Source organism: Lobosporangium transversale (assembly GCF_002105155.1).
Source record: "Lobosporangium transversale strain NRRL 3116 chromosome Unknown BCR41scaffold_38, whole genome shotgun sequence".
Taxonomy (NCBI): domain Eukaryota; kingdom Fungi; phylum Mortierellomycota; class Mortierellomycetes; order Mortierellales; family Mortierellaceae; genus Lobosporangium; species Lobosporangium transversale.
The window spans coordinates 228,333-297,991 of record NW_019029016.1 but is presented as its reverse complement, the minus strand read 5'-3'; the positions used below and the strand labels follow the sequence as shown (position 1 = coordinate 297,991).

General features: G+C 43.9%; 15 protein-coding genes across 15 annotated transcripts in view; 7 read left to right on the top strand and 8 right to left on the bottom strand.

The window, feature by feature from the left end:
- The window catches only part of BCR41DRAFT_373304 (hypothetical protein), a gene marked incomplete at both ends in the record, with an annotated part of 2,747 nt that extends 1,740 nt beyond the window's left edge, over positions 1-1,007 (bottom strand). Inside the window, 3 exons of the mRNA XM_022026761.1 lie at positions 1-370; positions 428-555; positions 839-1,007. The exon at positions 1-370 is cut by the window's left edge and continues 45 nt beyond it. Of these exons, the coding sequence (XP_021878354.1) occupies positions 1-370; positions 428-555; positions 839-1,007 (667 nt within the window). The remainder of the gene's footprint in view (positions 371-427; positions 556-838) is intronic.
- A 2,805-nt stretch (positions 1,008-3,812) lies between these two features.
- BCR41DRAFT_411379 (hypothetical protein) lies at positions 3,813-5,142 on the bottom strand (the record flags this gene model as incomplete). Its single annotated transcript, XM_022029446.1, has 4 exons — positions 4,961-5,142; positions 4,687-4,814; positions 4,270-4,552; positions 3,813-4,243 (listed from the first exon to the last, which is right to left on the bottom strand). Exons 1-4 carry the CDS (start codon positions 5,076-5,078, stop codon positions 3,813-3,815), a joined length of 960 nt encoding a protein of 319 aa, XP_021878353.1. The 5' UTR covers positions 5,079-5,142.
- Positions 5,143-8,137: 2,995 nt separating this feature from the next.
- BCR41DRAFT_399344 (hypothetical protein) lies at positions 8,138-9,071 on the top strand (the record flags this gene model as incomplete). The annotated part of the gene is made up of 3 exons (XM_022029055.1): positions 8,138-8,274; positions 8,409-8,511; positions 8,646-9,071. The coding sequence occupies 3 exons, from the start codon at positions 8,138-8,140 to the stop codon at positions 9,069-9,071; spliced, it is 666 nt and encodes a 221-aa protein (XP_021878352.1).
- Positions 9,072-21,993: 12,922 nt separating this feature from the next.
- On the top strand, positions 21,994-24,403 carry BCR41DRAFT_399340 (hypothetical protein; the record flags this gene model as incomplete). Its single annotated transcript, XM_022029054.1, has 7 exons — positions 21,994-22,224; positions 22,380-22,631; positions 22,714-22,877; positions 22,962-23,240; positions 23,323-23,448; positions 23,533-23,938; positions 24,035-24,403. The coding sequence occupies 7 exons, from the start codon at positions 21,994-21,996 to the stop codon at positions 24,401-24,403; spliced, it is 1,827 nt and encodes a 608-aa protein (XP_021878351.1).
- A 2,249-nt stretch (positions 24,404-26,652) lies between these two features.
- BCR41DRAFT_399338 (hypothetical protein) lies at positions 26,653-26,997 on the top strand (the record flags this gene model as incomplete). The annotated part of the gene is made up of 1 exon (XM_022029053.1): positions 26,653-26,997. The coding sequence occupies one exon, from the start codon at positions 26,653-26,655 to the stop codon at positions 26,995-26,997; it is 345 nt and encodes a 114-aa protein (XP_021878350.1).
- An 11,816-nt stretch (positions 26,998-38,813) lies between these two features.
- BCR41DRAFT_399329 (hypothetical protein) lies at positions 38,814-42,411 on the bottom strand (the record flags this gene model as incomplete). The annotated part of the gene is made up of 8 exons (XM_022029052.1): positions 38,814-38,972; positions 39,081-39,682; positions 39,845-40,022; positions 40,118-40,793; positions 40,877-41,186; positions 41,534-41,604; positions 41,704-42,046; positions 42,186-42,411. 8 exons carry the CDS (start codon positions 42,409-42,411, stop codon positions 38,814-38,816), a joined length of 2,565 nt encoding a protein of 854 aa, XP_021878349.1.
- Positions 42,412-43,804: 1,393 nt separating this feature from the next.
- On the top strand, positions 43,805-44,491 carry BCR41DRAFT_399328 (hypothetical protein; the record flags this gene model as incomplete). The annotated part of the gene is made up of 1 exon (XM_022029051.1): positions 43,805-44,491. One exon carries the CDS (start codon positions 43,805-43,807, stop codon positions 44,489-44,491), a length of 687 nt encoding a protein of 228 aa, XP_021878348.1.
- A 67-nt stretch (positions 44,492-44,558) lies between these two features.
- On the top strand, positions 44,559-45,147 carry BCR41DRAFT_359597 (hypothetical protein; the record flags this gene model as incomplete). The annotated part of the gene is made up of 1 exon (XM_022025226.1): positions 44,559-45,147. A coding segment is annotated over one exon (174 nt), but the record flags the coding sequence as incomplete, so codon positions are not given.
- Positions 45,148-56,317: 11,170 nt separating this feature from the next.
- BCR41DRAFT_373296 (hypothetical protein) lies at positions 56,318-56,853 on the bottom strand (the record flags this gene model as incomplete). The annotated part of the gene is made up of 3 exons (XM_022026760.1): positions 56,318-56,400; positions 56,505-56,604; positions 56,698-56,853. 3 exons carry the CDS (start codon positions 56,851-56,853, stop codon positions 56,318-56,320), a joined length of 339 nt encoding a protein of 112 aa, XP_021878346.1.
- Positions 56,854-57,639: 786 nt separating this feature from the next.
- Positions 57,640-58,041, bottom strand: BCR41DRAFT_388666 (hypothetical protein; the record flags this gene model as incomplete). Its single annotated transcript, XM_022028026.1, has 1 exon — positions 57,640-58,041. One exon carries the CDS (start codon positions 58,039-58,041, stop codon positions 57,640-57,642), a length of 402 nt encoding a protein of 133 aa, XP_021878345.1.
- Positions 58,042-58,176: 135 nt separating this feature from the next.
- BCR41DRAFT_147547 (hypothetical protein) lies at positions 58,177-59,394 on the top strand. Its single transcript, XM_022019578.1, has 4 exons — positions 58,177-58,765; positions 58,976-59,129; positions 59,201-59,282; positions 59,371-59,394. The coding sequence occupies exons 1-3, from the start codon at positions 58,312-58,314 to the stop codon at positions 59,211-59,213; spliced, it is 621 nt and encodes a 206-aa protein (XP_021878344.1). The 5' UTR covers positions 58,177-58,311; the 3' UTR covers positions 59,214-59,282; positions 59,371-59,394.
- On the top strand, positions 58,931-60,018 carry BCR41DRAFT_147543 (hypothetical protein). Its single transcript, XM_022019577.1, has one exon. The coding sequence runs from the start codon at positions 59,210-59,212 to the stop codon at positions 59,840-59,842; it is 633 nt and encodes a 210-aa protein (XP_021878343.1). The 5' UTR covers positions 58,931-59,209; the 3' UTR covers positions 59,843-60,018.
- Positions 60,019-65,887: 5,869 nt separating this feature from the next.
- Positions 65,888-66,097, bottom strand: BCR41DRAFT_310176 (hypothetical protein; the record flags this gene model as incomplete). The annotated part of the gene is made up of 1 exon (XM_022020985.1): positions 65,888-66,097. A coding segment is annotated over one exon (210 nt), but the record flags the coding sequence as incomplete, so codon positions are not given.
- Positions 66,098-66,107: 10 nt separating this feature from the next.
- On the bottom strand, positions 66,108-66,610 carry BCR41DRAFT_399322 (hypothetical protein; the record flags this gene model as incomplete). The annotated part of the gene is made up of 2 exons (XM_022029050.1): positions 66,108-66,409; positions 66,532-66,610. 2 exons carry the CDS (start codon positions 66,608-66,610, stop codon positions 66,108-66,110), a joined length of 381 nt encoding a protein of 126 aa, XP_021878341.1.
- A 1,780-nt stretch (positions 66,611-68,390) lies between these two features.
- BCR41DRAFT_373293 (hypothetical protein) lies at positions 68,391-69,253 on the bottom strand (the record flags this gene model as incomplete). The annotated part of the gene is made up of 4 exons (XM_022026759.1): positions 68,391-68,492; positions 68,634-68,748; positions 68,796-69,002; positions 69,042-69,253. 4 exons carry the CDS (start codon positions 69,251-69,253, stop codon positions 68,391-68,393), a joined length of 636 nt encoding a protein of 211 aa, XP_021878340.1.
- Between the last annotated feature and the right edge of the window lie 406 nt (positions 69,254-69,659).

Here is a 69,659-nt window from a genome sequence, read left to right as displayed (position 1 = left end):
ATGTATTATTGTGGATGAGATATCGATGGTGTCGGCCACGATGTTGTCGCAAATGGACTTGGCTTTGAAGGCAATTGGCAGAGGTAGAGATCCAGATGTGGTTAATCTGCCCTTCGGAGGTATCCCTGTAGTCTGCTTTGGAGATTTTGGACAGCTCGGGCCAGTGGTGCGGATCAGGGAAGGGAAGGGTGGGTCGAGAGGATGGAGAGGGGATGCAGACATGCATCAGGAATGGGTGTGGCAAACACCAGTCTTTGCGCAATTCACAAGGATCAACTTTATTTCCCCTTGTCGCCAACAGGGGCCGGACCAAGATCATTTCTTTCACTTTCTTTCGATCATTAGAAGAGGTCCGAATTCGCAGGAAGAGCTGGATTTTGTGATGAAAATATTACGAGCGCGGGAGCTGGATTTGGATGTGGATGACCAACTGAGTAAGCCCCACACGTTCATATCGGCAAGGGTATCCAAAGTACAATCGGTCAATGAGAATCTGACGAGGCAATTGGTGCGGGAAGAAGACATCAGAGTGTTCCGGGCAATGGATGATATTGGCTCCAGACCAGGCCAAGATGGGGATGAAAGATCAAAGATGATGGAGAGAGAGACAGGTTTGTTGACTAACCTAGTCTTGTGGGAAGGAGCAAGAGTCATCATTACGACGAATCTTTCAAGAGATATCATCAATGGGACGTTCGGGGTTGTGGTCGAAATTGGAGACGGCATCCGGGTGCAGTTGGAGCGAGCTCAGAACAGGGTGGTGAATGTTCAGCGGATTGTTCGTCAGGTCAGCAAGGGTGGAAGATCAAGGAGCCAGTTCCCTTTGTTGTTGGCGTACGGTTTGACAGTTCATCGAGGACAAGGAATGACTCTACCCGCAGCCCTGGTGGACTTGAGCAGCATGTTTTGTTCTGGGCAAGCATACGTTGCACTGAGCCGAGTACGGAGTCTCGAAGATCTTCGTGTATTGAATATTCCCGATACGCTTGATTCACTCTTTCCACCATTATTTCTTCGTCATCAATTGCCTCTTTAGTTTTTTTTATTTATTTATATATTTTTTTTATTTATTATTTTATTTATTTGTTTTTTTTTTATTAATCTTCATCGGAAGGGTTCTTTTAATACTCTCTTTGTAAATTAAATAAGTTGGAAACACAACAAATGTCTAGCACAAAAAAAAAAAATGTATCGTGGGCAACGTCATCTCGCGCTGATCATTTTCAGGGGGGCCACTTCACATTCATTCATTTTATTTTTCTCACGATTTGCTTTTGGTCTTTTCTTTCTTTTCTTTTCGTCATTGTTCCCCTTCTCTCTCTTTTCTCTCTTTCTGCACCCTCTTCTCTCTTTTTCTCTCTCTGCATCTGACATCCTCCATCCTCTTCTCTTTTTTTTTTTCTCTCTTTGCAAAAGCTGAAACCTTCTTTCTTCTTTTCCTCTCACTACCACAAGTGTTTCCTTCTGCAACAGGTATTACCGTCTCTCTCTCTTTCTTTTTTTTTTTACTTTTCCTCTCTGCAACAGGTGTTGCCTTCATTCCTTCATTGCAGGGCCCTTATTCACAAAGAGAGTAGTTGGTTTTGACAGAAAAAAAAAAAAAAAAAAAAAAAAACAGTTCCATCGACCGCACGAATTGCGAGAGGTCAAAAATCGTAGAAGGGAAAGAAATAAAAAATTATCACAGCGGGAGCCGACCTATAATGTGCATCCAGAGTTTTGTCCCAGGGTGATCTCAGTAAAATTCGTTCTTGTCTGACTAGCCATGCGGTAGAAATATTGGAAAGTTTCCGGAGAAGACCAATTACCATGAGCGATGATGTCGTCAATCGATACCCCTGCTGTAGCTGCAGCTGTAGAGCCGAGTGCGCGTGGCTTGATACGTCGGGAAGCCTTTTCCACTTCTGGGATCTTAGTTGAGATCGAGTCCATGTGATTGGAAATGGTTTCTGCTGATACTGCTCGATTCAAATATTTGGAATGTCGGATGAGAGGTTGAATTGTCAGACTGTCATCCTTCGGATGTGGTACCTCCAGTGGATGATCTGTTAATCTTTGCAAATACGCAGCAAATGTATTCACAGGGCACAGTTTCGGATCACTGTTGGAACGAATACAAACTGTCTTCTCGATGCGGTTCCCAAGTCGTTTCTCTTTGGGAATAGGAATGAAGAGCATGAGTTGGCTTGTGGTCCATGTAGTCTTGGTCAGGTCTATACATCGAATGTCGTCTGGACGAAGGAACCCACAAACGCCTAGAAGCCAACAAAGCTTTCTCGTGAGCTGAAGGAATGACATTTCCTCGTTAGAAGGAAGGGATCGAATATAATCAAGAGCTGGGTTGAGATTGATGCTCAATGCGTTGCTAGGTCGAATGTGTTTGGCCTTGATGGCTGTAATGAAGTCCTTATACACATGGCTCTTGTCAAACGCTGATTTGTCTGGAAATAGAGCTAAAATGGCTGAGCGTTTCTGCAGAGTGGTGGCGGGAGACCATGGACGGTTGCGCATCTGATGATTGAGATAGTTAACTAAAAGGATCGGATTGGGGGTGAATGGATCCCTGTCATTTTGCCTGGCCCAATCGATGAACACTTGTTGCGCTGGGGCGTATTTTTTGTGCCGTCGCTGTGTCTGAGGGTTATCTAGTATAGTCTCCGCTGCTTCGCTGTCTAAACCTAGGTCTGTGTAATAGCGCCGTTTACGCGCCATGCTTGCAGTGTCCAGTGCGGATTCTTTGCTAGAACGTTTTGATCTTGTCCTGGAGCTGGGAGGACATACTTGCGTGGGATCTCTCTGGGGGCACAAGTCGCCATCGCTTGAAGAGTTGGATACCATAGGGCGCTGGGCCAGTTCGGAGCTACGATCGTCGCTTGTAGTTTCTCTAGCCTCAGCTTCTGGAGGGCCTGAGGGATCAGGTTCCATGGCGCGCAGATGTACAAATTCCCCAGATTGCTCCATGATTAACAGATCATCCACTGGAGGTACCACATCCGAAGGATGACAGTCTGACAATTCAACCTCTCATCCGACATTCCAAATATTTGAATCGAGCAGTATCAGCAGAAACCATTTCCAATCACATGGACTCGATCTCAACTAAGATCCCAGAAGTGGAAAAGGCTTCCCGACGTATCAAGCCACGCGCACTCGGCTCTACAGCTGCAGCTACAGCAGGGGTATCGATTGACGACATCATCGCTCATGGTAATTGGTCTTCTCCGGAAACTTTCCAATATTTCTACCGCATGGCTAGTCAGACAAGAACGAATTTTACTGAGATCACCCTGGGACAAAACTCTGGATGCACATTATAGGTCGGCTCCCGCTGTGATAATTACACAGCGTTCTCGAATAATATGAAGAGAAAAGCATATTATCCGAGGGAGCCGACCTATAATGTCCCACCCTCCTCTCCCTAAGCTAGCCTGGTCCGGAGCTCAAGTCGAAGATGCTGATCAATCTTTGTGGCACCATAGTTTTGTAGCAAAAAAAAAAAAAAAAAAAAAAAAAAAATTTGTTTATTTTTATTTAGTGACTATGGATTTTCGGCGAATTAATAAAGAAAAGAAGTGACACATTATAGGTCGGCTCCCGCTGTGATAATTCGTAATTGGCCAAGGGAGAGAATCTCGTTTGAGAATAGGATATTCTGTCGTTTTTTTTTAATAAAAAGCCTTGTCCTGCCATTGATCTCCAAACTGTGTGCGCACCGTCCAGTGCCGACTCTGGCATTGCCGTTGTTGATTCCAGATGTAACAAGGTAGTTGAATGCTCGGAGCCCAATCACCAACTTTTTATTTATTCCAATATCATCCATCTTCACGATTTTTAGCTGGTTGGAGTATTGAGTGAAAAGCTCTTCTGTTGGGACACTTGATGGAACAGCATCGTGTGATTCTGCATGGGGATCTGTCCAGTTGTCTCTTGAATAAAGCTCTGCAAGTTATTGTCAAACTATTTTCTCCAGCGACAATTACTGCGCCCATCAAACGCTCTAGTCCTTCATCCCCACCAGCCCCTATTACAGGGAGGTGCTCAGGAGTGGCTGGCTCGTGTGTTTCCAGAAACTGACTTTCTAATTTTGCTGCTTTGACTTTGACCTTTCCCTGGTCATCGTCGACTTTCAAGATCTTGTGGGGCTCTGGGAGGATGGATCGCACGAGCTCCGGTGCTTCTGGGTGAGGATCATTGCACGCCCATTGATGTGATACACAGAGGCGTTCATGTTCACGAGTGTTGACTGCAACATATTAGTTGGTACTGAACCACAGAGGCTCGTCCAGATGTCTGTAGTGTCTTCAATATCGGAATGGGGTCGTTGTGATCCTACTATCGCATCTGTCTGGTGAGCTCCATCATTGTCTTCATCAACAATGCTTTCCTGAAATTCTCCTGTGATCTCTTCACATCTTCTGCAATGATTCTTGGCTTTTTTTCGAGGGACCGTTTTTTGACATCTTGGACAAACAACTTGAGTGCCATCAACATAATCTCCGGTTTTCAGAGGTCGAAACACTAAAGCCTCGCCATTAAAAAATGTCACCAAGTCCTATCATGGGAAAGAATATGATGTGAGGTTTTTGCTTTTTTTTTTTTTTTTTTTTTTTTTTTTTCAACACAATTACTTTTCACACCTTTGAAGTCATCGCAGCCAGTTCTCTAAAAAAAAATTAATGACAGAACTTTTGAGCCATTGTTCGAGGTACTTTTGAGCCATTGTTCGAGGTACTTTTGAGCCTCTGTCGAGGTACTTTTGAGCGAGTGTACAGATTCTAGTATTTCAGGACTAGTATGACATACTAGTACTAATACTAGAGTTGAGTACTAAAGTTACAGATTTTAGTATTGCTTCAGTACATACCGATTTTTTTTTGCCATTCTTTGGATGCATGTCACGGGAAAGGTAGCCGACTATTATACAATCCCCCTTCCACAGCTGCAAAGTATCCAAACTCACCATCCCTCTTCACAAAACCTGTCGTACAGACCATCTGGTCTCTATGGTTCCTGAGAACGCGGATATGCGTATATGGAGTACTCAGGCACTCTGGGAGCATTGTAGAGATGGATTTCATAAATGCATATTAATATCAATTTCACCCTCGTCCCGAGCGCTCTTTTTTCTGATGAAGTGATACTAGACGCAGTATGAGTATGTTATACTAAACTTTCGTTAGTTTGGTACGCAGTACGAGTATACCATACTGGGCACTTGATACTAAAGTCAATACGATCTTTTTATATCTATATGGATTCGATAACATACCTCTAGCAAAAAAGGGGCCGGAAAGGTGTTTTGTTTTTCTTTAGGCAGGAAATAAAAAATGAAAATGGTAAATGGGGCTAGATGCACTAAAAGAGTGGAGGCAAGTAAATGGTGGACATGGTGCATCGTGATGATATAGCTTGATATATGGTGTTTGCTGATATTTTTTTGGTGATTGATTTTTTACTAATTAATTTTTACTGATTTTTTCCCACAAACTCATAGGCGGATCAGATCCAGTTTTCTGCGCTCCATACTAGCAGAAATCAGCCGCCTATTACATACAAAGGAAGGAAAAAATCAGTAGGAAAAAATCAGCAGACACCATATATCAAACTATACCATCACGATGCACTATGTTCACCGTTTACTTGCCTCCACTCTTTTAGCGCATCTAGCCCCATTTACCATTTTCATTTTTTATTTCCTGCCTAAAGAAAAACAAAACACCTTTCCGGCCCCTTTTTTGCTAGAGGTATGTTATCGAATCCATACAGATATAAAAAGATCGTATTGACTTTAGTATCAAGTGCCCAGTATGGTATACTCGTACTGCGTACCAAACTAACGAAAGTTTAGTATAACATACTCATACTGCGTCTAGTATCACTTCATCAGAAAAAAGAGCGCTCGGGACGAGGGCGAAATTGATATTAATATGCATTTATGAGATCCATTTCTACAATACTCCTAGAGTGCCTGAGTACTCCATATACGTACATCCGCGTTCTCAGGAACCATGGAGACTAGATGCTCTATATGACAAGTTTTGTGAAGAGGGATGGTGAGTTTGCATCCAAAGAATGGCAAAAAAAATCGGTATGTACTGAAGCAAATACTAAAATCTGCAACTTTAGTACTCAACTCTAGTATTAGTACTGTATGTCGTAATAGTCCTGAAATACTAAAATCTGTACACTCATAAAAAAAGAGAGTGCGATCAATTAAAGGATGAATTTATGATAAAGAAAGAGAGTACGCGATCAATTTAATGGTAAAGAGTGCAATCATTTTTATGGTGAAGAGAGAGTGCACAATCAATTTAATGGTAAAGAGAGAGTGCGTGATCAATTAAAGGGGAAAAAAAGAGTGTGCAATCGACTAAATAGTAAAAAGAGAGTGCGTGATGATAAAGAGAGTGCGCGACCAATAAAATGATGGAAGAGAGAAAGAGCGCGCGATCAATTAAACGGTAAAAAGCGAGTGCACATTCAATTAAATGGCCAAATAGGCCCACAATGACCTGGATACGCATTCAAGGAACAACATGTAATCTCACGGATTCACATTATCATTATTATTACCTTTGGTAATTATGTTGAATAATTCGAGATATGGATTTTTACAGTAAGATGAAAGGAGCCGATAGTGAATAGATATTGATTCAACAGAATAATGGATGGATGGATTTAATAGATTCAATAGATGAACAGGTTGGATTCAATGAATGGATTGATGGATTAGCCAGGAAGAAAGAAAGATGCAAAAATAAAAAAATTTCTGGAAGCTGATCACTTTTGACATTGAAAGGCTTTCAAAAATATCTCCCCTCCCTTCACATTCATTTATACCCATTCGCATTCATTCATACCCATCCACTTGCAACAACATGCTATCACAACCCCAAATGATCCGAAAAGATGTATTTGAAGCTCTCAAGACGAGAAGCAACCAAGGAGCGAGTAGATACTGTGCGATCTGTGGTGTGTTTCTTTACACCGGTGATTCTTTTTTTTATGAGTGTACAGATTCTAGTATTCTAGGACTATTACGACATACAGTACTAATACTAGAGTTGAGTACTAAAGTTGCAGATTTTAGTATTTGCTTCAGTACATACCGATTTTTTTTGCCATTCTTTGGATGCAAACTCACCATCCCTCTTCACAAAACTTGTCATATAGAGCATCTAGTCTCCATGGTTCCTGAGAACGCGGATGTACGTATATGGAGTACTCAGGCACTCTAGGAGTATTGTAGAAATGGATCTCATAAATGCATATTAATATCAATTTCGCCCTCGTCCCGAGCGCTCTTTTTTCTGATGAAGTGATACTAGACGCAGTATGAGTATGTTATACTAAACTTTCGTTAGTTTGGTACGCAGTACGAGTATACCATACTGGGCACTTGATACTAAAGTCAATACGATCTTTTTATATCTGTATGGATTCGATAACATACCTCTAGCAAAAAAGGGGCCGGAAAGGTGTTTTGTTTTTCTTTAGGCAGGAAATAAAAAATGAAAATGGTAAATGGGGCTAGATGCGCTAAAAGAGTGGAGGCAAGTAAACGGTGAACATAGTGCATCGTGATGGTATAGTTTGATATATGGTGTCTGCTGATTTTTTCCTACTGATTTTTTCCTTCCTTTGTATGTAATAGGCGGCTGATTTCTGCTAGTATGGAGCGCAGAAAACTGGATCTGATCCGCCTATGAGTTTGTGGGAAAAAATCAGTAAAAATTAATTAGTAAAAAATCAATCACCAAAAAAATATCAGCAAACACCATATATCAAGCTATATCATCACGATGCACCATGTCCACCATTTACTTGCCTCCACTCTTTTAGTGCATCTAGCCCCATTTACCATTTTCATTTTTTATTTCCTGCCTAAAGAAAAACAAAACACCTTTCCGGCCCCTTTTTTGCTAGAGGTATGTTATCGAATCCATATAGATATAAAAAGATCGTATTGACTTTAGTATCAAGTGCCCAGTATGGTATACTCGTACTGCGTACCAAACTAACGAAAGTTTAGTATAACATACTCATACTGCGTCTAGTATCACTTCATCAGAAAAAAGAGCGCTCGGGACGAGGGTGAAATTGATATTAATATGCATTTATGAAATCCATCTCTACAATGCTCCCAGAGTGCCTGAGTACTCCATATACGCATATCCGCGTTCTCAGGAACCATAGAGACCAGATGGTCTGTACGACAGGTTTTGTGAAGAGGGATGGTGAGTTTGGATACTTTGCAGCTGTGGAAGGGGGATTGTATAATAGTCGGCTACCTTTCCCGTGACATGCATCCAAAGAATGGCAAAAAAAAATCGGTATGTACTGAAGCAATACTAAAATCTGTAACTTTAGTACTCAACTCTAGTATTAGTACTAGTATGTCATACTAGTCCTGAAATACTAGAATCTGTACACTCGCTCAAAAGTACCTCGACAGAGGCTCAAAAGTACCTCGAACAATGGCTCAAAAGTACCTCGAACAATGGCTCAAAAGTTCTGTCATTAATTTTTTTTTAGAGAACTGGCTGCGATGACTTCAAAGGTGTGAAAAGTAATTGTGTTGAAAAAAAAAAAAAAAAAAAAAAAAAAAAAGCAAAAACCTCACATCATATTCTTTCCCATGATAGGACTTGGTGACATTTTTTAATGGCGAGGCTTTAGTGTTTCGACCTCTGAAAACCGGAGATTATGTTGATGGCACTCAAGTTGTTTGTCCAAGATGTCAAAAAACGGTCCCTCGAAAAAAAGCCAAGAATCATTGCAGAAGATGTGAAGAGATCACAGGAGAATTTCAGGAAAGCATTGTTGATGAAGACAATGATGGAGCTCACCAGACAGATGCGATAGTAGGATCACAACGACCCCATTCCGATATTGAAGACACTACAGACATCTGGACGAGCCTCTGTGGTTCAGTACCAACTAATATGTTGCAGTCAACACTCGTGAACATGAACGCCTCTGTGTATCACATCAATGGGCGTGCAATGATCCTCACCCAGAAGCACCGGAGCTCGTGCGATCCATCCTCCCAGAGCCCCACAAGATCTTGAAAGTCGACGATGACCAGGGAAAGGTCAAAGTCAAAGCAGCAAAATTAGAAAGTCAGTTTCTGGAAACACACGAGCCAGCCACTCCTGAGCACCTCCCTGTAATAGGGGCTGGTGGGGATGAAGGACTAGAGCGTTTGATGGGCGCAGTAATTGTCGCTGGAGAAAATAGTTTGACAATAACTTGCAGAGCTTTATTCAAGAGACAACTGGACAGATCCCCATGCAGAATCACACGATGCTGTTCCATCAAGTGTCCCAACAGAAGAGCTTTTCACTCAATACTCCAACCAGCTAAAAATCGTGAAGATGGATGATATTGGAATAAATAAAAAGTTGGTGATTGGGCTCCGAGCATTCAACTACCTTGTTACATCTGGAATCAACAACGGCAATGCCAGAGTCGGCACTGGACGGTGCGCACACAGTTTGGAGATCAATGGCAGGACAAGGCTTTTTATTAAAAAAAAACGACAGAATATCCTATTCTCAAACGAGATTCTCTCCCTTGGCCAATTACGAATTATCACAGCGGGAGCCGACCTATAATGTGTCACTTCTTTTCTTTATTAATTCGCCGAAAATCCATAGTCACTAAATAAAAATAAACAAATTTTTTTTTTTTTTTTTTTTTTTTTTTTTGCTACAAAACTATGGTGCCACAAAGATTGATCAGCATCTTCGACTTGAGCTCCGGACCAGGCTAGCTTAGGGAGAGGAGGGTGGGACATTATAGGTCGGCTCCCTCGGATAATATGCTTTTCTCTTCATATTATTCGAGAACGCTGTGTAATTATCACAGCGGGAGCCGACCTATAATGTGCATCCAGAGTTTTGTCCCAGGGTGATCTCAGTAAAATTCGTTCTTGTCTGACTAGCCATGCGGTAGAAATATTGGAAAGTTTCCGGAGAAGACCAATTACCATGAGCGATGATGTCGTCAATCGATACCCCTGCTGTAGCTGCAGCTGTAGAGCCGAGTGCGCGTGGCTTGATACGTCGGGAAGCCTTTTCCACTTCTGGGATCTTAGTTGAGATCGAGTCCATGTGATTGGAAATGGTTTCTGCTGATACTGCTCGATTCAAATATTTGGAATGTCGGATGAGAGGTTGAATTGTCAGACTGTCATCCTTCGGATGTGGTACCTCCAGTGGATGATCTGTTAATCTTTGCAAATACGCAGCAAATGTATTCACAGGGCACAGTTTCGGATCACTGTTGGAACGAATACAAACTGTCTTCTCGATGCGGTTCCCAAGTCGTTTCTCTTTGGGAATAGGAATGAAGAGCATGAGTTGGCTTGTGGTCCATGTAGTCTTGGTCAGGTCTATACATCGAATGTCGTCTGGACGAAGGAACCCACAAACGCCTAGAAGCCAACAAAGCTTTCTCGTGAGCTGAAGGAATGACATTTCCTCGTTAGAAGGAAGGGATCGAATATAATCAAGAGCTGGGTTGAGATTGATGCTCAATGCGTTGCTAGGTCGAATGTGTTTGGCCTTGATGGCTGTAATGAAGTCCTTATACACATGGCTCTTGTCAAACGCTGATTTGTCTGGAAATAGAGCTAAAATGGCTGAGCGTTTCTGCAGAGTGGTGGCGGGAGACCATGGACGGTTGCGCATCTGATGATTGAGATAGTTAACTAAAAGGATCGGATTGGGGGTGAATGGATCCCTGTCATTTTGCCTGGCCCAATCGATGAACACTTGTTGCGCTGGGGCGTATTTTTTGTGCCGTCGCTGTGTCTGAGGGTTATCTAGTATAGTCTCCGCTGCTTCGCTGTCTAAACCTAGGTCTGTGTAATAGCGCCGTTTACGCGCCATGCTTGCAGTGTCCAGTGCGGATTCTTTGCTAGAACGTTTTGATCTTGTCCTGGAGCTGGGAGGACATACTTGCGTGGGATCTCTCTGGGGGCACAAGTCGCCATCGCTTGAAGAGTTGGATACCATAGGGCGCTGGGCCAGTTCGGAGCTACGATCGTCGCTTGTAGTTTCTCTAGCCTCAGCTTCTGAAGGGCCTGAGGGATCAGGTTCCATGGCGCGCAGATGTACAAATTCCCCAGATTGCTCCATGGGTGCCGTAGTGCATCGAAGTTGATCGCTAAGGGGTCTGGCTTCCATGACATGAACCTCTCTGTTTTGTTGTTGATTGATGATGCAAACAGATCCGTCTGATGCGGGCCCCAGATCTTCTGTAGATAATCGAAGAAGTCCTGATGAATGCTCCATTCCAACTGCGATTGCATCCTGCGTGATGGTGCATCCGCTGGGTTGAATGATGATGGGACATATGTTGTCTTGAGTCGTGTCCCTGTTGCTAGGCAATGCTTCCAAATGGTGTCCGCTATTTCCATCAATGGAGCTGAGCGAGTCCCTCCGAACCGTTGGATGTGTGCCAGTGTGGTCATGTTGTCGCAAATTATGTTCACTGTCTTGCCCTGCAGTTGGGGAAGCTTTGTCGCAAATAGAACTGTCCGCAGTTCTTTGACGTTGATGTGCTCGTGAGACTGTGAGGCTGTCCATCGCCCTGCATAGGTCGAATCGTCTACGACGATACCCCACCCTGTGTCCGAGGCATCTGTGTAAACGTCGACTTCTGTCCTCTCCGTGAGCCATGTTTGTCCGTTCCAATGCTGGAGGTTGTCTATCCACCATGTGAGGTTGTCCTTTGCCGACTCTGTCACTGTGATCGTGTCGGTCCATTTGTGGCCTTGTCGAAGGGCGTCGTTCTTTATCTGGAGAAGGCGCTGGCACATCAGTCGAGCTGGAAATACGGCTGCTGTCATTGCCATTGCTTTCCCGATGAAGGCGGATAAACTTCTTAAGCTGCAAACGCCATTGTTCCTTATTTTGCGCGCTTCCCTGCGAATGTCTCTGATTTTGTGTTGAGGGATCGAGAGTGTCATGTTTCTGCTGTTGATGGTAAAGCCCAGATGCTCTATGACTTGCGTTGGTTCTAGCGTTGACTTTTCTTCTTTCACTAAGAAGCCTAATGATTGAAGCTTTGATAGGACGCGCTGGGTGTATTGTATGGCTCGTTCTCTGCTGGGAGCTATAATTAGAAGATCGTCTATGTAAGCCGTCATTCGGATTCCCTGGCGTCTTGCCCACCTGAGGACAGGGCGCAACATCTTCGTAAATATAAGGGGGGACAGAGAGAGCCCGAATGGAAGGACTCGGAACTGGTAATGGTGTCCCTGCCATTCGAACTGAAGATATTTCCTCGACGAAGGATGTACCAGAACATGCATGAATGCGTCTGATAGATCTATGCTCGTCATAAAATCGTTTTTGTTCATCATGGAGCAGACATTTTTGATACTTTCCATCTTAAAATGTCTGTCCGGTATACATTGGTTCATTGGTTTGAGATTCAATACAGGACGAAGATCGCCTGTCTTTTTGGGGATGGTAAATATCCGACTGTAAAAGCCTGTAGGGGAAGATACTGTTTCTATTGCTTTTTTGGCCAAAAGACTCACTATCTCTTTCTCTATGGACTCTGTTTCCTTCACTGATAGCTTGTGGGACTTGCTTGGGCTGGATGAGAGTGGAGGTGGCGACTTGAATGGGATCCTGAATCCTTTGGCTATTATGTCCCGGACCCATTGCTCGTCTGTGATCATCGCCCATGCTTGCTGGAATAAGTGAATCCTGCCTCCTACTGGTGGTCGGTCGTTTGTTGATGCCCTCGGCCGCGACCCCGTTCGCGACCCCTGTTGGAGTTGCCTCGGGCATTGTAAAAATGCCGGTTACCGCCACTGATGTTGTTGTTGCTATCAGGCTGGCTCTGCGACTGATTGCTCTGACCTTGATTAGAATAGCTGCTCTGAGCGCTATTTCTAGGGAAATTATTGTTTCGATCATGCCTGTTCCTGTTCGAACCGCGTCCTGTGCTGTTGGAATACAGGTTTCGTTTGATGGATAACAGAAGCTTCTTTTTCTCCAAAAGGGATTGGGAGTCCACAGCCGGTGTCTTGGCATTGCTTTTCCTGGTAAGCAGCTGTAGACCATGAGCTCTCTCAAGGTTCTGCACTCGGAGGTTGTGGATGTAATGGCTAATCTGCTTGATATGCTCGATGAGATCGGAAACTCCCTCAATGGCTGATAGCGTGGACTCGTCGGAGCGACTGTCGTCTTGCATGGCATCCAAGACATACTTGTCCAAGGGGCGCGTATGGATAGCCAGCTTGGATTGAATGGACGCCAGATCAGAGTCGAACTGCTGCCGTAACTTGGCACTGTCAGGCCATGGTAGGTCGGTAATAGGTGGTGCAGAATACTTCTGAAGCTTGTTTTTGGGGTAAGAGCCGATGGTTGTTTGTAATGTGTCCCGAAGGTCCTCATACTGATCTTTTTTCTCTGGATCAGGGACAAAGAAATCTTTTCTGTCAAAATTTGGGAAAAGTTCGAGGATGGCTTTGTTTGGAATAAAGTTATATGCCTGGGGTTCAGGAACCAGGAGGTCATGGATGTTAATGGAACTATCGATGTTGCGGTCATCGTTGTTTTCAATATCAATATCACTCATTAGTGGAACTTCTAAAGTATGCCAGTGGATGTGTTCCGGAAGGGCGAAAGAAAAGAAGATGCTGATCAATCTTTGTGGCACCATAGTTTTGTAGCAAAAAAAAAAAAAAAAAAAATTGTTTATTTTTATTTAGTGACTGGATTTTCGGCGAATTAATAAAGAAAAGAAGTGACACATTATAGGTCGGCTCCCGCTGTGATAATAGCAAACATACAAACCCCTTTCCACAATTGCAAAGTGTTCACAAAACCTACCTGTTGTCGAATTCTTCACACATAAACAAATTGTATATACAAACTAACTGAGGACGGTATTAACCGAACTATTTATACTTGCTATAATGATCAGAACCAAGTAAACGTCCGAACAGACCTATCCAAAAACGAGGGAGCTTGTCGCTCTCCTTCAAATATAAATGGTTTACTTAACAAAAATCTTATAATTGAGAAGGACCAACAAAAAAGAGCAACAAGCTGCAAATAATACAAAAAACCACTTTTCTCTCCTGGTCTAAAATTAGAAATTAAGTTTGCCGCACAAAACTAATGTAAAAAAATGGACTTACAAGACTTCGACAGCTAGATTATCGCAAATAGTAAAATAGGCTATTGCTGGATGTATATCGATTATAGAAAAAATGGATGAGGTATCGGGGGATATAAGACTTTGGTACTTACAAAGCAAGGATTTTTTGGTCTTAATCCTTGAAGTATTTATGGAATTATTGCCGTTTAAAGGTTATAAAATGGTCGAAATGAGGTTCAATGTCAAGCCAAAGTGTCTGCCTTTCCCTCAAAAATACATCAAAGCGCTTTTCCACATAGTATATGATAGATACGTTACATAGCTTTGTATAGAGTCTTAGTTTTCCAAAATCCAAGCATTTTTCATAGACTTTACTTATAGCTGAAGAGAGAAATATATCATTTTTTAGGGATTTTTCGGTTTTATTCATTAAGGAACTTCGGGTTCCTTTTATAAGAACACGTATGGTCCCTTAGTACATTATATTATGCACTACATATTCTTACTTTTTGGAAAGTTTGGTCAGTTTTGGAAATATTCTGATGGTTCTGCAATATTTTGTCTAAAAGCTAGACAATTTCCGTAGAAACCTTGACTTCAAGATGCCCTAGTTCTCAAACTTTTGAATATAAACATTTTCAATTTTTACCCAAAAATACAATTTCCTGTTTTGAAAGATATATTTTCGGTTGCTTTATCGACTCTAGAAGTTTCAACACGTTTGGGGCCGAAATGAGGGACTTTACTATAGAGTATCTGGTTTTCTATGGATCCTGAGAACGCGAATATGCGTATATGGAGCACTCAGGCACTTTGGGAGATGAACCCCGTAAATGCATATTAGTATTATTTCCATCCTCGCCCCGAGCGCCCATTTTTTTTTGAGAGCACATGGAAGTGATACTACACTCCAGTCTCACTGTTTTGCAAAATGTGCAAAAAAGTGGATTTTATATACGTTCTGCGATGCTCATTGGCTAAATTCACATTTAATTCAAAATATTTATTCTAAAACCACAATTCAATTGGCTGATTTTTTGCTTGTCTTTCTCCTCTTACCCTTTGCCAGCCAATTTAAAATAAAAATTTTTGAATTAAATGTGAATCTAGCCAATGAGCATCGCAGAACGTATATAAAATCCACTTTTTTGCACATTTTGCAAAACAGTGAGACTGGAGTGTAGACATTCATAAACAAAGATGCAAGTGATACTAACACAAGAGTTGACATTCATAAATAAACATGTGTCAAGGACTGACAGGACGATTGCAAGAGAAGGTAAGTGATTTAGGAACAAGAATGAACTTAGGAGATTCAAGAATAGTTTTATTGCAGACTGAGGTTTACTATGTTACAAATCTATCATATTTATACTTGTTTGACTGAAGCGGAGACGCGCTTCAAGAACTCTAAATAAAGCTTACTCAAATATTTCCTAAGGACTTTTACCATATGCGGAACTCCAAGTGTTGAGTTAACTTAATACACAGGATCCGAGGAAGATATCTGGTGCAATCTTATTTCAAGGTTCCTTGGCACTATAAGTCTTGGTTATTGGTTTATAGCTCTTCTAGAATCCTTGGAGCTATTCACGGAGCTAGAAAACTAGGAGACGCGACTTGGCTTGACAGGCAAACTATGCATGGAGGAATGAGTGAAGGAAATGAGCGGAACAAATTAATCAAGCACACGTGATCTTTTTCAGATTCGAATCAGACAAAAGTCATTCATCAATTCATGAGCTAGACATTGCTTGCTGTTCGTGACAACATGCAAGTGATACTAACCTAAAACTTACCCGCACAAACCCCATGGAAAGTGATACTAAGATCTTCTTTCCATGATACTAAAATGTGGCTCGCACAAATCCAATGCAAAATGAGGTTGAATATTTTATTGTCCTCTTTGAAAAGAGCAGAACTGAGGCGCCACATGTTGATGCCAGCCACGGAAGCTCTGAAGAGGATTCAATTGAGAGCCACGGAAGCTCTAAAGAAGATCCAAAGGTGGATTGTATTAAGCAGCCACAGAAAGCACAGCAAACTATCCATTCAGTGTTCTCACCGACGTCGTTACCAATAAGGGAAGGTTGCCAACATGTGAGGGCTGCAGTAGTCAGCTGGAGAGGCAAGCTAAAAGAATTGTAGTCAAGGTCCCAAGTAACATCAAGAAAGGGTGGTTTATTACAAGGTCCTACCACTTTCTTCGGACTTGCCTCACTAAGCTGCCTCAAGAGCAGTACTATGTGGCCATGCGGCAACTGGGAGTGCGGGCAACACGATCACAGCATCTGCAAAGAGTGGAACTATTGGAGAATAATAGTATTGCATAAAACAAGTAGTAGTATCACTACATATGATTTGTGCGGGCGTGTTTTTAGTATCAATGTATCTTTAATGTGAGTGCTTAGAATCAGTGCATGCTTGATTGATTGTTTGTGGAAAAAAAATGGCATTTTGGTACGCAGTACGAGTATGTCATACTAAATTTTCGTTATTTTAGTACGCAGTACTAGTATGTGATACTGGTACTGAAATACTAAAATCAATACGATCTTTTTTTATTCTCTCTCTCTCTCTTTCTTTCTTTCTTTCTTTCTTTCTTTCTTTCAATTGTTGTGAACAACATCTTGCCAATGCATTGCCTTCTCGACGTGGGTGGCTTACGAGTTATGTTGGGTAACCTGTACAGCTGGAATGCGGCCTGGTGGTCAGCCCCTTGTGCCCTGGGATTTTCGATGTCTGATAAAGCATAATATTTCATTGTATTAATTTTATAGTCATTGTCTACGGTACCATGTCCGTATGTGTCACCTTTCTTCATTGAAAATCCGACGAGAAATAAAGAAAAATAAACTAAATAAAAAGATCCCTCTGCCCTGCAACTCTGATCTACATCTTTCTTCTCGTCGCTCCTGGAACTCATCCGTTGCAGACTATTATCTATTCGTTCCAATGAGCGACAATTCTACCGACAACACTCATAATGCACTCCTTCATGAAATCAACACTCTTCGTCAGCAGGTGGCTGCCCTTACGCAGGCCAACCCTTCCTCCTCTTCCCCTTCCCCCATCACCATTGATCGCCCACAGGCCAAGATACTTGTCCTCTCTGATACCCTCAAAGCGGCTGTACCTTCCCTTGACGGCTCTCATTTCTTCCGTCCCCCGGACAACTCTGGCGACGATAACATCCTCACCGAGTACGTCCTCTATCCCAAGAACCCAGATCAGCAGTACAAAGCGCCCTCTCTTGAGTTGCCTTGGCCTCAGGAGACCACTTCTTTTCAACGAGTGGACAAGTGGTTATCCCAACTACAGGAACGTCAGGCCCACGCTACGCGACCCTTGGACGAATTCCTGGCAGAATACTTTCACAAAGTGCACGATCCTGCATTACGGCAGATCGTCGCAGATTTTGGGCATGTCATGCGATCTCATCTGGCCGTTACAGCACGCCAAATCACCGATCTGCGCATGGATAATTTTGTGTACGCAAAGGGTCTCAAGCCAGCCCCTGATCATGAAAAGACTGCAACTATCACTAAAAATGATATTGCAGCCCGAATTAAAGCTGCTGAGGAGTACCAGGAGGCCAGCAAGCCTCGCAAGACAGCTTTGCAAAACAGAGGATCCGGTCGCAATTCCGGTTCTCGCAGCAGGGGTATTTACTTTAACATGTACCCCCACCAGCAGCAACAGTTCCAGCAATTTCCATCACAATCGCAACCTTATTCACCAGCGAATCATCATCAAGCACAACAAGCCACACCTCCTCAGCTCACTTACGGGTATGGAGAGCCCATGCATAACAACCAGCAGGGACAGTATTTTTACAGAGGCAGCCGTGGACGGGGACGCGGCAGCGCCAACAAGAGCCAGTAGGGGGCCGTCTGCACCTCTACTCGAGGGCTTGGAGGCTCCTCACGGACGACAGGTGGGTCCGCTCCGTGATTGGAAACGGTTTTCAGATTCCCTTCCACAGACAACCTCCAATAACACACACATCAAGAGCCCTTTCCCCGCATCTATCCAAGGAGGAGACACTGGCGATAGAGAACGAAGTGATCGCACTTCTGGCCAAAAAAGCCATAGAGCACGCTTCGGGACCTGGTTTCCAGAGTCGTTTGTTTACTATCCCCAAGAAGACAGGGGACCTCCGGCCTGTCCTCAACCTACGTCCTCTCAATCAATTTATCATCACAGACTCGTTCAAGATGGAGACGATTCAGGTAGTATGCAATACCCTTCAGAAGAACGATTATTTGACGAGCATCGATCTCAAAGATGCTTTCCTTCATGTGCTGATTCATCCACATTTTCGTCCTTACCTTCAGTTTCAGTGGAAGGGTCAGCTGTATCAGTTTCGCACTCTACCTTTCGGGATGTCACTGTCGCCGTTAGTCTTCACGAAGGTCCTACGCCCGGTGTTGAGATGGGCGAGGCGTCGAGGAATACGGCTGACAGCTTACATCGACGATCTGTTGATCATGGCCAACTCCAAAGCCCAAGCAGAAGAGCACACGAATCTTGTCCTGGACAAACTCAAGTCTCTTGGATTCCTCATCAACAAGGAGAAATCCTCTCTGATGCCAACGAAATGTCTAGATCATCTGGGTTTCACCATCAACACCACCGACATGACCCTCTCGGTACCGAAGTCCAAGGTCAGGGACATACGGCGAGAAGCAGCGAAGATGCTCAGCAAGGGATGGACGACGGTTCGCAACTTGGCTACGTTCATAGGGAAAGCCATGGCGACGACAGCAGCAGTATTTCCAGCTCGTCTAATGACGCGGCATCTTCTGGCATTGAAGAACAGAGCACTCAGCCATCAGGGGTCATCTTGGGAAGCGACGATCTCACTGGACGACAGAGCTCGAGCCGATCTGGATTGGTGGACACACCAACTCAAGGAGTGGAACGGGACGTCATGGATTCAGTCGCCAACTCAGATGGACGTGTACACAGACGCCTCCGACCAAGGCTGGGGGATCGTCATAGGGCAGCGCACTTGGACAGGGCTATGGCCACCAAACATACGCCACCAACACATCAATTTAAAAGAGTTACTAACCGTGTACTACGCAGTCACTCTACCGCAAACACAAGGGAGGATGCTCAACCTAGTAATCGACAACACAACCACCATCGCTTACATCAACCGGTTCGGCGGAACTCGTTCACAACCTCTGATGGACCTGGCGGACAAAATATGGAAGCATTGTCTAGCAACAGGCACAAGACTCAGGACCACATATGTACCTTCAGTATTCAATCCAGCAGATGCACCATCACGCCGGATGCAAGCGCAGCTCGAATGGAGGCTGGACCCGTCATTTTTCCGTCGTCTAGACCAGCAGTGGGGGCCTCATCGGATAGACCTCTTTGCATCGCCCAGCAACAACCAGCTTCCTCAGTTCATGACATGGAAACCTCATCCTTTGGCAGTGGACTTCGATGCGCTGAGACACAAGTGGAGCCACTTGGGCAACCTTTACATCTGTCCTCCATGGAACTTACTTCCAAGGATCCTGCAGAAGCTAGACCAGGAAGGCCTGGAAGCGACCATAATTACTCCATTTTGGCCATCGGCGATTTGGTTCCCGAAGATACAGGCAATGGCGACCCAACCCCCTTTACCGATTCCACGAACATGTGTTCTCCCTCCACCAGGAAGCGACGCGCACATCCTGCTCAAGAATCCACACTGGGGCCTTACCGCGTGGAGAGTAAGAGGACGAGGATGCTCATAGATGGCCTCTCGCCAGCGGTGACTGAGTTTATCTGTGCTCACAAAGAATCCAAGAGCACCAAGCGAGAGTACGAAAAGCATCAAGCTGAATTCGTCACTTGGCTGAAAGAGGGCTCGTTCGAACAAGGGATTAACCCCGCGATCCCAGTAGTGAACTGGCTACACTACGTGCGGGTCGCTCGCAATTTGAAGTGGTCCACGCTGATGACCATGAAGTCGGCTGTCCTCGCCCTATTTCGTGACCCAGAGAGAGTACGATCAGATGAATACTACCGCCAGTTCCTCAAGGCTGGAAAGCAAGAAGGTGTCGTTGAGTCCAGGTCTGGTCACTTTGACATCACACCTGTTTTGGACCATTTTCGGCAGTCATCAGCAAATATGGAGTTGCCTTTTGAGGAGCTTACATGGAAGCTGTGTTGGCTCTTAGGCGTCTGTGGCTTCATGAGACCAGACGACATCAGATGTGTAGATGTCAGTCTCTCCAAGATTGTGTTAGGGAAGCTTCAGCTTGTTGTTGTTTTCCCAAAAGAGAAGAGTGATGGGCAACGTATCATTAAGCATGTGACCATTGGTTCTCACTTTGACAAGAAGCTATGCCCTGTCGACGCATACACCGCTTACCTGGACAGGCTGTCTTGTCCTTCCACTACCTCTCCTCATCCGAAGGACCCAACAAGAAGCATTGTACCTTTGATTAGATTTGTGAAAGACCACACCCAGCCGGCGCGTGCGACTACTATTGGCTCCCACATGAGTAGGATTTCTTCGCTGATGGATTTAGGAGACAAGAAAGCTCCTAAGCTCCGAGCCTTAGGTTCTACGCTCGCGGCTATAGCAGGCGTACCAGTGGCTGATATCATGGTGCAGGGGAATTGGTCGTCCCCGAAAGTCTTCGAGAAGCACTACCGTTTGTCGAGTGCCACCTCCAACAACATGTCCATGAGCACTCTAGGCTAGATTTTCTTTAGTTAGTTGTTCATTTCGTTCAGTTTTCTTTTAGTTTTAGTTTTGTTTTAGTTTAGTTCTCTTTGGCGATCCCTCTGGAGCCACATACGGACATGGTACCGTAGACAATGGTCTACTGAATGGTCTACGAAGGACGACCTATTCACATTGTCATAGGTACCATGGACGTATGTCCCACCCACACCACCCCTTTTTGGCTCGAGAAGTAGATGTAGATCAGAGTTGCAGGGCAGAGGGATCTTTTTATTTAGTTTATTTTTCTTTATTTCTCGTCGGATTTTCAATGAAGAAAGGTGACACATACGTCCATGGTACCTATGACAATGTGAATAGGTCGTCCTTCGTAGACCATTCAGTAGACCATAATTGTCATTGAATATTAATATCTCATTTTTAAACTCCATGTTGTTGTTTATCGAGACATTTCTAATAGTTCTTGTACATTATCTCTTACCATGGAGCACCCAGATCAAGTCAAATGGGCTTTAAATGAAAGTAAAACTGAGCACGTCTCCATCAAATCTTTTGTGACAAAGTTCAAATATTACCACAAAGAAACTGCTGAAAGATATTATCTAGTGCTTATCAATAACACAGAAATCGATAAGTTTCGTCGCTAACGTCTATTGATTTTCATCACCACCTCACGCTTCATTACCCCATTCTTCTTGATCCTCTGAAATTAAAGGTGGTGTCTTTAGCGCAAATACTTTTGTTTACTCCAACTGTGTTTGTGAGGGTGGGATGTACAGCAGTGGCTGTTCATTCATACGGGTGCGGACTTTTAGCCGCTGTCCAGAAGGCCTCTGTGTCTGATTATGCTCACTGTCGCTCATCTGATGCCTCATGGGTGCGGGCAGAGATGGAGTTTTTTATATAAATCATTGCCTTTACTGTGTCTGTGAGGGTGGGATGTACAGCAGTGGCTGTTCATTCATACGGGTGCGGACTTTTTAGCCGCTGTCCAGAAGGCCTCTGCGTCTGGTTATGCTCACTGTCGCTCATCTGATGCCTCACGGATGCAGGCAGAGATTAGGCCCTTATTATTACCCTATGATGTTGCAATCGATGTTTCCCTCCTCATTAGGAAAGACGGAACTAACTCCAGGCTCTTGTAACATTCTTAACCTTTTTATCGGTTTAGAATGAAGACATTTAATGACTACGTGGTGAACGACACTCATGGTCACAGCACCTTCGAGCAGCAATACTCCTGTTTTACTTCATATGTTGGCAAGGAGCGTGGAAACGGAGACAAAGGAGCCTTGCATTATGTTCTTGACATGGCTGAATGTCGGGCGGAGTACCAACAAATGTTGATGCTTGGCAACATAACCTCGTCCCATGTATCAGCTAGCAGCGTCCTCCGATCATTCGTGCAACATCAAGCTGAATGTAACTAAGACGAAATGTTGCATGACTTTTTATATCAGTAGGCTTTCAAATCACAGACTAATGTTTTTGTTTTGCTCCCTTTAGACGCCATTCAAGCAGTAGGGGAAGGGTTGGACGATAATGTTGCTCCACCAAGACAAAAACAGAAGCAACAGCTAACGCACAGGAGCCATCCCATGTCAAGACGAAACAACCAGCGAACCGCAAGCGAGCTGGCGAAAGATCGTTATCTGTGAGTTCAACATCTACATCAGCAATTTCCTCGTCCTCGTCGTCATCTAAAGGCTGTGGTGGATCGAACGACTCTCTAGTGGAAGGGGTAAAGCGGCGTCGGTTTGAGAAAGGGCCCGCCTCATTTAGGCCACTTGCGGAGATTGCCCATGCGATGGTACGATCTGTTACTGCATTCAAAAAAATTGATGCCAGGAGATAGACTGTTGATTCTTACTATTTTCTTTTGCATTTCATAGCACTTTGGGATATTTGAACCCTTACCTGAGTCCATCGCAGTAGAGGATGATGTTTCTCCGAGACGGCAAACTCTATGTCGCCTGTCCTTGTCGTACCTGAAAAAGGCAAGCGATACGAGCAAGCAAATGAATCCAGAGTATAATATGTCACTCAAAGATGCCTTGTAAGTTGTGCGCTCATTTTTCTAAGTTATCTGACTTGACTGCAGGTCAGTATCGCTAATCCTCGCTTCTGTTACGTTGTCTAGCGTCTCGCTCTCAGGCGTTTGGAGTATGTTTTGTCCCGGTGCGAATGCTGCCTTCAAAGCTGACTATGAGCAAGGACTAGCTACATGCGCTGTCAAAGAACTTGAAACTGTAGAACCAGGCTTTGCTGCAATCGTTACACCTCTGGTGGAGATGGCAGAATGCGCAGCGAAGACGGACGCTGGCGTGAAGGCTCAGCCGATCATCAGCAAAATTTACGCACTCCAGGGTGTACCTGGCTCAGAGCCGTATTGTCGCTCTCTTGACGCTCTCAAAACAATGTAAGCTGTTGAGTTATTTCAATACGATAGAGAGGGTATTCTACGAGTAGTAGAATTGATGCTAGCTTAAAGTATGCCATAGCCTAAAGCATGCAGAGCGACCTTTATCTGGCCGAACCAAGGATGCATCGGAAGGCGATGCTGTCAGTCTTTGGTCCGCAATCTTCCGAGAGCAACTACCAGCAACAGCGTGTTTGGCACTCAATCTGTAAGTGATATGATGGTGTTCTGCTAATAACACCTGTCAGAGTATACCCTGATACTGATTGGTTTGTGGACCGACTTTTTGTAGAGGAGAGCAGGGACTTGCAGCTGCTAGACAATCGAATTTGCATCTTTTTCGGATCTTCGACATAATTGCAGGAACGCGAAAATGTGACACCATCCTGACAGTGGAAGACCTTGAGGTCGCAAATTTCGAACTAAAGAAGGGACTTTGCACGGACGTCAAAGACGACATACAGCTTCGCAGGACAATCAAAGCCATGAAATCAATTGGTATGCTACTAAAAAAGTATGGATTGCAGTGCCCTCCTGTATGTTGTATGCGTGGTATGGAAGCAACAGTATTTTCAATCAAAGAGCTTGATGACATTTGGGTCGCCGGTCCTGCCTGTGACAAAATCTTACTACCCCAAACGGAGGCCGAGGTCCTAGATTTCCTGAAAAACGATATGCACCGCCTATTTAGTCTTCTCGTAAGAGTGGAGAGGATCGTCTCAGTTTCCAGATTTGACATTGTCTTTTCGCCATAATACTACGCTAACCATGGTCATATCCTTGCACATATTTAGTTTCTGTATGATCGATATTCCAAAGATGTGATTATCAAAAAGTCGGAGTACGAACGCCAAATTCGCAGGGGCAGCAAGACAAGCCTGCTTCCATCACCTGAAGAGGAGTCGAAGAACAAGGAGTGGGACCTTCTGGTGCTGAATACCCCTGCCAAGCAGGCTGGCAGACGGAAGTCCATCGTGGACCAGCTGGAAGATGACTACGAGGAGTTTTCTCCAAGCTCGCCATCTGATCGGTATTCAACCGTCTTCAACAAGCAGAACGACAAAATCAATACTTCTCCAAAATCACAACCTACTCCAACTGCCACCAATTCGTTTATAGAGCGATTGACTGCAGCCGTCGATGATGATGAGGACACTTGTTAGAGGTTGCCCATCAGTCGGGTTTTATTGTATCCAATAATGACTCTGGCAATACATCGCATGAACCCAATCTGCACATTTCATCATAAAACCTCTAAAATCTTTAAAAAAAGAGAGTAATCTTCACTTGAGATGAATATTATTGTGCCTTGCAAGAATTTTTGATGTGAATTTGGAGTGCCTATTTGCTCTTATCGACTCCTCGACGTTGTCACCGTGGACGAGTGTCTGTATCTTTTGGGACCAGGCTCTAGCAATGTGCCAAAGACAAAGGTAAATACTGACGCTGTCACTAAAGGCGTTCTTGATGGCAAGGCGCTCCGTGTTCGAATCATCCGTTGTAATGTAACGGAATGGCCCTGCATGCTTGTTCAAAGCCGAGAGCCAGAGTTCGATAAGTTTGGCCTTCTTGTCAGTCGTAAGAAGGAAAGCAGCCGGGATGCCACGCATGCTGCGTCGTTCCTGAACAGTGGCGGTAAAAAGCTCGAACTTGCCAACTTGACCTTTTCTGTAATGGAGTCCAATCCAATTGCTTCGGGACTTGCCGCAATTTCTCCAGCTGCCAAAGGATGCAAATCCAACGGCCACTTCACCCTTGTTTTCCAGTTTCTCTACAACCACGCCATCTTGTGCACGAAAGACAAAAAAACTTTTTTTTGCAAGGTTATCCATCCGTGGAGCCCAGCCTTCTCCTTCCAGCAATCCCGCACAACATTCGCAACATCACCCGATATGACAAAGTCGTCCCGATTGAGAGTTCACTCGCGAGACGACCATGGAGCTGCCAAATAGGGAGAGAAAGCTTCTCACGAATGCGGCGGTTGTCAAGACCAAGCTCCACAAAGTATCGGATTCTCGTTTTCAACGCATTGCTGATGCGCTGATGGTGGAACTCACTCGTCTCGCCCAGCGCGTGATTGTGTTGAGGGTAATAAGTGATCCTGACCTGGTAAAAATAATAAAACCTTAAATTTGATTTGTTAATGAGGAAAACGTTCATGCTGTTAATACATGCGTACAAAAAGCTACATTTGTTTTTTGCTTCTATATAGTAAGTTATATCAATTAGGTTAAAACATTGCAGGTGTATCCGCCATTTCAGCTGTTCGTGAACTTGACGCGAAGGCGCATCCGCAGGGTTGAACGCCGAAGGTACATACATGTACGTGGTCCGGAGCTTCGTTCCTGTAGCCAGGCAGTGTTTCCAGATTCTGTCTGCCACCTCCATCAGTTATGGGGAACGGGTCCCTCCGAACCTGTTGATGTAGACGATAGTGGTCGTGTTGTTGATCACTAGGTTTCACCATGCGACTTTGTACCCGAGGTAACGTCACTGCAAAGTACACAACTTGGAGCTCCTTCCAGTTGATGTGATGGGCTTTCGCGCTCGAGGTCCATGTGCCCGCCCAGGTCTTGTTATTGATCATAATGCCTCAGTCGTTGTCCGAAGAGTCCGTGTAAACGTCAAGTTCCGGACGTCTGCACCCATGAAGTGCCGTTCCAATCCTTCAGGTGGGAGATTGCAAAAGTCAAGGTAGTATTCTAGGGGGATCTAAGGGTACAATAAAGGTGTCTTTATTCTATTTATACTAGCTAACGTCCTGCAAGGAATGCTCTAGAAAATTGGGCGAAATACCGTATTGTACAAAATTATCTATATACTAAAGTCGTAAGGTTTTGTGACTGTGTGCTAAGTAACTTTTTGGTCACGAGACACTACACACAAAAAAACCGGCCTCACCCGTAATAAAGCTGAGTTAATAAACCACGTTTATACATATTTCGATGTGTGTGTTCATATTCATCTCTGCAAGTCTGTGCGTTCCAATAAACATTAGGTTACAGGAGTGTATAAAAGGCAAAAAAAAAGGTCTTCTACCTCAAACCGTCCATATCATACTTGCTTTCTTCTACACTTAACCCTCACTTTTATTATATTGTGCATTGCACATAAAAGCAACACCATGAAAGAAGCTCGCAATTCTCATTGGCCCACTCCAAAGATTCATTCGACAAGGAGTCAAACTCTGAGGGCAAAACAAAATTCTTCTTTCTTCTCCCTATGCCCCATCTCCTGCGAGAGGAAGCAAAAGAAAGTAGGAGAGCGAAGCGACCTCATTCACTATGAAGGAAATTAAGAGAGAAAAAGTGAATCCGACATTTCGCCTCAAGCTCTTCCTTCTCATGCTCAACGTATAACCAGGAACAACATAGGAAAGAAGGCTACCATCACTTCTCTTTCGGCTTCTTTCATGGATCCTTTGCCCTCCGCGAACGCTTTTCCTTCCACATCATCCCTTATGTGCTTGAACACAGAAGCTGCCGAGTCGTTAGACTGCTCCCTTTGTCAAAAAAAGCCATCGGGCTCCAACGCCCGGTGTATGACTTGGAAACTAACCCAAGCAGACAATCGAGAGCCTTATGTGCACCTACAAGATCCATATGAGCAGGAGTGGGTGAAGCTTGGTGATTTGGATCCAAAAGAAGTTGAGCAGGCGTTTTCATTATTGGAGAAATGGGAAAACTTTAGTGACTTGAACGTCGATGATGTCGAGAGGGCATTCGCGCCCATTGAGAAAGGTGTCTCAAGGAATTAAGTTTGCATTTTGTGAGAATTTTTTAAATAAACAACTCCGATCTACCCATGTTTCAGGCGCAGTTTTTGAAGATATACACGGCCTTACCAAATATGGAATCGGTACAGAACCCTGAAATTTTAATTCACAAACGTCCTTTATTTTCAAAGCTTCCCTAGGTAGCAACGAAGGAATGTTTCCTTTATCCCTCACTGATATGAAGGGCTCAAAATGATATTATAAATTAACACGATGTTGATCAATAAGGACAACGCATCTTCATACAAAAAGGCATTGAAATATCATGTCATCTCATACAACCATGCGTGCCTGCAGAAGCTGTGGGAGTACTGAACACTTCAGAGCCTCGAACGCGGCTTGCCCAAACTATCGATAAAATACCCAAGCTAGCACTATGCGCTGAAACCAAATCAGGATAGTGTGTTCCTGAAGAGAAAGAAAACCTGTCTAATGAAAATGCTAATAAGCCTACTATGTCACCTAAAATACATGTATGCCCCATACCAGTCCCAGATCAGCAAAAAGGCCATGCGCATGTGGGAGCATTTTGCACTCAAGGAGTACACACACCATGCCCTCGCAATCCACTAATTATTCAAACTACTCTGCCTGAAAACATGTAAATGAATAAATGGAAGCTGTTCACAAACTGATATGGATATGAGACTGTCACTGTTGGGTGTTGACTATGCACATTTTTTGGTGAAATATTACATCTTGAATAGGGCTGTCATACCTGAGGGCCAAGCTTTAGAAGCTTTGAATGTCCGCGAAACCATGCAACGCCGGGATCGAGCTTCGCGACAAGAGGCAGAAATTGAGGCAGACGTTCGGTAAACCTTTTAAGAGATTAAGGCTATTACTGATAAGGTGCAAAAAAAAAAAAAAAAAAAAAAAAAAAAATTAATGCGTCAATTATTGCATAAATGCATATTTTAATATCTTTATGCCGATATAGAGCTGGTGCCAGAGTCAATCCAGGGAGCATTGCCCGTGTCACGATAGAAGAATTTCGTGAAGAGATCGTAGCTGGCGACAGCATCAGTTCTATATCTCACAGGCATTCGATCGGCGAGATGGTCCAGTGCAGACACTGTAAGGCGTTCGTTTGGCTTGAAGAGCGTCTAAAAGCTTCTACCATTCATTCGCCGGTTTTCTCGCTCTGTTGTGGACAAGGAAAAATTAGGCTGCCCGAACTTCGTCCAATTCCCCAGCTAATCGATCTTATCAGTGGTAATTCTGAAGAAAGCTGTGACTTTCGGACTCATATAAGGCAATACAATTCTTCACTCTCTTATGTCTCATTGGGTGCCAACTACGATCGTGAACTTGCCAACGCCAGGGATGGCGTGTACACATTCCGAATCAACGGGGCAGTGGTACACAGGATCGGGTCTCTCAAGTTCGCTCAAATTTACTTCCTCGATCCTGTGGCTACCAAAGGCGAGGATACAAGGCGATTGTTTTTCATTGATGGGTCAGGAGGGACAGGAAAGTCTTTTCTCTTCAATACAGCAATTGATTACATCCGTGGCACCCTTAAAAAGGAAGTCATCGTAGTAGCTTCCTCAGCAATAGCTGCACTGATTTTGAATTCGGGAAGCACTGCGCACTCTGTTTTTAAAATACCGATCCCAATCTATTCGAATTCGACTTGCAACCTCAAGCATGGGCAAAGTATCGCAAACAGGATTATAAATACAGATGTGATTTTTTGGGATGAAGGTCCTATGCAACACCGCCATGTTTTTGAAGCTGTTGATAGGACTATAAGAGACCTCACAAAGATCAATGAGCCATTTGGCGGGAAAATTGTTGTGTTTGGAGGAGACTTCCTGTTGTGAAAAATGGGTCAAGAGGGGACATTGTACATGCTTGCTTAAAAAGATCAGCGCTTTGGGAGCATGTAACAATGCTCAGGCTCACTATGAACATGAGGGTATTACGAGGCTCCTCAGATCCAGAGGCTCAAGCTTTCGTCGACTATTTGCTTCAAGTAGGAAGCGGTACAGAGGGCACGATACAGATTGGGTTTGAAAACGATTACATCAAGCTGCCTGAGCAGTGTATCTTCAGAACTACAGGCCTTGATTCCGAGGAGAAGCAGCTCATTGCGAGCATATATCCGCAGTTGGAACTTATCCTAATTTCTCTCTGAGCTACTGGGAAAGTCGTGCCATTTTATCTGCGCTTAATGAGGATGTCGACAAACTGAATGCTTTAGCAACAGGAATGTTTCCAGGTGGTGACCCAAGAGTCTACTATGGACAGGATTCTATCCCCGATGCTGAGGGCCCAATAGCAGCTACTTATACTACGGAATTCCTTAATTCCCTAAATCCTCCTGGAATGCCCTCTAACATTCTGAAGCTAAAGGTCGGGCAGCCCGTCGTCCTCTTGAGGAATATGAGTCCAATGGAGGGTCTCTGTGCAAACGTGTTATACAATACTGACTCAAACCTTTGAGGAGGGCTCAACTATCACGCGCACCCCAGGCGCCAAGAGGCCAAGCCCAAGTGCCAAGACACCAAGCCCCAACCCTATCAATTATCAGTATAAATAGTCCACTACGTTATAGCCAAATAAAGTATCCTTTGACCTTCGATTCCACCTAAGATCACCTTTGATTGTTACTATTTACATGGTAGCAAAGGTTCATCGAACCACCGACCCCGCCAGAAACCGCTTATATTTCCCTCTGATATTTTTCCCTAGATCCCTCTGATATTTTCCTAGATAAAATTTAAAAATTTACCCCTGCATTTGATTTTTTTTTTTTTTTTTTTTTTTTTTGCCATGGACAACCTCACCACTTCCTTGAAAGCTCTTAACCTTGATGCCAGTACCAGCCTATCCGTGCAGAACGCTGTGCAAACCTTCCTCGAATCCCGACAGGATAGTGCTTCTAGCGCTGCCGCCTTTAATGACCATGTCCGCACGGTGGCTGCTGTGATAAAACCTACCAAACCAGAACCATACGAGGGAAACGTCGACGCTGTCGCGGTCCTCAACTTCTTGGAGAACCAAGAAGAGTACTTCGAGATCATGGAGCTTAACCACTCACGTTGGGTCCGATATACCGTTGTCAACCTGAAAGGAGACGCCAAGGCATGGTGGCGAGACTCGGAAATGACAATTGATACACCATGGGACACTTTCCGAAGTAAATTCATCGAAAACTTCACACCCCCTGACACGGCTTCTTCAGCCCAGAAAGCACTGGTTCAATTAAAACAAGGTAAATCCTCAGTAGCGGAATACACTGCCAAATTCCGCCGCCTCCAACGCCTCACACCCAAACTGGAGGAATCATGGCTTGTCCTCCATTATACCTACGGCCTTGTAGAAGACACAAGCAAGGAAGTCCTCCTTCGCCAGCCTCAGACTCTCAACCAGGCCATCAAGCAGGCTACGATGATCCACAGCATTTTACATTCCTCTAGACCCCCCATCATGACAAGCCAAACAAGCCAACCCACACCGACCCCGATGGACCTAGACGCAATGCAGATGATGTTCAATAACTTCCTACTACAGAGTACAAACTCCACAGGCTTAGCGAACTTCCATCGCCCCCCCTCGACTAACAACAGACCACTCTCCAAGCTCACCGAAAATGACAGAACAAAACTGCGCCGCGCAGGCGCTTGCTTTCGCTGCAGAAAGAAGGGACACATGGCCAAGAACTGCCGCGTGACTAGGAACTTGAACAACCTGGAACAACAAGACGACTACGACGACTCGGGAAAAGAGGAGAGCGAGCTGTAGACCAGGCCAGCCTCGCTCTCACCACCAACCCTCGAGTCCTGGGCTCTAGAGGGCGTAGTCATATGGATTTAAGTAGTAACAACAGTAATAAAAACTCTAGTTCTCCTAAATCCATGATTATGCCTTCTCGCTCCTCTCCCATATTTTCTCTATCCTCTCTCTTATCACTACCCTCTAAAAGCACCTTGCACCACACCACTTCCATTCCTCCGGATTCCCTAAATCACCTCTCCCCCGATTCCCATCCCGCGTCATCTGTCACTGAAATCAAACCATCTTCAAACCAAGACACAAATGAAAATTCACCTACCCCCTCTACTTCCCACGAACACCTTGCTAGTAAACCACCCCGTCGTCGTCGTCGTCATGCCACACACCTCCAATCCCTGTCCGCTGTCTACACCAATGCGAGACGACTACTAACCTTCATTGGGGCCGTCAACGGACACCCTGCGCGAATCCTCATTGATGGTGGAGCAGAAGGAAATGTATTGAGTTCAAAATTTTGCAGAAAACATAACATTATCATAGACAACGCGAACCCTATCCCTATCATTCATCCGAATGGCACAGCAGTCATGTCCCCAGGAACCGCATCTGTTACCCTCGAACGTGGTTCCTATGGTGAAAAGATTCAAAGTATCATCTACCCCTCGAAAAAATATGATCTCATCCTAGGGAAACCTTGGCTAACCGCAGTCAATCCCCAAATCAACTGGCGCACTAACGATTTACACTTTGAACACGATGGTAAACACATACTATGGGAATGTCGAGGGCATACCTCCTTCTCCGCTCGTCAAAATTGCCTTTCTGCCATAAACTTTGCTGCATTAGCATTAGAACCCGAAACGACAACATTCTTGGCCCAAGTAAGAACCACTTCACCACCAACAAACCTAGACTCAACACTACCCGAATCGATTCAACAAATTGTCCAAGTAGAATTTCCAGACCTCTTTCCTGACACACTACCGGACGGACTCCCTCAGGATCGTGGCGATAGCATGCGAATCGAGACTGAAAATAATACCGATCCACCTGTAAGACCAGTCATTCGCTTATCAATTGCTGAATTAGACGAACTAAAAACACAACTCACAGAACTACTGCGCAAAGGCTTCATCTCTCCAAGTACATCACCCTACGGAGCACCAGTTTTATTCGTTAAAAAGAAGGATGGCGGACTGAGGATGTGTGTAGACTACAGAGGATTAAACAAAATAACCCGTAAGAATCGCCATCCACTACCAAGAATCGACGAGCTAATAGATCGTTTCAGGACAGCACGATTTTTTACAAAGCTCGACTTACTATCCGGATATCATCAAATGCGCGTTCATCCAGACGACCGACATAAAACGGCATTTCGAACACGCTACGGTCACTATGAGTTTAACGTCGTCCCTTTCGGGCTCACCAACGCACCTGCCGCCTTTTCAGCCATGATGCGCAACGTGTTGGATCCTGTGCTGGATAAATGCACCGTAGTTTACCTAGATGATATACTGATTTATTCTGATAACAAAGAGCAACATCTACAAGACATCAGAAACGTTCTTAGGCTCCTACGCAAGGCAGGCCTCTTTTGCAAGCTTTCCAAGTGTTCATTTATGCAAGAGGAGACAGAGTTCCTAGGCCATGTTATATCCAAAGATGGACTCAAAACAAACGGAGCACTGGTTAAGGCAGTTAGAGAATGGCCAACACCCACAACACAGCGCCACGTCATGCAGTTCCTTGGATTAACAAACTTCTATCATCAATACATCGACCACTATGCTGATATCGCGCTTCCCCTTACTGATCTGTTAGGCTCAACTACAACATTCTACTGGAGCAAGCCTCACCAAGAGGCCTTTGAAAGACTGAAGCAGGCAGTCACCATGGCACCCGTACTCAGAATTTTTGACCCTGCCCTAGCAACTTCCGTCGAAACTGATGCATCAGGTTTCGCCATTGGTGCAGTCTTGTTCCAAACAGATCACAAGGGCGAATCGCGCCCTGTCGCCTTTACATCACGAAAGTTGAGCTCTGCAGAACGAAACTACCCAACCCATGAGCAAGAATTACTAGCTGTCGTCCACGCCTTAAGAACATGGCGATACTATTTGGATGGATCTCATTTTATTGTCTATACTGACCATGCCACATTGCAGCATTTTCCAACCCAGCCAAACCTGACTCGGAGACAGGCCAGATGGATGGAACTCCTACAAGAATACGACTTCAACTTCAAGTACAAACCAGGCAAAGACAACATCGTCCCCGACGCTCTCTCAAGGAGGCCTGACCACAAGGCGCAGGATCCCGCCAGTGAGCAGATTAACTCCATAGAAATAAGTTTGGACCCAGGCTTACGGCAGCGCCTGATAAAGTGTTACCCATATGACCTTAAGTTAGGATCACTTTACGAAAGCTGCCGCGAGGCAAGTCCCTCTGATCGTTATTTTGTTGCTGATGACCTATTGTGGATTAACATCGCTGGACAGACACGTTTATGTATCCCGAATGATCCTAACATTCGCGCTCTCCTACTTCATGATGCACATGATTCTCCCATTGCTGGCCACCTCGGCTTCGAGAAAACATATGAAACCATGCGAAGGACTTTCTTTTGGCCACGAATGGCCCGAGACACCAAGACTTACATTGCATCATGCGAACAGTGCCAGCGAAATAAACCACTGCTTCATCATCCTGCCGGATTATTCAAACCTCTCGATATACCTCTTGAACGATGGGAAACTGTCACCATGGACTTCATTGGCCCTTTACCCAAGACGAACCGAGGGTTCAATGCCATAACTGTATTCGTAGACAAGTTATCCAAACAAGTCCACTTCTGCCCTAGCCATACAACGGACACTGCTTCAGATATCGCGCGACTCTTCTTCAATAATGTCTTCCGACTCCATGGCATGCCACGAGCTATTGTATCGGACAGAGACTCAAGATTCACGGGACACTTCTGGACCACATTGATGAAGCTCATGGGAACTAAACTCCATATGTCTACAGCATTCCATCCTCAGACAGACGGACAGACGGAGCGAGCCAACAGGACCCTGGAGGAAATGCTACGATCTTATGTCTCGTACAAACAGAATGACTGGGACTTGCTCTTACCAATGATGGAATTTGCATACAACAACTCCGTCAACCCCTCCACAGGGTTTTCCCCCTTTTTCCTAAACCACGGTCATCATCCCATTGTCCCATCATCCCTCTTGAAACCACCAACAACAGATGTACCGGCTATCTCTACCTTCATTTCCACTCAAGCCTCTGCGTTGGCGCAAGCACAAGACGCAATAGCGACAGCTCAGGACATCCAAAAACGCCAAGCAGATAAAGCACGATCACCCGCCAGGTTCACTGTAGGCGATAGTGTCTTACTGAGTACGGAGCATATCACTGTCGCAGCTCACGCAAACCGACCCTCCAAAAAGTTAGAACCAAAATTCATTGGACCATTCAAAATCATAGAGAAGATCAACGACAACGCGTACAAGCTCGAGCTACCTCCGAACATGAAACAACACCCTGTCTTCAATACAGATTTATTACGACATTATCACGAATCCCCGGAGAATTTCGGCGAACGAGCACCTGCCAGACCCCCACCAGATTTAGTCGATGGCGAAGAAGAATATGAAGTGGAAAAGATTCTGGATTACAAACTATTTGGCAGAACCCCCAAGTGGCTCGTGAAATGGAAGGGATATCCTGACGAAGAAGCAACATGGGAACGGAGATCCTCACTAGTTAATGCAAAAGAAGCACTGGAGGAATTTCAAAAAATGCAACAGTAACACCAAAATTATTTTTCTCTGTTTCTTTTTTCTTTATTTTTCTTCTCTTCTCTCTTCCTTTCTTCTTTTACTATCTCCTTTCCTCTCTTCCTCTCTTCCTTTTACCTCCCTTCTCTGCCCACTCCAGCATGGTAACAACCATTTCCTCCATCAATCGACGACGTTCCCGTGCTCGCTCTTCTACACTCACATCCTGGGTCTGCAATGCACGAAACTCAAACGCTATCAGCGAAGAACACTCTCTTATCATCGACAGCCTCGGTCCCTCATGACGACTCCTCTTCCGTCGCCTCTCCGGCTCCTCAGGACCATCCTCTCCATCAACAGCTTCCCACTGTGCATTGTCACTCGTCGAACTTACAGAAGCCAAACGGACCCCAGCCCCCTCCACTCCCGACGTCGCTGAAGTACTCGACTCCACATGATCTCTGGCTTCCCTCACAGTTGGCGAATCGCCCACCTCAGGATACTCCTCCTTCGGTAGCATCCGCCCCAAGATTACAGGTGAAAGACGTGGAGACAATTCCAACCTCGTATCTAGCTCTTCCTCCTGAGGCACAGAATAAGGCTGTGTGGCGTCAGGGTCATCTGAAGAACCCTGGGAGCTTGGTACCGCCGACCGCTGTGTCAATACAACTTCAGAAAACACGCCACCAGAAGGAGCACGACCTTTACGCGGTGGCATTGGATGAGAAGCCTTGCGTGAAGACATCATGGAGACTTTTTTCCTTTTTTTGAAATAAGCAAAGAGGAATGAGGAAAGAATGCAACACGAACTCACCAACTCCATCGCCACTCATTCACCCATCCTCATCCACATGATCTGCATGAACCGCATGACCAGTAATTTTAACCAATCAGACATCACCACATCAATTTTTTTTTTTATTTATTATTTTATTTATTTCTCCTCTCTTCTCTTCGTTTTCTTTATTTCCATCAATTTTTTTTTTTTTTTTCTCTTTTCTTCTTCGATTTATGATCTCCTTCATTTTTGACGGGAAGGATGCAAACGTGTTATACAATACTGACTCAAACCTTTGAGGAGGGCTCAACTATCACGCGCACCCCAGGCGCCAAGAGGCCAAGCCCAAGTGCCAAGACACCAAGCCCCAACCCTATCAATTATCAGTATAAATAGTCCACTACGTTATAGCCAAATAAAGTATCCTTTGACCTTCGATTCCACCTAAGATCACCTTTGATTGTTACTATTTACACTCTGTAACGGTACGCGCCTCATTGTGCGTAAACTTGGGAACAAAGTCATCGAAGCTGAAATAATGGCGGGAAAATTTAAGAGCATACGCCACTACATCCCACGGCTCAATATCAGTGCAACTGATGATGGATCATCTCCCGTCATATTTCAGCGGCGCCAGTTTCCCCTAAGACCTGCCTTCGCCAAGGCTCAGGGGCAGACTCTTCAGAATGTTGGCGTATACCTTCCACGACCCGTTTTTGGCCATGGTCATGGGCAGCTTTATGTGGCTCTCTCACGCTGCTCAGACCCCAAGCAGCTGAAGATTCGCATCAAAAATGATTCAAATAATTTTTGTACATACACGAGGAATATTGTGTACCATGAGGTCTTTGGTCTCTAAATTTATTCTACCACGTTTTACAAAATGACACAAAAAAAAAATTCACACACCACACACACTCATTCGCTCTCACACACGTACATTCATACATTATGTCTTCTACCTCCACCATCACCAAGACTTCTCAAGGTCGTCAGACGGTCTCTATAAAAGCACCTCTATTGACCCCAAATACCAGTGAAGTAAGTTTCTATTAAACTTTGAGTCTTGGATATCAACAGAGAATCAGAGTTATAATTGACTAACACTAAGGAGAACTTGGTATCGTTCTTTTAGACAATACTTTCGCCCTCATCCTCCTCAATCGACCAATCCCCTCCTGCTTCCCAGGTAAAGGCAGCCTCTATCATAGTCATATGGTTGTACGTGAAGACTAGACAAAGTAATAATTTTTTTTTTTTTTTTTTTTTTTTTCAATCAGTCATGTGATGATGATAGCCTTGATACAATTCCCCAATCTCAAAAGCGTTCGCTTAATTGGGACGACGATGACCAGGAACAACACGACGATCAAAGCAAGCGACGCCGCCAGACCCCCCCCCCAGGAACCTATCTCCCACGCATTCTTCTTCCTCCCACCAGAGTCCTTTACAGCCATCTTCCCGTTGCCAAACCCTCCTAAAGCCATCTTCCCCACGCCAAAAATCCCCACATCCTCCTCGCTCTCGCTCTCGCTCTCCCCTTCACTCTCGACCGCTCTCTCCTACACGCCCCGCCCATCAATCAGATCGGGAAGACCAACTCTCTGTTCATTCGCTTTCACTTGAAGAAACAGTAAGCACGCCGAGAGGCACCGATGCTACCGCCCCGTGGGCTGCCCAAAATTTTCGTTTCCATGCCGGTTTATATGATCTATTGAAAAAGCGAGCCGACACTGAAACTCTTTTGTTTGAAGAACAACAAAATGTCAATAAAAAAAAAGACTTTAATATTTAATACCTAATAAATAAAAAAGAAACCTTTGTGTCAAAAACGTTCAATTTTGTGTTGGAACCCCAACGAGGGTAAATGAGCCTCACGAGACAAAGGCTAGACTGGAGCGACCGTGAGCGAAGCCACGGGTCGCCCGTCTAGTAATACACTAACATGCAAAACTGAATAAATAATTCATTCCCATGTGCATTTCTTTTTTTCATTCCCAGAAACTGTATATGCATACACCACTCATACTTTGCTTTAATAAAGCTCCCGTCTTCTTCTACGTCGTAGTTATGCGTTGTGACATTGGCTTGTCTCATTTGGAAAGCTAATGACTTTTTTGTCCATTCAGATCACTTTTTCAGTTTTGCATGTGGTCTAAAATGTTGCCCATGACAACTTCTGAACGTCATATAATGCAAGTAAAAGAAGGGCTTTTCTCTCTTTACTTTATGGACACTTACTTAACTCCCTCTTAACTATACCCTCACAGAATATGAGACCAACTCCACAAAGGAAGGTCAACGACGCTAGGAGGTTAATGATGGAAGGCATGTCTACTAGAGAAGCTGCTGCTAGTGTCGGTATATCGCAAGGGACGACCAACAAGATCTATGCAAAGAATAAGGAGTACATGCCAGTCAATAAAGGCGGTCGACCAAGGAAAGTACCTAGAGATATCATACAGTATCTTAAGGTGGACATGAAACGAGGTACACTCAAGTCTGCAGTTGAGGCCACCATCAGAGCCAACCAGCTCATACCAGCGGCTGTTTCTGAGACCACCGTTAGACGACGGCTCAAGGAGTTAGGATTGACAGCAAAGAGGCGTGTACGTAAGCCAGCTTTACGTCGACGACATATTAAAGCTCGTTTGCATTTTATCAATTAGTATAAGGAATGGACTCTGGAAGATTGGAAAAAGGTTATTTGGTCAGATGAATCGAAAACAAGCCGAATCTGCTCTGATGGCGTGCAGTGGATCTGGGACGACACTCCGAGACGCCTCACTCGCAGGTCGGTGTAAGGCACTGTCAAGTTTGGAGGTGGTAACGTTAAAGTGTGGTCATGCTTCTCATGGTACGGACCTGGATACATTGCAAAGATTGACAATAATATGGACGCACAACTTTACATCAAACTACTCCAGGAGGATCTACAGATGTCGCTTGATGACATGTGCGCAGAATTGGATAGGCGGCTCTCTAGGTATCCGGAGCGAGCTAAGAGCTGTGATGAACTATGGGAGCGAATATCGGTTGAATGGTACAGGATCCCAGTGGACTTCTGCCGCAAACTCATCATAGGTATCCATAAGAGACTCCAAGCTGTCAGTGATGCCCATGGTTGGAATACTCTTTATTGATGTAAGGTTATGGCTCACAAAAGAATAAAGATCTTTGGCCACCGAATGAGCACATGCAAAACTGAAAGTGACCTGAATGGACAAAAAAGTCATTAGCTTTCCAAATGAGACAAGCCAATGTCACAACGCATAACTACGACGTAGAAGAAGACGGGAGCTTTATTAAAGCAAAGTATGAGTGGTGTATGCATATACAGTTTCTGGGAATGAAAAAAAAGAAATGCACATGAGAATGAATTATTCAGTTTTGCATGTTAGTGTAAAAATTTAATAAATATATTTAATCAAAAAACAATCTATCCTGAACTCGATTGAGCCTTCTTTACATTTATAGAACCTTGTTGATCATGCTCGCCTTTTAAAATTCTTTAGCTTATCCAAGAACTTAACATGTCGCTCAGGGAAAATACTAGGGAAATTGTTGTTATCGACTTTGATAACAACTCTCTGTAATCCACTGAGTTCAGGATCTGCATCAGGTCGGAAAGTCTGGAAAGCAATCACCTCGGGTGGGTATGCAAGAACCATACTTATATACATTCCAGAAGGGCACAAATCCTAAATCCGTTTTTGATCTTGACTCTGTTGCTCTTTCTGTATTTTTCCTTGAACAGCAATGCTAGTTGTTGTTATAGCTTGATCTGCATCTGGCTTTGGAATAACTTGGCGTAATTTTGATTGAACAAAAACAGGGTATATCACACTCTGGATTTGAACCAAAAAAACAACATCTGGTGCACTGACATTAGGTGAAGGGAAGTAAAATGGTGGAGTGTAATCAAAGTGCAGGTTTGAGGTATTGCTTAAATGTACATCTAAAAAGCCTTGGAGTGTTATATCCTTGTATGTTATTGCAAGACGAGGGTCCTGATCATTGTAGCCCACTATCTTGACATCTCCACTCAACTGCTCTGGGATCCAGTTATTGGGTAAAAGTGGCCAAGAAGATAGAGGTTTGGTTTTGAATGTTTCAATAAAGAAAGCTGGCATCATTGTCTCCCACATTGATCTATGTGCTTGTGCATTGGTTGTGTGTAGAATTGCCTGCTCTGCAGCACTCATAAATAGTGGATCAATCTCCTTAGAATAGTTGATAGCTGATTTTAGGACAAATGGCTCATCGAGAACAGTCTTTGCTTTGCCTCCAAGCATCCTAATACGGCCTAATGCAGCCTCGACTAGCTGTGCTTGATCATCAAGAACAAACTCCTTCTCTCCAAGTAGAAACCAGCGGTATAGAAAAAGTCCTAATATAACCTCTATTGAAGGGCATGACTTGAACTCGCTTGGATGTTTTTTCATTTTGTTGGTTGTCCTAATAAGTTCAGAGATTATGTTGCCTGGTCGTGTGCTCTCTTAATAAGATGACAACATACTCTCAATGGTATCAATGGCGTTCTCCCATTTGTTTGGCTGTCCTGCTCTGATTATTTCCTCAATTGCCAACACAACCGGTCTAAACCTGCCAGTGAGTCTTTGGTAGAGCATATCAACTGCCTCTGAAGGTAAAAGAATATCGATTGATTTTTTTGATTCTTCATCTTGTAGCTGATCCTTGATACGATTGATGAATGATTGAATTGATAATTCGCAATTCCATCTTTTGAAATCCAGATGCGGCAATAGTTGTGAATCACCTTCTTTAGTACCATCTGAACTGCCCATGGCCCAATGTAAAGTTGGATACTGAGACCTGTGCCACAGTAGATGACAGTAAGCTCCTCTCTTTGGTCAGGTAGCCTGAATCCATGCAAAATTGGAGAAAGCATTGGCCGCAGCTTGCCTTGGCTTGATGAATCAAACTTATCAGTGCCTTGATCACTAAGAATTTGGGCTTCATCCACAACAAGCCGAAGTTTTGACTTTCTAGTGAAATTTGGATACTGAAGGTCAAGGAGATGTTCCCGTGCTGATATAAGCTCCATTCTTGTAACCGCAGTCAAGGTGATTATGGATATGTTGCGATCATGGAATGTATCATACAATATCTTGAATAACCTCATGAATACATCCTCAAACATGTTGGGACATACTTGGAGTATTGCCCATCTCGCACTGGGAAATGTTTGACGACATCCTGGGACTGAAAGGCAAAAGTTGAGGATCAAAAGACGTGAGAGGAACAACAAGAGTGTTACTCTTTTTGCGAATTTTATATTGGATTCTGTGTTTGATATCTTGTTATCATCATCTTGTGTCTTATCAAGGATAGAGGCAGATAGTGAGGATAAATCATCACTTCCCAAATCTCTATCAGAAGCATTGAAATAAAATCCCCATTGCAGACAGAGCACTTCTATGACTGACCGAGTCTTTCCACAGCCACTATCAGGATAAAATCAAAAGGTTAATATCGCGATATGACGATAAATGCTATTGAAATAAACAAAAAATAAATTTCATATTACCTCACACCAAAGACTGGAACATCTCGCGATGCTGTATTATCCAGCGCGTTGAGAATAACGTTTGATCTGAAGCGGTTAGGTGTGAGATCATCTGGATATGATGCTGGTAAATCGAGGAATAGTAAACTTGGTCTTGACATTGGAGCAAGTGGTTTTCCTCTTCTAGATATTCTTGGAAGACCCTTGACACCCTCTGTGGTGACTGGTAATTCTCCATGATCTCTCACATACTCCTCTAGAAAATTTCTCGCAGATGAACTAGGTGCAAAAAATTGATCAACAATTTTTTTGATTGCTGTTGCTAAATCCTCTATTTAATTGTAGCGAGCCGGAGACCGTGGCTTCGCCACGGCCGGCTCTTGCCTCGTTAGAAATTTTATGAAGACAAAATAAAGCGTTACCATCTATAACATTTTTATTGACCGGGATCTTTTTTACCATTTTAAAAACTACAAACTATATAGAAATACAATAAAGCAAAATCCGGTAAATTGTATACAGCAGTAAAATAAACAAAAAATAAAATACAAAATAAGGAAGAATATCTAGAAGATACGGTAGTAAATGAGAGGATGCTTATTTACAAACCATCCTTGGAGACAATGTTCCGCAACTATAGCTCAGGTCTGAGATTCAGCTCAATTGCACCCATTGTACCGATATATGCATCCGCCTTCAGCTTGGACTGGTATTCGCTGATGAACTGAAGCCGATCCACCCCCAGTCTGCTGTATTGGTCGGTAGCGTACTAATAAGTCAAGCATGTATTCATCCTGATGAAGAATCGCTGGTCTGTTGAGCTCAAAGGATGAATCTGCAGCCTGTACGTGTAAAACTCCTCCAGCTTGGCGTATTCTCGACTTTTCCTAGCTCGGCCATCGCCCTCACCTACATCCACCTCTAGCTGGCCGTTTTCGCTACCGTCATAGCTGTCACCATGAGGCCCTGCAGAGGTTTGACCTGGCCTAGGCCATTTTTTATATTTTTTATATGTCCAGTCCTCGCCTTTTGGATGCAAGAGGTTATTATGGAGGCTCTCGTGAGCTGGATGAACCTCACTGGTTTTTTTCAAACCACTGGCTCTGCTTTCAATTATGATGCCTTGCTGAGAAACCTTACTACTGGCGCCAGCCATCGATAGCACGATTCCAGTTGATGAGAGGGCCTGTACTGCATTCGCCTTTGCCCTCTCCCCTCATGCTGAGGCCCAGCACGGATGACGACCTTCAGCCGCATGATATCCTCGTGCGCACATTCTCTGACATCTTTGAGCGCATGGGCTATCGGGTAGTGTAGTTCAAGGAGCTACTGTGGTTACTGCAACAGGCCTTCATCAAGGAATCCCCGAAATGGTTATTACGGAGTCTTGCTTGCTGAGCAGGGTCATGAATGTGAGCATGAGCCTGCAGGAACAGAGAGGCAGCGCCTTCAGTTGGCGTCATAGGATCAATCAGAGTACCAACCCTTCCAATGGTACGAAGCCTGTACACTCCATATAGGTTGTTCGCAAGGTCTTTATCAAGGTTCACTTCCATGGACGTGAACGAAAGAGCGCAGTTATATGCTTATATGTGTTAACGGAATAACTTACCTTGCGGCTCTGCCCATCAAGAAGTTAAACCAAGGCTAAGTGGAGGAATATCCACTTGACCTCTCCCACAGCATAAAGGAAATTCTGGTCGGCTTTTACTACTGCGTTGCACACACATTCTTCAATAAACATGAAGGCACCGCAATAATGGCAACTGACCGGTACCTATATTGCATAATATTGGAACCCGAAACGAAATCTTGGTGAAACCTTTTTCTAGCGGGTGGTAGAAAGTTGTCTTCGACAGAGGAATTATCTTCGGTAGAAGGAGCATCCTCAACAGAAGGATCACCTTTACGCTCGTGTATTCTGAAGGTCAATGGTAAATGGTAAATGGTAATTGTGTAAGATTAAGTACACGCAATGTATAATACAGTATAATAAGCCAATAAAAAACCGAACAAAAAGTAGCACACCCTTGTCTTTGCACGGGTCTTTCATTTTCATCTCCACCATCTCCAAAACAATACTTCGTGTGTGAAAAATATTTAGACAGTAGTTATCAGAAGCTAAGATAAGTGAGAATAAGATGTGGGTCCACACACCACATCCATGGGGTATTTATTCATTTTCTGGTAGAGAGACTCGTACCAAGTAACTACATATCTATCTAGAAGCGACATGGGATTATTCAGGAACCATGTCGGTGTTTTGTCGCGTCTCTAGTGACGCTTTATTATTATTATACTTTTCTTAGCGTATTAATTTTAGGAATTCCCCTAGTGTGTTCCTAGTACGTTTTTAGTATTTTTCTTAATCTTCTAGCTGGGCCGTTATTATCTTGTATATTGAAATATACAACAACTTTCTCTTTTATTGAGGAATAAAGCACAACATTCCAGGCACCAAGCGGGTTGAGAAAGGACGCGAGGGATGATCGCGATTGCTCAGTTCTTTATTTTATGTAAGCGCATAAAAAAAATTTTTTTTTTTTTTTTTTTTTTTTTTTTCAGGAACAAAATAATTTGCTCAAATATCCGAGCATCATGTTTCTCTCTCTTTTTTTTTTTTTTTTTTTTTTTAGATTCTTACACATGCATGAATCAGGTTCAATGATTGGTTCAAATCAGTGGCACTTATAGGACACGATTATAACTCGCAATGATGATTGGTTTGAAAGATCAGCCAGGATCAGATTATGTGGAGAAAAGATTTGTAATGTCAGGAACGAATCAGGATGAAGGAGAGTTGTAATGAGAAAAGCAATGAGGAGAATCAACTGGGGGTCATTGTGCTTTTCATTCCTTCATTCCTAAAACATTGTTGACACTCAAACTCTTCTCAACACAAAACAGGCTTTCAAATCTCATTTTATCATTCTTTGCATTGCTTGAATTATGTCTTTCTCCAACAACACTGCTTCTTCTTCCACCAGCAAAGTTGCTGGCAAAAAACGCGCTCGTGAGGAATTGGAAAGTGATAAGAGCGCAAGTCGCCAGACTTCACCTTCTACTGATGGTCCACCCGCTGACCCAGTGTTTTCTTATGTACCATGGGAGCGTCCTACCAGGGATGGGCGCAGGATCAAGAAGCTCTTTTTGGAGAGTGAACACTGCAATTTCAGGGCGCGGACAGAGAGTCCACTCTATCAGGATGGGGATGAAGTGCGACCTCGCAAGTATCTTTACCTGGAGGGAGGACAAAAACTTGACTTATACAGTAGACCTATAAGCCGTGACAATTTTGACGTATTCTGGGTACATGAGCCATCGTTGTTCAAGCAACTGAGACGTCGTAACCTGATGTTGGTCAAGGAGGCGGACTGGCAACGGTTAGAAGCGTCAGCCAAGGCATCACAACATGCACAGGTTGCTGTCACTTCAGTAGCAACGGAGACGGAAGTTGTGACAGAAACGTCAAGCAGTTGTCAAGAGTCAACGTTGGGGATGTCAGAACGACAACTCCGAAAGGTTCTCACTGAATTAGAGTCAGTTGATGTAGAGTCGCCTCGTAGCAAGCTTTTGCAAGAAAGAGCAGCACTGTTGTTAGATGTGTGTAGAACCTTTAAACCAGTTGCAGAATAAAGTGTTGTTTTCAAAATACATTTGTTGTTGGGTTTTTTTTTTTTTTTTTTTTTTTTTTTGATGCATGCCAAAATCTCATTCATTCATTGGTTCATTTGTTCTGATCATCACGCCATTTGAAATGACTAATGGCAATTGAAGAAAAAGGATGTGAATGGATGCTTGTGGGCATAAATTGATTGCCATTTCGTTTTCATTCCTTCATTCTTCATTTCGCCATTCTCACACTTTCAGCTAAACTTCAAGACACTCATATTCCTGTGAACAATTCCATTATACACATATTCAGAATGTCTTCCAAGACTGTTCCTCAAAGTTCACCTTCAAGTTCACCTGTTGAACTTCACTTTTCTTTCACTAGTGGGGAGAATAGTTTTGAGCACGATGATAGAGATCCTGCCTTCAGACAAGCCGACCGTCATGCACTTTGGAGAGAGAGAGGGGATCCTCGTTATCGTGATCGCTCTCTGTCTCTAGAGATTGGTGGGTCTATTGTGACCGAGTCATCCACAGGGACTTCGCTTGGTGTGCGGAAGCGCGGTGAGGAGGATGATGGAGAATCTGAACGTGCGCAGCATCATCAGCGCCGTAAAGTATTGGAGGAAGTAGACACGATGGTCTTGGACATCGTAGCTCTTTACAAGATGGTGCGTGAGCAAGGAGAGATAATTGCAAATCTGACCAAGCAGGTGGAGGATTTGCAGAAGCAAGTAGGACGGTCAAGGAGATACAATCTGCGTCCTACTTCAAGTAGAAATAGCAACCGTAAAGAGAAGAAATAAAGCTTTGCGATTGTTGATTTGTATGATTGTTAAAATTTTTTTTCTTTTTTTTTTTTTTTTTTTTTTTATGGTTATTGCTATTACTCTTATTGTGATTGTTACTGTTATGGATACTGAGGTGGGTATAAATAAGGCGGTCGTGATATATCTAACGACGCATGCGTCGACGTTTAGGTCGAGAGGTTTTTCTGACAGATGTATGGTCATCAGACGTTGGCGACACATTCTGCACCGAGTCAACAGGTTCTGATAGGGAATTATGAGGTCGTTTGGGGCTAGCATTAACAATCTTAGAGGCGTGATGATTGGCCCAATATTCAGTTATACATTGTCGTTCAATGAAGTGTTCTTCAGGTTCCCATGTATTGAGATCATGTGGATAATTTTTCCATTTGACGAGGTATTCATACTCATGAGGGGACGAGGCATTTTGCCGATGATCAATTATAGTTTCCACTTCATATGTGTCCGTGTCTTCAAAGTCATCAAGTACGAGTTTCAATTGAGATGGAGCATAATGTCTGGCCAGAATTGCACCTGTGCCATCCTTGAGTATGTAGGAACCATGAGAACTCTTGTTCACAACAGTGTAGGGTCCTTCATAACGTGGGGTAAGTTTATTACCACGGATTGGATCGAGAGTCATGACTTTAGCTCCGTCAGGGAACTCATTCAAAAGTACCGTAGCATTAAATCGCTCTATCATTTTCTGCTGAGTTCGTTTAGACTTGCGTCGAATTGCAGGGAAGACTATTTCTGTCATGTATTTGAGCCTTTCAAGTAACTCTTCTTGACTCATAGGTTTCCCATCTTCATCAGTATAGTTGCTGAAGCCATTGGCTTTGCGCGCAAAAAATAGAGAGAAAGGAGAGGAGTTGTGGAGGCTGACTATACGAGTATTAGCACTTAGTTGGACAAACGGAACATGATTATCCCATTGTTTGTTGTCGTGTCTTATTTGTTTTCTAATCATTTGGCATGCAGTTTTAACATGATTTTCAGCTACACCATTGCCTCGGGGATGGTAAGGAGTAATTAGTCTGTGATCAATAAACATTCGCGAGGTAATGATGCGTAGTAGCTCATTGACAAACTCTTTGCCGTTATCGGACTGAATGATCCGAGGAAAACCGATGTCTGTAAATCGCTTAAACAGCGCCGTAGCAACCGTAAGAGCAGATTTATCAGGTAGTGCATCAAGTAATACAAAGCGGGTACAAACGTCAACGATAATTAACAGGTAAGAGTTGTTCTTCTCAGATGTTGTGAAAGGGCCAGCTATATCAATAGCAACATGTTCTCCTGGTAATTGGGCATGAATGGCTTTCAGTGGGTGGTAACCCTTTTTCGCAATATTCATACGTTGGCATGATTGACATCGTTTGATAAATCAGTACAGCCTTTTGCTAGATGTGGCCATGTTTTGCCATCAGAATGGATAGATTTAACCATAGCATTAGTGCCGATGTGGCCCATCGCATGAGCGCGGTACATGACATCTCGCCGTTTTACTTCGGGTACAATGTTTCGTGGATTGTCAGAATCTTGAATAGCATGGATGTATGCTAACATAGGTTCATTATGCACATCTAGTGCTTGTTGTCTTAGAGTCATGCGTGCTGGGAATAGACGTGATAAAGCATCAGGTAGAACATTGAGTACTTCTGGTCGGTAATGCACCGTAAATGAATATCGTAATATTACGTCCTGCCAATTAGTCATCATGGCATTCATATCAGGTTGAGAATGAATAAACATTAATGCACGATGATCTGTGTACAGATCGAAATGTCTACCCCATAAATAGTAGTGGAATTTGTTAAGAGCAAAGACAATGGCCAGGAGTTCCTTCTTTGTTGCGCTGTATTTTCGTTCGCTTTGATGTAGTGATCGTGCCATGAATGAGATATAATTTATATCTTTCGGATGATTTATGCCTCGGGGTAATTGATACAGTACAGCACCAATCCCAACATCAGATGCATCCGTCGCGACGTAGAACGGGTGATTAAAATTGGGGAAGGATAATACTGGTGCATGAGTAAGCAAGGGCTTTAAGGCATTAAAAGATAGTAACTGGTCTTCATTCAATGTGAAAGTGTCTGTTCGACATCTCAGAGCATCCAAGGGTGCAGCAACTTCACTAATGAGTGGTATATATTCGCGGAAAAAGTTGAATGTGCCTAAGTACGATTGAATTTGCTTGGCAGTAGTTGGAGGCTCCCAATCATCGATATTTGCGAATTTAGAGGGGTCAACACTTTTACCATGCAGGCCTATTATGAAGCCGAGCAATGAAATTTGCGTACTGTAGAAATTACATTTACCACTGTTGATGATTAACTTAGCATCGTTGAGACGGATAATCACAGTGCGTACATGTTCGGCATGTTCCTCTCTGTTCTTTGAAAAAATAACGATATCGTCAATGAAGTTGTAGACGAAAGGAAGATCACCAAGAATGCGAGACATTCCTCGTTGAAATAGACTGGACAATGGTTTCAAGCCAAAAGGTGCCTTCTTAAACATGTATTGTTTACCCTGATGCATAAACGCTGTTAAGGGTTGATCTGCTTCATTAATTGGCATGCGATGATACGCTTGTGAGAGATCAATAGTTGTAAATATGGCATGGCCAGCGAGACGAATAATAATATCATTTATAAGAGGTAATGGATAGTTATCATCTGGTAGATGTTTGTTTAAGGGTCGAGGGTCAAGACATACTCGCCATAACGTTTTATTGCCATTTTGGTCTTTCTTTGCTGTGAGTGTAAGAGTATTATTGTGCACATTGCCTACAGGGGCAAGTGTGATAACGTCATCTATCAACCATTTTTCTATGGCTTCATTGAGGATGGACATTTGTTTTTCAGCAAAAGGACGTGATCGCCTATAGAGGACTGTACCCTCTGGGATTGGTAAAAATACTTTCATTTCCGGTACGGGGCATGAGCTCTGTTTAGGTATCCGGGCATTGTCGACTAGTGGACGTGAGATCTTTTTCATAAACACTTTTTTCTCAATGATAAATGTTTTGGTATGCTCTTCTACTGGTATAGAACCAGGGATGAGGGAGGGACGTTTATCTTCCTCAGGTTCGGGTAACTGGATAGCATCTTGCCCTGGATTGTGGCAGCCTGAGAGTCCAAATCCAAGCTGATAAAATAAATCCATCCCTATGATAAAGGGGTATGGTCTACTGAATGGTCTACGAAGGACGACCTATTCACATTGTCATAGGTACCATGGACGTATGTGTGTCACCTTTCTTCATTGAAAATCCGACGAGAAATAAAGAAAAATAAACTAAATAAAAAGATCCCTCTGCCCTGCAACTCTGATCTACATCTACTTCTCGAGCCAAAAAGGGGTGGTGTGGGTGGGACATACGTCCATGGTACCTATGACAATGTGAATAGGTCGTCCTTCGTAGACCATTCAGTAGACCATTGTCTACGGTACCATGTCCGTATGTGGCTCCAGAGGGATCGCCAAAGAGAACTAAACTAAAACAAAACTAAAACTAAAAGAAAACTGAACGAAATGAACAACTAACTAAAGAAAATCTAGCCTAGAGTGCTCATGGACATGTTGTTGGAGGTGGCACTCGACAAACGGTAGTGCTTCTCGAAGACTTTCGGGGACGACCAATTCCCCTGCACCATGATATCAGCCACTGGTACGCCTGCTATAGCCGCGAGCGTAGAACCTAAGGCTCGGAGCTTAGGAGCTTTCTTGTCTCCTAAATCCATCAGCGAAGAAATCCTACCCATGTGGGAGCCAATAGTAGTCGCACGCGCCGGCTGGGTGTGGTCTTTCACAAATCTAATCAAAGGTACAATGCTTCTTGTTGGGTCCTTCGGATGAGGAGAGGTAGTGGAAGGACAAGACAGCCTGTCCAGGTAAGCGGTGTATGCGTCGACAGGGCATAGCTTCTTGTCAAAGTGAGAACCAATGGTCACATGCTTAATGATACGTTGCCCATCACTCTTCTCTTTTGGGAAAACAACAACAAGCTGAAGCTTCCCTAACACAATCTTGGAGAGACTGACATCTACACATCTGATGTCGTCTGGTCTCATGAAGCCACAGACGCCTAAGAGCCAACACAGCTTCCATGTAAGCTCCTCAAAAGGCAACTCCATATTTGCTGATGACTGCCGAAAATGGTCCAAAACAGGTGTGATGTCAAAGTGACCAGACCTGGACTCAACGACACCTTCTTGCTTTCCAGCCTTGAGGAACTGGCGGTAGTATTCATCTGATCGTACTCTCTCTGGGTCACGAAATAGGGCGAGGACAGCCGACTTCATGGTCATCAGCGTGGACCACTTCAAATTGCGAGCGACCCGCACGTAGTGTAGCCAGTTCACTACTGGGATCGCGGGGTTAATCCCTTGTTCGAACGAGCCCTCTTTCAGCCAAGTGACGAATTCAGCTTGATGCTTTTCGTACTCTCGCTTGGTGCTCTTGGATCCTTTGTGAGCACAGATAAACTCAGTCACCGCTGGCGAGAGGCCATCTATGAGCATCCTCGTCCTCTTACTCTCCACGCGGTAAGGCCCCAGTGTGGATTCTTGAGCAGGATGTGCGCGTCGCTTCCTGGTGGAGGAAGAACACATGTTCGTGGAATCGGTAAAGGGGGTTGGGTCGCCATTGCCTGTATCTTCGGGAACCAAATCGCCGATGGCCAAAATGGAGTAATTATGGTCGCTTCCAGGCCTTCCTGGTCTAGCTTCTGCAGGATCCTTGGAAGTAAGTTCCATGGAGGACAGATGTAAAGGTTGCCCAAGTGGCTCCACTTGTGTCTCAGCGCATCGAAGTCCACTGCCAAAGGATGAGGTTTCCATGTCATGAACTGAGGAAGCTGGTTGTTGCTGGGCGATGCAAAGAGGTCTATCCGATGAGGCCCCCACTGCTGGTCTAGACGACGGAAAAATGACGGGTCCAGCCTCCATTCGAGCTGCGCTTGCATCCGGCGTGATGGTGCATCTGCTGGATTGAATACTGAAGGTACATATGTGGTCCTGAGTCTTGTGCCTGTTGCTAGACAATGCTTCCATATTTTGTCCGCCAGGTCCATCAGAGGTTGTGAACGAGTTCCGCCGAACCGGTTGATGTAAGCGATGGTGGTTGTGTTGTCGATTACTAGGTTGAGCATCCTCCCTTGTGTTTGCGGTAGAGTGACTGCGTAGTACACAGTTAGTAACTCTTTTAAATTGATGTGTTGGTGGCGTATGTTTGGTGGCCATAGCCCTGTCCAAGTGCGCTGCCCTATGACGATCCCCCAGCCTTGGTCGGAGGCGTCTGTGTACACGTCCATCTGAGTTGGCGACTGAATCCATGACGTCCCGTTCCACTCCTTGAGTTGGTGTGTCCACCAATCCAGATCGGCTCGAGCTCTGTCGTCCAGTGAGATCGTCGCTTCCCAAGATGACCCCTGATGGCTGAGCGCTCTGTTCTTCAATGCCAGAAGATGCCGCGTCATTAGACGAGCTGGAAATACTGCTGCTGTCGTCGCCATGGCTTTCCCTATGAACGTAGCCAAGTTGCGAACCGTCGTCCATCCCTTGCTGAGCATCTTCGCTGCTTCTCGCCGTATGTCCCTGACCTTGGACTTCGGTACCGAGAGGGTCATGTCGGTGGTGTTGATGGTGAAACCCAGATGATCTAGACATTTCGTTGGCATCAGAGAGGATTTCTCCTTGTTGATGAGGAATCCAAGAGACTTGAGTTTGTCCAGGACAAGATTCGTGTGCTCTTCTGCTTGGGCTTTGGAGTTGGCCATGATCAACAGATCGTCGATGTAAGCTGTCAGCCGTATTCCTCGACGCCTCGCCCATCTCAACACCGGGCGTAGGACCTTCGTGAAGACTAACGGCGACAGTGACATCCCGAAAGGTAGAGTGCGAAACTGATACAGCTGACCCTTCCACTGAAACTGAAGGTAAGGACGAAAATGTGGATGAATCAGCACATGAAGGAAAGCATCTTTGAGATCGATGCTCGTCAAATAATCGTTCTTCTGAAGGGTATTGCATACTACCTGAATCGTCTCCATCTTGAACGAGTCTGTGATGATAAATTGATTGAGAGGACGTAGGTTGAGGACAGGCCGGAGGTCCCCTGTCTTCTTGGGGATAGTAAACAAACGACTCTGGAAACCAGGTCCCGAAGCGTGCTCTATGGCTTTTTTGGCCAGAAGTGCGATCACTTCGTTCTCTATCGCCAGTGTCTCCTCCTTGGATAGATGCGGGGAAAGGGCTCTTGATGTGTGTGTTATTGGAGGTTGTCTGTGGAAGGGAATCTGAAAACCGTTTCCAATCACGGAGCGGACCCACCTGTCGTCCGTGAGGAGCCTCCAAGCCCTCGAGTAGAGGTGCAGACGGCCCCCTACTGGCTCTTGTTGGCGCTGCCGCGTCCCCGTCCACGGCTGCCTCTGTAAAAATACTGTCCCTGCTGGTTGTTATGCATGGGCTCTCCATACCCGTAAGTGAGCTGAGGAGGTGTGGCTTGTTGTGCTTGATGATGATTCGCTGGTGAATAAGGTTGCGATTGTGATGGAAATTGCTGGAACTGTTGCTGCTGGTGGGGGTACATGTTAAAGTAAATACCCCTGCTGCGAGAACCGGAATTGCGACCGGATCCTCTGTTTTGCAAAGCTGTCTTGCGAGGCTTGCTGGCCTCCTGGTACTCCTCAGCAGCTTTAATTCGGGCTGCAATATCATCTTTAGTGATAGTTGCAGTCTTTTCATGATCAGGGGCTGGCTTGAGACCCTTTGCGTACACAAAATTATCCATGCGCAGATCGGTGATTTGGCGTGCTGTAACGGCCAGATGAGATCGCATGACATGCCCAAAATCTGCGACGATCTGCCGTAATGCAGGATCGTGCACTTTGTGAAAGTATTCTGCCAGGAATTCGTCCAAGGGTCGCGTAGCGTGGGCCTGACGTTCCTGTAGTTGGGATAACCACTTGTCCACTCGTTGAAAAGAAGTGGTCTCCTGAGGCCAAGGCAACTCAAGAGAGGGCGCTTTGTACTGCTGATCTGGGTTCTTGGGATAGAGGACGTACTCGGTGAGGATGTTATCGTCGCCAGAGTTGTCCGGGGGACGGAAGAAATGAGAGCCGTCAAGGGAAGGTACAGCCGCTTTGAGGGTATCAGAGAGGACAAGTATCTTGGCCTGTGGGCGATCAATGGTGATGGGGGAAGGGGAAGAGGAGGAAGGGTTGGCCTGCGTAAGGGCAGCCACCTGCTGACGAAGAGTGTTGATTTCATGAAGGAGTGCATTATGAGTGTTGTCGGTAGAATTGTCGCTCATTGGAACGAATAGATAATAGTCTGCAACGGATGAGTTCCAGGAGCGACGAGAAGAAAGATGTAGATCAGAGTTGCAGGGCAGAGGGATCTTTTTATTTAGTTTATTTTTCTTTATTTCTCGTCGGATTTTCAATGAAGAAAGGTGACACACATACGGACATGGTACCGTAGACAATGATCGATTGATCACTTCTAACGTTGCCGATACGATTCGACTGCCATATGCGAGTTCTATATTTTCTACCACACCTATACGGGGAATAGTCAGGCTCTCATCGGCTAGAGTGATAACGCCTGCAACAGGAGAGATTTCTTTGTTATGTTTAAGGATAATATCTTTTCGGATACACGTAACACTCGCGCCTGTGTCAACCAAAGCTTCATATTTTTCCCCTTCGAAGTTAACAAAAACTATGATTCTTTTGTCAGCCCTCTCTTGATTGAGATGGAGTTTGGCTAAGATATGGAAATCATCGTTAGGGATAACATTCGAGGAAGATAAAGATGAAACTCTTATATGAGAAGGTGAGTGTATAAATTCAGATTCGAGAGTAGCAGTGACGCATTGATCATGCCATGACAATATTGTGGGGTTGATTAACTCCATAGAGATTCTAGGCTGGGTGCCAAAGATCATTAATGGTGGTTTCGTGAGAGAAGGGTTTTGATATGTTTGAGCATAAAATGATAAATTTAATAGATTTTTGGGATGTATTGAAATCTCTTTTTTATTCTTTTCTATCGAATGAGCTTCGTTTAAGTCATCGAGTACTTGAGGTGGACTTGTTGAAACCTGTGTATTAACAGTAGAATTCGACAGAGTGTTATTAAGGACTGTTTGCTTATGCAGTGACATGTTATAATTAGATTTAGGACGATCCTTACCAGACCTATTATTGTTTCTGGTACATTCGGATGCCAGATGGCCTCGTGCATTGCATTTTGCACATTGTTTGTGTCCATCCGTATTGTGGGAGGAATTTTTGCCCCATTGCTGGCAATCATGGAGGGGTTTTGACTTAGCCTCCTCATTGTAGGCTTTGCCCTTAGGGTTAAATCTTTCCTCAGATGCTCGTGCGCGGCGCATTGGACCTGTGTCACGGCGATGAGGTGCAGGATTATTATCGGTAATAACCTCTTGCGGGATGTGGGGACCAGTAAGACTTCCCAAAATCTTTGTAAATTCTGAGATTGACTTAAAGGCGAGCACCGGTTCTTGTTTCAGGAGTGAGGGCAGCACGCTCGGGGGTGTGAGGAGTGGTAGTAGGGTTCATGTTGGAAGGTGAGAGAGAGGTTTTTTTTTTTTTTTTTTTTTTGATAATGGATGGGATGTGTGTGCAAATCTTCACTTAAAAAAATGAAAAATATTTAGACAGTAGTTATCAGAAGCTAAGATAAGTGAGAATAAGATGTGGGTCCACACACCACATCCATGGGGTATTTATTCATTTTCTGGTAGAGAGACTCGTACCAAGTAACTACATATCTATCTAGAAGCGACATGGGATTATTCAGGAACCATGTCGGTGTTTTGTCGCGTCTCTAGTGACGCTTTATTATTATTATACTTTTCTTAGCGTATTAATTTTAGGAATTCCCCTAGTGTGTTCCTAGTACGTTTTTAGTATTTTTCTTAATCTTCTAGCTGGGCCGTTATTATCTTGTATATTGAAATATACAACAGTGTGCACACAGGCCTAGCGCCATTTTGCACTGAGTTACTAACAACGCTATTAAAGCAAGCAGTAAAAAGGAAAAAGCTAAGGATTAATAGTCTATTGCTGAGACGAAAAAATCCAACCGTTGAAAATCAAACTCACCCTTTATTACTTGAGCATGGTCTATATCTACTCCTAGGCAACTGCAGATACTGCATTTATACACTGTAGGAGCTGGTTGACGGTGCTCGCCCTGCAGGTAAGTAATAATGATGGAGGGTTAAAAAAAGAATGACAAAATCTAATGAATATAAAATAGGAACCTTTGCCTTCGAATTGACCCAATATTCTGCACATCGTTGCTGGCAGCGTTATTCAAGTTATAGAAGGTATATAAGCTTAAGCTCAGCATGCACCAACCACTACCATGTCAAAAATAAAATAAAATAAAATAAAATAAAAAGTTTTCTACGATTGTTAAATACCGAAATCACTCATTCTTAATTATTTGGGTATGAGCTGCGCACATGGCCTGGACGACTGCACCCACATACAGACGTGGAATGGAAGGGGGAGCGAGGCGATTGGGAAAAATCGTTCTGTCTTTATCAGTTGGGAAAATATTATTAATGTTTATATATTCCAAAAACATAAAAACAAAAAGATAAGAAGGCCTTACCACATTCCTTACATTCTGAGGGCATAGTCTCTTGCCATGTCTGTCGCTGCTGCACAGGCTACATGCCATGAGGCGTAGTGTTGAGAGGGATCTTTAACTAATATAGATAATAAAATCCAAAAATAAAATAAAATAAAAATAAATGTAATAGTGGCAAAAGTAGAGAACAGTGGATAAACGTGAATTATATGTAGTCCCTTCGGAAATAAACCCCCACCTAATGCAATAACAAAAATAAAGTTAGCATTTTAGCATTGGCGGGTATGCAAGCGAAAATGCTAGAATTTAACTGTTACACTAGATTGTTCCTCGCAGAAGAACTACGTAATGTAAATTATCATTCCCATAGTTTTAGATAGGCTTTCTAGCATTACTTTTGTAGTGTAGGAGGTACTCTTTTATGATCATTACTTGGCTATTTAGCTACCTCTATTATAGACAATGCATCAGTATGGTACGTAGGTCCCTTGTCCTCTTTTTGTGAGGGAGATTGTGGGATTGAAAGAGAGCGAACAGTTGTTCATGTGGAGGTATGCGGGACGGCTGCTGGAGATCAACTCGGTGGAGTGAGTGCCGTTAGACCAAGGACTTGAGCTTGGCTATCCTTAGAATAGGACAAACACATCCTTGCTGCAAGAGCAACCTACGTCAAGCAAGCACTACATCGAAGTTCAGCTGCAGTCTTAAACCTTTCTACCTCATTTTTCCTTTCTTCCCCTTTTTCCATCTCCTATTCAAGCAATGCAAGCAGGGCAGAGCCGATTGGCCTATAAGCCCAGTCATATTCCTTCACCTGTTCTCCTCCTTGTAAGCTCTCTTCAAACCTCCGTCTCACCGGACTTGCCATGCTTTGATGACCCATTTGGCAGGTGGCGAAGGTCTGACAGATGAACGTATGGAACATATCTTTTTTTTTTCTTTTCAAATGAAGAGTGAAAGATATGTGAAGGTAAAGTGTGTGAAAGCAAGGAATGTGATAGAAGAAGGTGTAGAGTGGTAAAGTACGCTAAGAGTTCAGGCCCATAATATGTATATACTCTCGCATCGTATATTGTTGACATGACCTTTAATAGTGTGTATGGTATACCGTACTCAGAGTAGAGGTCAAATTTTTTTGAGCAAAAATTTTTTGGTGTCGACATTTGCAATGAAGAGAGCACTACCCTTTATTTTCTCTTTTCATTTACAAATAAGATACCTCTTTATTTCCACCCAGGGAGCCATATTGGGGCCAAAGCCACTCTCTGTAGCAGTCACTTTGCCTTCATGGCAGTCACATTTCGGCACGTGCAGACACCCTTTCGTTTTAATATATAGGATTAATTGATCGATTCAATTAGCATTTCTAATTAATGCAAGATCAGCGCTAAGAAAGATCGCTCTTATTTCTTACGAGATGTTCCTGGGCGGATGAGAGGAGGAGAAGGAGAAAGAGCAGTTGGAGCCAGACTAACAATGTTCACAACTAATGAAAATAAAAAAAATAAAATAATCAATTAGTAAGTTGTCGCGTCATCATCAAAATAATTAATGAATCAATGTAATGGAGCAACTCGGAACGCGACTCACCAGCAGATGGACGCTGGACAATGACATGGATGGTTTTCTTTGCTGAAGAAGCACCAAAGACTTCAGAAATCTCAGTCACACCTTTCTTGGCGCCAATCTTCTTTGCAGTAAGGCGATGGTCATTAAGAAATATTGGTTTGTCATCTTCGTCGTCGTCTTCATCTCCAATTGGGATGGAGACCTAAAAAAGCACGAGCTCGCTGGCGCGTATGTCGTCAAGCAGAGGTGATTGCTTTTCCTTGATTGCATCCTTGAGTGCTGCAATTGTGTCATCATTCTCCAGCTTGACTTCAAATCCTGAGGAATCGCCATCAAGAATGCAAAAGAGCTTAATTTTTTGGGTTGACATTTAGTATAATTGCGCGCTGAAAAAAAAAAGAAAATTATTGACTTGAAGAACTACAAAGGGTGAGATTGATTGAAGTGATATGAACGAGAATGCGCGTTATTGTGACGGAGTAAGGCGAGAGTGATGGAAGGAAGGATGAAAGTAAGAAAGAAAAAGAGTGTGCTCACTGAAAATAAATTACGTACACACGTATGGGGATTGTAAGCCACTCCGCCTGCTTTTTATTCCCACACCGCTTTTTCTTCCATCACCATCATAATCATAATCATAATCATAATCATAATCATGTCATCATTACCCATAATCCTTTCAATTACTTCATCATCATTCTTTTCTCTCTTGCTTTTCCCTTCAAGCAACATAAGAGTGATCAGCTTTTCCTATCAAACCAAGGTAATTACACTCAAACTATTTAATTAATAGAGTTCGTTTTCGCGTTTAATTACCTTCAATCGGACTTGATTTCCATTTTTCTAATACTTTTCTGTGCATCTATTTATTCCCACACATTGCACACCTATTTTACTCTCTCACACACTCTCTCGTTACAAATTTATTTTTTTTCTCTTTCCTTCGCATTATTTTTTTTCTTTCTTCCCCTCCATGTACTTTATTTTCCTGACTACGCATCAATCTTTTCGCCTCTCTCAGTACACTTTCTCTGCATATTTTTTTTTTTTTTTTGCCGTGCTCTGAATCTTTTCCCACTTTCTCTGTGCACTCACTCACACACACACACACACACACACACTCTCTCTCTCTCTCTCTCTCCCTCTCTCTCTTCATCTATTGTTTCTTTTTCCTGAGAAGGTAATGGACTCTTTTCAGTTTCAAGCGCATGCAAAAACGTTCTGTCATTGCGACCTGGCCCCCTTGGATCCAGCGTGTGGTTAAGGTTCGTCCCATCCACGCCGATCTGGGAGGTGGTCGTGACAGGATCGGCTGCCAATGGGGCCGCACGACAAATGCTCGCTGAGCAGTCGTGACGTTCTGTTTCCAGCTCATGTGTATCTTTAAGCGCATGCAAAAACGTTCTGTCATTGCGACCTGGCCCCCTTGGATCCAGCGTGTGGTTAAGGTTCGTCCCATCCACGCCGATCTGGGAGGTGGTCGTGACAGGATCGGCTGCCAATGGGGCCGCACGACAAATGCTCGCTGAGCAGTCGTGACGTTCTGTTTCCAGCTCATGTGTATCTTTTGGGGAATGGAAGAACGGAGCGCAGTCTCACAAATCGGCTTGGCCTCTCTTGGTCTAGCGTGTGATCAAGGATCATCCCGGTCCATGCCGACCAAGGAGGTAGTCGCGATATTGTTGTTCTGCATGGACGCTCGACATTTACCCACGTTGTGTGGTCGGGACTCTGTGTTGAAGTCTGCTATTTTATTTCTCCTATCAACTGATGGTTTCAGATATTACCTAAACATCACACTAATGATTTCTTTTTGTTTCCTAGCCAAATGACGACTCATATCACCTGGGCAAATACGACCAAAGTGGAGAATGGAAAGATGATTGAACATGTGTCGTTCGGGTCGTTTGTAAAAAAATTCAACCTCAGGGATAAAGAGATAGCAAAAACACTGTACGCAGACCTACTCAACTCCCCGAACATTAACGAAAAACGACGTCAACGTCTAAAGCGAGCGTATGATGAATTCCGAGACTCTCGTCTACAATCCTTCTGGACGTCATGGGAACAAACACTCTTCTTGAATGAGACTCAAAAAAAATTGGAGGTGAACGCCGCTATAGTCCGCAAGGAGACCGCCATCATGGCGCAACAGGCGTCGCTTCACGATTCAGCCAGTGTCTTTGCGGCTCCACCGTCGAGCAGTAAGGGAATGATCCTCACTCCAGCATCTTCGGCAACAGTTACACCAATGTCAGCAACTGGAGTGGCAGAGACTGAAGGTGTGTATATTGCAATTCATGAACGAAGTCTCTCATTTCATATAACTTGCCACCGACTCCCGCGTATTTTTCTATGACTTGTTGTATATGAAGCACAGGGTTTATGCGGGGGTTTTTATTATACGAATCATCATTTCAATTTGAGATGTATTTATTATTATTATTATTATTAACATGCAGTGATCGTTCTTATACTGTATTTAGCAATAGCCGAATTGAATGCAAAGATAAATACACTAGATCGTGACCTTGAAGCTGCTCTAGAGCAATGGACCGCTTCAATCGCTGGTCAGATTAAGGAAGTGGAATTAATATCATTTCAGCAGAAGCAACTGAGAAGCCTAAGACTAAGAATCATTGGTATGTAGGATTTTTATTTTTAAGCTATTACCTGCTTTGTTTATATATTCATCTAATATATTTGGTGGGCTTTAGATTTGAGCAATGAGGTCGCACAACTCCAAGATGATAATGGGAGCCTACTGGAAAAAATATCTCGAATTCAAAGGAAACTTTGGTATGATATTTCATTTCTTTCGCCTTCCATTATATTGTAATTTGAAGCTAGCGCTAATATTTGGCTATTTGGCTATTTGGCTATTTAGTGAGCAGCTAGAAGTCAATCGAAAACTGGAAAAGGATCTCAAGGCGGTTGAAGCGGTAGAGGAGAAAGCAGCAGAGGAGGCGAAGAAGGCAGAGGAGGAAGCGGCAGAGGAGGCAAAGAAAGCAGAGGAAGCGGCAGAGGAGGCGGCACAGGAGGAGGAGGCGGAGGTGGAGGAGGCGAAGAGGGCGGCAGCAAAGATGAAAAATGCCCAAAAGAAAAGTAATACACAAAATATTTCAAACAGCAACAAGCATAGACCACTAAAAAGACAATCATCAGAGCTATCGATTCCATCGCAAAGGGTGAGGAAACCTCGCATTCAACCTCCATCAACGTCCCATGAATCGGATATTGAAAAAGAAAGAATCAAGGCAGATCTTCGCAAGACAGAGCTCAAAGCAGATATTATCAGAGCATGTATAGAAAAAAACAAGATAGATGACATTCCAAAAATGTTGGCTTTTCTTGACTAGCAGAAAGAACTTTTTTTTTTTACGTGTGTGTATTTTTCTACTTTTTTTTCTCAATTTAATTGCTTTCTTTCCTTTTTAATGTGTATTTCTTCCTGCTTACTTTAATGTTTTCTACCATATTTTTTTTCTTTCCATTTTTTTTAAATAAAAAAATCTTTCATTTCGGTTTTGCACTATTTACAAGCATATTTCAAATAAATTTATTGTTTATAGCATATTTTAATATGCCTCTGACTACATTTGTTTTGATGGTTGCCTTCAGAAAAGTTTGGCGAAATGTAAATGCATTGATTGTAGGTTGAACCACTTCAGGATCAGCCATTCTAACCGGTTATTGGTTAACCGCGGTTAATTACACAGCGTTCTTACACAGCGTTCTCGAATAATATGAAGAGAAAAGCATATTATCCGAGGGAGCCGACCTATAATGTCCCACCCTCCTCTCCCTAAGCTAGTCTGGTCCGGAGCTCAAGTCGAAGATGCTGATCAATCTTTGTGGCACCATAGTTTTGTAGCAAAAAAAAAAAAAAAAAAAAAAAAAAAAATTGTTTATTTTTATTTAGTGACTATGGATTTTCGGCGAATTAATAAAGAAAAGAAGTGACACATTATAGGTCGGCTCCCTCGGATAATATGCTTTTCTCTTCATATTATTCGAGAACGCTGTGTAAATCACTTCGGCCAATATCGCTTACAGCAAAACCCTTTAATAAGCACATTTTAAAAGAAAATAAAAAGTAAAAAAAAAGAGAGAGATGATTGTTCTTTTGAACAAATCTGTTGAACAATGGACTTAATCTCAACTGATCGTAGCAACAAGGCTACTCTACAGCTTACAATACCTCGTTCAATAAAAGTCGTCTGCAATGGATTTATCTCTTCCAATATTTGAAATTAACATTAGCAGGAACCTCATGAAGCCTTTCCGCTCCACAAGATCACCCCACGTAGCATGATTCAGGAGCCGAAGCTCTATTCGTATTCAACTAATTATCGGAAAAGGCGGTAATCGTCGCGTTCTAGCACGGATTCTGACTTAGAGGCGTTCAGCCATAATCCAACGGATGATAGCTTCGGGCCATTGCCTGTTCAGGCAGGCCCAAATACCAATTATCCGAATGAACGGTTCCTCTCGTACTAAGTTCAATTACTATTGCAACAACATTTCATCAGTAGGGTAAAACTAACCTGTCTCACGACGGTCTAAACCCAGCTCACGTTCCCTATTAGTGGGTGAACAATCCAACGCTTACTGAATTCTGCTTCAGTATGATAGGAAGAGCCGACATCGAAGGATCAAAAAGCAACGTCGCTATGAACGCTTGGCTGCCACAAGCCAGTTATTATTAAGCCTTTGGGAAATTTTCTCCTCCCTTTTCCCCAATAAGGTTTTAATAAACGGCCAAAACTTAAACATGCCAATATTAGCTGGCCAAGTCGAATAACATGACGACTTAAGCTTATTATCCGAGAGCCAGGACCATATATGTCCCACCCTATACCCACCCTTTTGTCTTTAGTTTTACTATTTTTTCCTGGCTCACTATCAAGAAGATGCAGATCCAACTTGGTAGCAGAGCAGATTTATATAGTTTATTTCTTTTATTTAAGGGTAGTTTTCTGAAAAGTTCGCTAAATTAGGCAATAAAAGAAGATAACACATATATGGACATGGCACCGTAGAAAATGGACATGGCACCGTAGACAATGGTCTACTGAATGGTCTACGAAGGACGACCTATTCACATTGTCATAGGTACCATGGACGTATGTGTCACCTTCCTTCATTGAAAATCCGACGAGAAATAAAGAAAAATAAACTAAATAAAAAGATCCCTCTGCCCTGCAACTCTGATCTACATCTACTTCTCGAGCCAAAAAGGGGTGGTGTGGGTGGGACATACGTCCATGGTACCTATGACAATGTGAATAGGTCGTCCTTCGTAGACCATTCAGTAGACCATTGTCTACGGTACCATGTCCGTATGTGGCTCCAGAGGGATCGCCAAAGAGAACTAAACTAAAACAAAACTAAAACTAAAAGAAAACTGAACGAAATGAACAACTAACTAAAGAAAATCTAGCCTAGAGTGCTCATGGACATGTTGTTGGAGGTGGCACTCGACAAACGGTAGTGCTTCTCGAAGACTTTCGGGGACGACCAATTCCCCTGCACCATGATATCAGCCACTGGTACGCCTGCTATAGCCGCGAGCGTAGAACCTAAGGCTCGGAGCTTAGGAGCTTTCTTGTCTCCTAAATCCATCAGCGAAGAAATCCTACCCATGTGGGAGCCAATAGTAGTCGCACGCGCCGGCTGGGTGTGGTCTTTCACAAATCTAATCAAAGGTACAATGCTTCTTGTTGGGTCCTTCGGGTGAGGAGAGGTAGTGGAAGGACAAGACAGCCTGTCCAGGTAAGCGGTGTATGCGTCGACAGGGCATAGCTTCTTGTCAAAGTGAGAACCAATGGTCACATGCTTAATGATACGTTGTCCATCACTCTTCTCTTTTGGGAAAACAACAACAAGCTGAAGCTTCCCTAACACAATCTTTGAGAGACTGACATCTACACATCTGATGTCGTCTGGTCTCATGAAGCCACAGACGCCTAAGAGCCAACACAGCTTCCATGTAAGCTCCTCAAAAGGCAACTCCATATTTGCTGATGACTGCCGAAAATGGTCCAAAACAGGTGTGATGTCAAAGTGACCAGGCCTGGACTCAACGACACCTTCTTGCTTTCCAGCCTTGAGGAACTGGCGGTAGTATTCATCTGATCGTACTCTCTCTGGGTCACGAAATAGGGCGAGGACAGCCGACTTCATGGTCATCAGCGTGGACCACTTCAAATTGCGAGCGACCCGCACGTAGTGTAGCCAGTTCACTACTGGGATCGCGGGGTTAATCCCTTGTTCGAACGAGCCCTCTTTCAGCCAAGTGACGAATTCAGCTTGATGCTTTTCGTACTCTCGCTTGGTGCTCTTGGATCCTTTGTGAGCACAGATAAACTCAGTCACCGCTGGCGAGAGGCCATCTATGAGCATCCTCGTCCTCTTACTCTCCACGCGGTAAGGCCCCAGTGTGGATTCTTGAGCAGGATGTGCGCGTCGCTTCCTGGTGGAGGAAGAACACATGTTCGTGGAATCGGTAAAGGGGGTTGGGTCGCCATTGCCTGTATCTTCGGGAACCAAATCGCCGATGGCCAAAATGGAGTAATTATGGTCGCTTCCAGGCCTTCCTGGTCTAGCTTCTGCAGGATCCTTGGAAGTAAGTTCCATGGAGGACAGATGTAAAGGTTGCCCAAGTGGCTCCACTTGTGTCTCAGCGCATCGAAGTCCACTGCCAAAGGATGAGGTTTCCATGTCATGAACTGAGGAAGCTGGTTGTTGCTGGGCGATGCAAAGAGGTCTATCCGATGAGGCCCCCACTGCTGGTCTAGACGACGGAAAAATGACGGGTCCAGCCTCCATTCGAGCTGCGCTTGCATCCGGCGTGATGGTGCATCTGCTGGATTGAATACTGAAGGTACATATGTGGTCCTGAGTCTTGTGCCTGTTGCTAGACAATGCTTCCATATTTTGTCCGCCAGGTCCATCAGAGGTTGTGAACGAGTTCCGCCGAACCGGTTGATGTAAGCGATGGTGGTTGTGTTGTCGATTACTAGGTTGAGCATCCTCCCTTGTGCTTGCGGTAGAGTGACTGCGTAGTACACAGTTAGTAACTCTTTTAAATTGATGTGTTGGTGGCGTATGTTTGGTGGCAATAGCCCTGTCCAAGTGCGCTGTCCTATGACGATCCCCCAGCCTTGGTCGGAGGCGTCTGTGTACACGTCCATCTGAGTTGGCGACTGAATCCATGACGTCCTGTTCCACTCCTTGAGTTGGTGTGTCCACCAATCCAGATCGGCTCGAGCTCTGTCGTCCAGTGAGATCGTCGTTTCCCAAGATGACCCCTGATGGCTGAGTGCTCTGTTCTTCAATGCCAGAAGATGCCGCGTCATTAGACGAGCTGGAAATACTGCTGCTGTCGTCGCCATGGCTTTCCCTATGAACGTAGCCAAGTTGCGAACCGTCGTCCATCCCTTGCTGAGCATCTTCGCTGCTTCTCGCCGTATGTCCCTGACCTTGGACTTCGGTACCGAGAGGGTCATGTCGGTGGTGTTGATGGCGAAACCCAGATGATCTAGACATTTCGTTGGCATCAGAGAGGATTTCTCCTTGTTGATGAGAAATCCAAGAGACTTGAGTTTGTCCAGGACAAGATTCGTGTGCTCTTCTGCTTGGGCTTTGGAGCTGGCCATGATCAACAGATCGTCGATGTAAGCTGTCAGCCGTATTCCTCGACGCCTCGCCCATCTCAACACCGGTCGTAGGACCTTCGTGAAGACTAACGGCGACAGTGACATCCCAAAAGGTAGAGTGCGAAACTGATACAGCTGACCCTTCCACTGAAACTGAAGGTAAGGACGAAAATGTGGATGAATCAGCACATGAAGGAAAGCATCTTTGAGATCGATGCTCGTCAAATAATCGTTCTTCTGAAGGGTATTGCATACTACCTGAATCGTCTCCATCTTGAACGAGTCTGTGATGATAAATTGGTTGAGAGGACGTAGGTTGAGGACAGGCTGGAGGTCTCCTGTCTTCTTGGGATAGTAAACAAACGACTCTGGAAACCAGGTCCCGAAGCGTGCTCTATGACTTTTTTGGCCAGAAGTGCGATCACTTCGTTCTCTATCGCCAGTGTCTCCTCCTTGGATAGATACGGGGAAAGGGCTCTTGATGTGTGTGTTATTGGAGGTTGTCTGTGGAAGGGAATCTGAAAACCGTTTCCAATCACGGAGCGGACCCACCTGTCGTCCGTGAGGAGCCTCCAAGCCCTCGAGTAGAGGTGCAGACGGCCCCCTACTGGCTCTTGTTGGCGCTGCCGCGTCCCCGTCCACGGCTGCCTCTGTAAAAATACTGTCCCTGCTGGTTGTTATGCATGGGCTCTCCATACCCGTAAGTGAGCTGAGGAGGTGTGGCTTGTTGTGCTTGATGATGATTCGCTGGTGAATAAGGTTGCGATTGTGATGGAAATTGCTGGAACTGTTGCTGCTGGTGGGGGTACATGTTAAAGTAAATACCCCTGCTGCGAGAACCGGAATTGCGACCGGATCCTCTGTTTTGCAAAACTGTCTTGCGAGGCTTGCTGGCTTCCTGGTACTCCTCAGCAGCTTTAATTCGGGCTGCAATATCATCTTTAGTGATAGTTGCAGTCTTTTCATGATCAGGGGCTGGCTTGAGACCCTTTGCGTACACAAAATTATCCATGCGCAGATCGGTGATTTGGCGTGCTGTAACGGCCAGATGAGATCGCATGACATGCCCAAAATCTGCGACGGTCTGCCGTAATGCAGGATCGTGCACTTTGTGAAAGTATTCTGCCAGGAATTCGTCCAAGGGTCGCGTAGCGTGGGCCTGACGTTCCTGTAGTTGGGATAACCACTTGTCCACTCGTTGAAAAGAAGTGGTCTCCTGAGGCCAAGGCAACTCAAGAGAGGGCGCTTTGTACTGCTGATCTGGGTTCTTGGGATAGAGGACGTACTCGGTGAGGATGTTATCGTCGCCAGAGTTGTCCGGGGGACGGAAGAAATGAGAGCCGTCAAGGGAAGGTACAGCCGCTTTGAGGGTATCAGAGAGGACAAGTATCTTGGCCTGTGGGCGATCAATGGTGATGGGGGAAGGGGAAGAGGAGGAAGGGTTGGCCTGCGTAAGGGCAGCCACCTGCTGACGAAGAGTGTTGATTTCATGAAGGAGTGCATTATGAGTGTTGTCGGTAGAATTGTCGCTCATTGGAACGAATAGATAATAGTCTGCAACGGATGAGTTCCAGGAGCGACGAGAAGAAAGATGCAGATTAGAGTTGCAGGGCAGAGGGATCTTTTATTTAGTTTATTTTCTTTATTTCTCGTCGGATTTTCAATGAAGAAAGGTGACACACACATACGGCATACGTCCATGGTACCTATGACAATGTGAATAGGTCGTCCTTTGTAGACCATTCAGTAGACCATTGTCAAGGGCCAAATATCGTCGTATTTTGTCTTGCCAAATGGGGGAATTGAGGTTTGTGGGACTTGGTTCTTTAGAAGTTTGAATGGCTCTCTGTGGGTATCAATATGCTTCTTTCTTCCGTAAATCTCAATACAATTGATCATGACTGCCTGACCATTAGACCCGTTATACAGAATAGATCCTTGAGCAAACATACTTTAGTCTGGGCTAGGTGATCCAATCTTCGTTGAGAATCTCTCCAATCTCTTTGGTCAATTCGACAAATTTCATTTGAAGCAGTAGTAGTGCATATGGTGATTTTGAAAAGAGACTCTCTAGTCCAGGTGATGGGAAAGTCAAGCAGTTGTGACACAGGTTCTTTTCAATATTCTTGAAAAGGAGGGTTGGATCGACATTAATAAAAACAGGGTTTCCATTCGACAGTGCATCAAGAATGGAGTTGTGTGCAAGAAGGATTTGTCGAACTCCTGATTCCTGCTTAAGGGTGACTGGTGAAAGCTCAAGACCTTCTATGAAAAGTAAAACCGATCTGAACAGGCTCCAAGAACTAATTCCTCTGATCTTTTTCTTTTGGAATGGACTGCTGATTCTGATGAGGTTGTTTTTTCGTCAATTGAAGAGGCCAGTGCACTGGTAGAGGCTGCCGAATCCGATGAGTTTGTTTTTTCGTCAATCGAAGAGGCTGTTGAGCTTGAAATTCCGTCATTCATTTTTTTGCACCTCTTCTGATTCAAATGCTTTTTGATGGTGCGTGCTGTTTTAAATTCAAGCTTGCAGAACGGGCAAGAGAACCGGCCACCAGTACCGACAAGCAGTTGGTGAAAATTTGGAATTTCACAAGTCTCAGAATGACAATCATTCTTGTGATCGCACAAATCCTTTTTCGTTTTGAAGGTTTTGATTCCTTCGCATTCTTTGCATTGATGCCAAGAGGGTGATTAATCATGGCCATGATTTGTGAGGGCTATCAAGAAGTCAATTTTAAAAAAATAGATTTGTCAACAAGATTCCAAAGAAAGAACAGAAAGCAGGTTCCAAAAAAAAAAGAGAGAAAAAAAGAGCAGGCGGATCCAAATAAAAAAAAAAAGAGAGAGGGCGGATCCAAAATAAAAAAAAAAAAAAAAAAAAAAGAGGATCCAAAATAAAAAACGAGGGAGCGGGCTCTGGATCAAAATAAAAACAGAAAAGAGCGGGTTCAAGAAAAAAAAAAAAAACAGAAATTGCAACAAAGGACAGGGCAAAAAAGACAGCAACGGACAGGGGAAAAAAATACGAAGAGGGCGTGACAAGACAAGAGGATGTGACGAGAAGCTTTGCAACTTGGGAATCACATGCAAAAAATAAAAAAAAAAAAAAAGAAGCGTGTAGTTGAGAGTAAAAAACGATCGTATTGATTTTAGTATCAGGTGTCTAGTATGGCATACTAGTACTGCGTACCAAAATAACGGAAATTTAGTATGACATACTCGTACTGCGTACCAAAATAACAAAAACAATCCCGCCTCCACAGCTGCAAAGTATCCAAACTCACCATCCCTCTTCACAAAACCTGTCGTATAGACCATCTGGTCTCTATGGTTCCTGAGAACGCGGATGTACGTATATGCAGTACTCAGGCACTCTGAGAGCATTGCAGGGATGGATCCCATGAATTCATATTAATATCAAATCCACCCTCGTCCCGAGCGCTCTTTTTTCTGATGAAGTGATACTAGACGCAGTATGAGTATGTTATACTAAACTTTCGTTAATTTGGTACGCAGTACGAGTATGCCATACTGGACACTTGATACTAAAGTCAATACGACCTTTTTATATCTGTATGGATTCGATAACATACCTCTAGCAAAAAAGGGGGCGGAGAGGTGTTTTGCATTTTTGTAGGCAGGGAATAAAAAATGAAAATGGTGAATGGGGCTAGATGCGCTAAAAGAGTGGAGGCAAGTAAATGGTGGACATGGTGCATCGTGATGATATAGCTTGATATGGTGTTTGCTGATATTTTTTTGGTGATTGATTTTTTACTAATTAATTTTTACTGATTTTTTCCCACAAACTCATAGGCGGATCAGATCCAGTTTTCTGCGCTCCATACTAGCAGAAATCAGCCGCCTATTACATACAAAGGAAGGAAAAAATCTGTAGAAAAAAATCAGCAGAGACCATATATCAAACTATACCATCACGATGCACTATGTTCACCGTTTACTTGCCTCCACTCTTTTAGCGCATCTAGCCCCGTTTACCATTTTCATTTTTATTTTCTGCCTAAAGAAAAACAAAACACCTTTCCGGCCCCTTTTTTGCTAGAGGTATGTTATCGAATCCATACAGATATAAAAAGGTCGTATTGACTTTAGTATCAAGTGTCCAGTATGGCATACTCGTACTGCGTACCAAATTAACGAAAGTTTAGTATAACATACTCATACTGCGTCTAGTATCACTTCATCAGAAAAAAGAGCGCTCGGGACGAGGGTGGATTTGATATTAATATGAATTCATGGGATCCATCCCTGCAATGCTCTCAGAGTGCCTGAGTACTGCATATACGTACATCCGCGTTCTCAGGAACCATAGAGACCAGATGGTCTATACGACAGGTTTTGTGAAGAGGGATGGTGAGTTTGGATACTTTGCAGCTGTGGAAGCGGGATTGTTTTTGTTATTTTGGTACGCAGTACTAGTATGTCATACTAGACACCTGATATTAAAATCAATACGATCATATACTTGTAGTGCCTTGAGGAAACCGGACTTGAGGATGTCAGAATCCAAGATTGTCTCCATATGGGAGTTTGTTTTAAGTTCTTTTACTGGCCATAAATTGACGTTCGAAAGGTGAGAACTAACATGATAGATTAAAATTGTGAAGGAAGAGTAACTCACATTCACTCAAAATAATTTTCTAGTGGGGTGGCTGTCCATCCTATCTCAAATTGAATGATTAGATGGTGGGTGATGGACATGACATAAAAGCAAGTTTGAGAACCACTGAACGTACCATTAACATCCATAGCCAACAAACGGTTATCCTCCCAAGACCATCCGACCTTCTCCTCCAAATTCAGCATCATGGAGTGGTTAATCAATAGATTTTTTCTGAATTGAAGATCGAGTTACTGTTTAGAAGTGTTACACCTCTTAAACTCACTGTTATTCAATTCAATATCATCTGTTATTCGCAATTGAAGATCAACTTTCCTTCCATAAACTGATGTAGAGGCATCCAAGCTCAGTTCTCCTCCAAGAATTTCATTTTGATATTTTGATGCCTTGCTAATGAGCTCCGTGTTTTGTTTGAAGCGCATGGAAGATGTTTTTATCTGTGATTTGGTGACAGACCATGCCATAATGTTGCCTCATTGTGACATGTCATGGAGTGAGTTTCTTACGGGCAAGGGCGGGACCATTGCTTCATTGTGGAATTACTCAGTAAGTTACTTCATTTTCTAATAAAATGTCCACCTACACCTCATTTTACGCCTACACCTCATTTTACGCCTACACCTCTTTTTTACGCCTACACATCTTTTTACATCTGCACCTTCATTATTCACTCTTTTACATCTTCATCTCCTTTTACATCATGTCTTTTACATCATCACTTTTTTAAATCCACATCTTTACTTTCATCTAAATCTCTTTCATCTGAATCTTTTACATCTAATTCTCTTACATCATCTTCAACTCGTTTTACATCTACATCTCTTTTTTCATCTAATTTCTTTTACTTATAACTTTAGCTGGCCAAGTCGA

Bases quoted from the DNA above. Each gene is read 5' to 3' on its own strand.
- BCR41DRAFT_147547 (XM_022019578.1), top strand. From the start codon at position 58,312: ATGACGACTCATATCACCTGGGCAAATACGACCAAAGTGGAGAATGGA. The intron at 58,766-58,975 runs GTGTGTATATTG...ATTTAGCAATAG, and splicing joins TGGAGTGGCAGAGACTGAAG to CCGAATTGAATGCAAAGATA.
- BCR41DRAFT_147543 (XM_022019577.1), top strand. From the start codon at position 59,210: ATGAGGTCGCACAACTCCAAGATGATAATGGGAGCCTACTGGAAAAAA.